This window comes from Lygodium microphyllum, chromosome 8 (genome assembly GCF_053477565.2).
Source record: "Lygodium microphyllum isolate KBCC chromosome 8, Lygodium_microphyllum_v1.1.10, whole genome shotgun sequence".
Classification (NCBI taxonomy): Eukaryota; Viridiplantae; Streptophyta; class Polypodiopsida; order Schizaeales; family Lygodiaceae; genus Lygodium; species Lygodium microphyllum.
The window spans coordinates 41,794,821-41,866,909 of record NC_141142.1 but is presented as its reverse complement, the minus strand read 5'-3'; the positions used below and the strand labels follow the sequence as shown (position 1 = coordinate 41,866,909).

The 72,089-nt window shown below is 40.2% G+C and overlaps 1 protein-coding gene and 1 pseudogene across 2 annotated transcripts; both read right to left on the bottom strand.

The window, feature by feature from the left end:
* Positions 1–28,791: 28,791 nt before the first annotated feature.
* LOC148032204 (ASI1-immunoprecipitated protein 2-like) lies at positions 28,792–66,800 on the bottom strand. Of its 2 annotated transcripts, none has more exons than XM_087682854.1 (7): positions 66,342–66,798; positions 34,466–34,551; positions 33,544–34,355; positions 30,452–31,136; positions 30,106–30,342; positions 29,743–29,867; positions 28,792–29,624 (listed from the first exon to the last, which is right to left on the bottom strand). In XM_087682854.1, the coding sequence occupies exons 1-7, from the start codon at positions 66,375–66,377 to the stop codon at positions 29,302–29,304; spliced, it is 2,304 nt and encodes a 767-aa protein (XP_087538980.1). In that variant the 5' UTR covers positions 66,378–66,798; the 3' UTR covers positions 28,792–29,301. The 2 variants fall into 2 exon arrangements, with proteins under 2 accessions (XP_087538980.1, XP_087538981.1); XM_087682855.1 differs by having other exon boundaries at positions 29,514–29,653; positions 66,342–66,800.
* Positions 47,573–48,810, bottom strand: LOC148032205 (uncharacterized; annotated as a pseudogene).
* Positions 66,801–72,089: the final 5,289 nt, after the last annotated feature.

Here is a 72,089-nt window from a genome sequence, read left to right as displayed (position 1 = left end):
AAAAGCACTATACAAACCGTCAAACCTTGACCACAAATGTGTCTCATTGTTGACCATTCTTACTATAAAAACTACCACAAATGTGTAGAAAACTTGACCAAGACTTCCTAACCATGATCGCTAGGAAAATGTCTACAAATTGATCTAGTTGTAAATTTCACATATGGACTCCAAATAGGGTCATTCTTGCACTCAAAATTACTAGAATGATACTACTAGGCAAGCCCCACCTAGGAAGTATCTCAAAACTTCTTCACTATGAAAAGTTTCTTTGGAATCTTGCATAATAAGCAACCTCAATCAACCCATCTATAGATAGTGCTAATGAAACTAGTCATGGAGAGTGGCCACCAAGCTAGGGATGAGTAAAGAATGGACCCATAGAGGTAGTAAGAGAAAAAGCAAGCAAAGAATCAAGAATGGACCCATAGAGGTAGTTAGAGAAAAAGCAAGCAAAGAATCAAGTCAAGAACCAACAACAAGCAAGGATCAACTCTAGCAACAACCAAGGAAGATCTTTACATTAAAATTGAATAAAAATTTGTAGATTGAGTTTAAAAAACATGAGAATCTAAGGAGCAAGGATCCTACCCATCAATTGCTCTCAAGAAGCAAAGAATTATATGCAAGTAACTTAGGGCAAGGGTGCTAGGACAATTAAAACTTGTAGGAAAACTAGAAAGGTCCTATTAACCCATTGAGGACTAAAATGTGTTTTTTAAAAATTGGCAAATAAAGTGTCACACTTCTCCAAATACATAGAAAAATATTTCCAATAAGAATTTAACAAGGGATAACAAAGGAATCTAAGTTGCCAAGATTGCAGCATAGTACACATGTTTACATTAGGAAAAAATGAACTCACAAATGGGCCTTTTATCCCCCCCTCTCTCCTCCTTAAAACAAGGAAAAGAGGAGAGAAGAATAGTAAAATAATCCTCTTCTCTCTCCACTTTTGCAATCTCATTTTGCCTTTTTTATATTATCTACAAAGATATACTCAGATTCCTTCTCTCTCCTCATTTAAGAAGTCTTTTTCAACTAAATTTTATATTAAAAAAGGAGTTAGCTACAGGAGTGTGGTATTTTGTTTTCAATGCAAAATGATTAGTAGATACGAGGTAATTGATTTTTTAATTGAGAACAAGGAAAATGAAATTTCAGAAGTTCCTTTTAAGATATTTTGGGGATTTTTTATATTCTAACTTTTGGTAAAAAAACAAATCAACTGGTCAAATTTCATGTTTTTTGAAAATGTTTTTGGAGGTAAAATAGAAATGTCTAAAATATGAAAAGTCTTGGACATCCTTGCCCTGTGAGCTATTTTTCCCCATATCTATACTCTCTCATGGCTCTATTGTGACCTCTTCTCAGTGTTTATGCAACCTTCATTAACAGAGTGAATTACTTACACCCTCCTTTCCCTTGGTACCTTTGTGTGCCTCTTTGTGCATTTCCACTCTACCTCTAGTGACAACAAAGTAGAGTCCCCATTTCTATTAATAGTAAAATGAGTACATGAAAGAAGGAGCTACATATTGAGGTGGAGATTGAGTATGCCCCATTATTTAAAAGAATCCAATGTACTAGTGTCAACCCTCAGGTTTTGCAGAGTTACATGCAAATGGGATTGAAACATGACATGGACTTAAGGGTTTATGGGGGAATCTACCCAATTGACCCTTTAAACAATAGATCTCAAACTTTCTCAGGAATCACAAATTTGCTAAAGTATTGTGTGAGGGTGAAAATGGGTTGCTCGATTACACTAGGCGGCTCAATGATTAGGCGTTCAAAGTATTTACAACTTGCCAAGCAACCATAAAAAATTGTCATGATGTGATCACTGCATATAAACTTCATATACAACAGCTCATAGGACAAGTGGTACAATTGAATGGCACTATAATTCAACAAAAAAATCAAATTATTTCAATGTAGGACACTATCCAAGACACTGTATCTCATACGAGGAGGCAAAGGCACAATTGGACGACCTGAGAAAGATCAATAGCAAGCTAATACATGAGTACAAACGTCACCGAACTCAACAATTACTATTTAGATTTGTATAAGGTGTAGTTAGCAATGGTAATGTACTATAATATGTCTGTTGAGGAATGTAATGGTAAATTACAGTTTGTTATAAAATTAGATGAAAGTGAGGTCGTCAAAGGAGTAAAGCTTGAAAGAGTTACTGTAACTGTGATGAATAGAGCTTTACAATTCGACAAGAACAACCTAGGGAACTTTAGTGTTCAATCTGAGTGCCATGTGTGGTGGCTTGCTGCATTTGAAGTTCCTAAGGAAACATTTGAGGTGCTACAATATTTCTTTATGCATATAAGCATTTCAAGCATCATCGATCATCAGGAACATGGTGAGATGCTCTTGGTTGAAGGATATGGCCAATACTGGTTAAATGGGATCTTGTAGGATACTTGAAAACTTTAAAATGTATGTGTGGAATCTTCAATGGTGCAAATACAAATAATCCATGCCTATATTGCTTGATAGAGAGGGTGGAAGGAAAGGATGGAAAGAAGAACCGGCAAAGGGTAACAAGTGCTACACCAACGCGCAAGAGAGAAGATCCTACTTGGAAGCCCATCTTTAACATTCCATTGGATCATATTCACATTTGTTCATTACATGCTTTTGTCAAAATCATGGAGAAGTTTGTATATGAATACATTTGCTTTGCTTATAGGATGCAACCAAAAAAAGAAGCCATTGCAACGTGTAGGAATGTGGAGTGAGTGCTATCAGAAATTGGGCTACACAAGCATTAAGTGATGGTTGAAAAAGATGAGAAGAGATCAGGAAAATCCGGTAACCTGCCAAAAAAGCCTTGCTTTGGAGGAGCAAAGGCTAGGAAGTTTCTCTCAGCACCCATCAATGAGGAAGGGAATGTCATGGTTCGTAGGCCGCAGGACTACAATGAGTGGAAAAAGTTACATTTTGCAGTTTTTGATCGAAGTAATGGAGGAAAAACAAGGTTGGCCAAAGGTAAGGTTTGGATAAGTCTTAACAAATTGGCTCCCTTACTTTGCAAGATGGTGTTAAAACAATGAAGATAAGCAAGAATTTATTGATGTTGTGCATAGCTTCTACAAAAACATGGTGGAAGCATGAGACAAAAGCTCTATCACACATTACATGGTGCGTACTAAGTTAATATTTTAAAATTCTATGAATTGTATAAAGTATTGAGCATAGTTTTACTCATGTGTGATATATGTCTTTGTAGCATATCCTTGAGGCACATGGACCATACTTTGCAGAAAAGGGAAGCATTAGAGTTTGGTCCACACAAGGGATGGAAAATTCACATTGGATAGTGTGTGGTGTATACCAAAGAAAAACCGATCATGGTGGAGGGGTGAATGGTAGCAATCCAATGATCCAATTGCTATCTTGGTGGTATAGGATTATAGTAGTGGATGAAGCTAAACTCTCGCAAAAGAGAGAAAATGAAAGTGCTGATGAATCGGTTGCACACATGATAAAATCACGTCATGTCACTAAAAGAGTGTGTTATGAAGCCTCAAGTGCCAAAGAAAACCATGCCAAGTGGCTAGAAACAAGGCTTCGACAAGGCAACAATGGGTTCAAAGAGAGCTAAGATAGTGAGATGAACAATGTGTTCGGTGTCAATGCAATTCATAGTTTAAGAGAGAAAGAGAGAGTGTGCATCTATGTGAATGAGTTTTATAGTTTAGGATTATATGAAAGAGGGTTTCACTTTCTATCTTATTCATTGAGTTCTCACATCTCTTGTGTAGGAAAAATGGCTAGGCCTAAGGTAGTTGCAAATAAGCTTCCGTGCAGAGCTCCATATCGTGTTCAGCCCCTTGGAGCATCTACTAGCTCAGATGTACCCCTTCTCAACCTAACCCAACTTCCTCAAGCCGCCCTCACAAGGGTCCTCCTTAGCATCCCCATAAGAAACGCAAGTGGAAACAAGGCATAGTGGCCTTGAGAGAAATCAGGAGGTATCAACGATATTTTGATCTCATCATTCCGAAGGCGAGCTTCTCGTGACTTGTTTGCAAGATTGTGCAAGACCTCTACCACACATAAAGAAAGATATGGTTTTTGGCACAAGGTCAGGATAGATGTGATCACTTCACAAAGGAATGTCTTCATACTCTACAGTGTGCTGCAGAAGCCTTTTTAGTTGACTTGACTGATGCTCAACGTTGTGCAATACATGTGAAGCACATCACTGTAACTCCCAAGGACTTCCAACTTGTAAGAAATCTTCAAGCAGTGAAGGATGCATTCGTTCCAAAGAAAAGAACACAGTTTGTAATGTTATCTTTTTTGGCATAGTGTTCTCCTCATGCATTGGACATATGACTATGTCCCAATGCAAAACTATTGTACTCGCCCTTAAAATATGAATTAAATTTTTACTCTTGTCCTTCGCTCTCAACTTTGAATGTACATCTTCACTGTATTTTCAACTCTTACTTACAGTTTTTGTTAGCACTGTCAATTTTAATAGGAAAAACATGTAAAAATTTACCATTTCTTATTGCAGACTTTACTCCTGATGCCTTTGTGTAATCTATGTGGTGTGAAGTTTCTAAGGGCCAATAGTTGCGATGTTGATTTCTCGATTATCAATCCATCCATAATTTTGGTGCTAGGAAAGTGGCTCAAGATGCCAGACTTCAGACTAGGGACTTGCAAGCATTTTTTTTTCAAAGAAAAAGAAGAAGGACTCTTGGCCACCTAACAAGTGCGCGTGTGAAGTTTCGTCGCATTTCGATAAAAGATTGTGGATTTATGATCACAAGATGAACAGTGCGTATGAAGTTGCATTAACCCAGTTTTGGGGTTTAAATGGGTTAAATTTTCATTCTTTTTCTCATTTTCACATCTTGCTTTCTTTGCTTCCTCCATTCTTACACCCCTAACCTATGTCTCTTCTCCATCTAGCCCTCCTTGAGCTTACATGGCACGCACCAAGCAAGCATGTCACTGTTTTAGCCACGGGAAGGCCTCACGCCAAGGCCCACCATTTGGAGCACAAGGTGGAGCATCCTCTAGTGCAGCAGCAGCAGGTGCTCCCCATAGTGCACAATGACCACTATAGAAGAAGAGGAGATGGAAACCGGACACTGTCACCCATTGGGAGATAAGGAGAATCCAGCATGGATATGAGCTTCTCATCTCAAAAATATATTTTCATAAGGTTGTTTGGGAAGTCATGCAAGACTTGGAGCTGAAAGGGATGGGAAGATTTTGGGTGCGAGTGTGGGATGGTCCACTAGTAGGAAGGTGGACTGCTGTAGCTATGGAGGCCCTACAAACGGCTACTACAGAGGGGTTTCTCATCAACTTGTTCGACGATACACAGCTAGCAGCCATCCATGCCAAGCCCGTTACGATCACAGATAAAGACATGAACTTTATTGTTTGCAGCTTCAACACAGCAAGGGGACTCCTCCATAGTTTTAGGATTTAGGGTTGCAAGGTTTTGTAATGAGTGTTATAGCACCATAGCACCTTGGAATGCAAAAAACTTTTGTATACTTTGCCAAATTGGAATATTTATATATATATACATGATATCTCGTGTGACGTGCATTGAATTCAAATAATTGAGTAAAGTTGTTTTGTTTTGTTTCTTGAAACGCACGACTCTTAGTTTTTGTTTAACGTACGCACGCATCGAAAGTAGTAATACATACCGATACGACTTATGTTATTGCTTATGTACAATCGCAAGTGCAATACTATACGTTGTTATAATTAAATTGGATTATGTTAATGTATGCAAATGTGTCATTCACGTACTACACATTATCGTCACACTTACACGAACCACACATTTATTCAATAAATATTTATTTATAGGGGCAAATTAAAATATCTTATATTCATCAAGAAAAATACATGCGATGGTGGTTGATAGCGATGGCATATACAAAAAGCCGATAACCAACAAGAACTCTCATTCATTCCTTGGTTTTTTCATCGATGGAGAGAAGGGGCCAGCTTCCAATGAAATAGAAGTTCCTTCTTTGCTTAAAAAATGACATGCTCTGCCTTCAGTTCTTTCTCCAGGAGAAGCGGATCTAACACTTGAGCAAGGTCACCTAATGTAGTAAGCACACACATTGCTCCACCACATGTTTGGTCAAAACAAGTAAAGAAGCTTTGACTGCTTGATTAGCACCACCTTCTTCAAGCTAGATGTCACATGTATCGCTCGAAAAGGTCCAAACTTGGTCAAAGCTCGAATTTTCATGATTGTTTCTTGCCCTCGTAGTGAGCACTTCTTATAGAAGACCACCAAGTTTGCAACAAGGTTGCCAATGTACTCCTTTAGAGTTGAATCCTTCCATTGATCCACATGCCGAGCTCATCCTTATCTTGATGCAAACTCATCTATATACAATATGTCCTGAATGACAAAGTCAAATCAAACAATATATTTAGCAACTAACCTAGAGTTATCAAAAAGCAACGAAACTTGATGGTAGGGTATATTGGGTCCCCAAGAGCCCATCGGTGAAATCTTGGCAAAAAATGATATTTGTAGTTGCCCTATCCGAAGACTGGCATTTGGGGCCACTTTCTAGCCCATCATTTTTTGCCAAGATTTCACCGATGAACTTTGGGTACTTGATGCACCCTATCGTAAAGTTTTATCGCATAAAAATATATGGTAGTTAGAAATCTCACATTCTCCAGATCATCTTGTATCTTCATTTCCTCGTGTGTTAGCGAGGCACCTCTTTGGGTAGAGGGATCTCCAAACTCTTTGGTAGGAAGCTGGGGCCTTGGTCTGAACAAATCATGCTATAGTGCTTCAAATTCAATATCCGACAAAATGTAATCTTCTTCAATCAAGGTAATATGCTCCTATGTTGCTATGATAGCACTCACTATATCTAAGCTTGTGCCATCATATCTTCTAATCTCTTCCATCTTCGGATGCACATCCATTTAATTATAATTGATAAGGTCTTCCATCGAATCCCTGACTTAAGATGAAAAAAAACTCTTCTTCCTTCATTTCCAAGTATCGCAGTACATTCGATAGAAGCAAGTATTGTATACCATCTACTTCAATGGGTGTCAAGGAGGCAAGGTTGGGTTTGTCGACTTGTGGTTGTTCTGAAGAATATGGCACCATGAGAGCCAACCCTTGCTCTACCACCACCCGATGTTCCTCTTCAACATTTATGAGCTCTTCAATTAGTTCTTCTCTCGTGTATGTGATAGCAATAACCTATGGAGTTGTATCTTCATTGCTCTCCTCCTCTAGGGGTATATCCAATGCAAGGAGGTAAATTGCCAATATGCAATCACACTCCACGAGATCCAAAGGTGTTGTACTTGGTGCATTGCCCATGGGAACAATGCATACTCTGTGCAAAGGATCCATGTGGGCCAGACACTTATTCACCACTTTTTGGTGATTCTTCCCTGCCTAAAATACCATGAGCTATTCCAAAGGCACCCAAGTCATGTCAAATCCCTCGATGGAGTATGTGTAAGTAGCAATGGTGCTCACAAAGTCTTCCAAAACTTGAAGGGGGGGATCCAATTATGAGAGCATGCTCTCAAGGTTAAAGTTCTTAGAGAAAACCTGAAATATCTCATCACCCTAGCTAACAAAGATAGTCTTGTCCATCCACTCATCAAAGTGTGCACGAGCATCCATCATAGCAGGTAGGAGGGATGTGGTGGATATAAAGAGATGAAGAGAGAAAGTGTGAAATGAAACAATGAAACAAGAACTAAACTAGTTCTACCTTAAAAACTTTAAGTTTTAAACCATAAGGGCTATTCGCATACGATATTTAGTTATCGCTTTACTTACGTCTTTGTAAAGTTTACATGCATATATAAATGTGTTGATGTGAAAAGTGTATAGCAAGTGTATAATTTTACATAAATACTATAATTTTTAAATATTACAATTTTGCAAGCAACAATATTCTATTGGTAAAAAAAATCTCAATATTTACAAGTATTGAATATAATAGCTTGTGATGTTTGGATTTTTAGGGAGACTCTACAATTTCTAAAATATGTGGAGCCACACACTTTGCACTGGTAATAGTATCCTCAGCTCGCCTTCAAATTTTCCTACTATCTAGTTTGAGAATTTATTAGGAAACATTTTCAATCATCTATAGGCTTGGGAGATTCACTATATGGTTTTTGGTTTTTTTGATTTAGAAAAGCATGTTGGAGTAGTGTAGTTATTTGCTTTGTGATTTGGGTGCATTAGGGTAGGAAAAAACAGAGAAAAATAAGAAAAACAAGCATTAGGATTTCTGCTGTCATAACAGGGCATGAGGGTTTGATTTGGTTGCCGATTTGCATTTTGGAGTCTATTGGCTATTCCAGGTATATACAACTCTTCCCCTCCATCCATAGCTTTGATCTGGAGGTGTGTATGACAGGCCGTGACCTGAATCACGTGATTCGAGCGATTTATCATTGCGCCGGCCAAAGTCGCGCCGCATTCGGCCAGTCCGAGTGACAATGATTCTGGGCCGAGTCCCAGAATCGACCCTCAGCCCACTACCGCTTGGACCACTCGACTTGGACGCATAGAAATTCGGCCCTTGGCCCACTTAACTCAGACACCCACTACTCGGCCTGTCTGAATCGACCATTCGGACCAACTTTGAAATTCGGCCCTCAGTCCACCTGACCTAGCCCTTGGACAACCACACTTGGACTGGCCGAATTTGACATTCGGACCAGTTATATTCGGCCCTCAATCCTCGGATGGGCTAAATCGGGCACTTGGCCCTTGCAATTCGGACCTATTAGGCTGAATTTAGATATTTTCAAATTTTAACCTGAAAACAGTGAAACTGACCAAGAGACCATATAGAGTCGCAACCATATCATAGATGGATCACTGGGCTGAAACTTAGAGCAAGTAGTTCAAAATTTGGCTATAAATGGTCTTTCAAATTACGTATAGCTCTGCCCCCTCCGCACCTCCCCCAAGTAAGTTGGAGAGAAAACTTGCGCCATGACAGGTCCTCCAAATTGGACCCTAGTGTAGTAATGGCTCTACACAAGCATGGATTCTCACTTGCAAAAGAGCAACCAAAAGCCCATACCCGAACAGAGCCAAACAGAGACCCTAGAACCTCAATGGGCCAATCTAGCCAACAAGGAAAAAAGGACACACTGCAAAAACACGTACGTGTTGCATTCGGACTGCATCTAATCAAAGCGGAAATCAACAACATCAAGCTACAACTGCGATGATGACTAGATATGACAGTCCTAACGATAGATGCACCTTGAATAGTACTGCACAGACGATCCAAGACATCAGTGGAGAATCCACATCTAGTCGTGCAGTTGGGGACCCAAGGGCATTTGTTAGAAGGCTTAAATTTATAAGCCAAGACCTAGAAGATGAAGACATAGTACCGCCTTCTTATCTTAGGGTCAAACTCACCGCGAAAAGAGAGCACACTATCGATGCTCTGATTGATGAAGGAGTAGATTTTAATAACTTGACCTATGAAGCATGGACCTACTAGGCCAACCAGAGCTCACACCGACTAATGCAACTCTTAGCTCTTATGGGGGACACCCACAAGCACTCATAGGAAAGTGCAAAATCCTTGCGACAATTGAAATTGAAAGCTTGCCTATCCTATTTCATGTTCCTCCAAATAGTGCTAATTGCCGGAAAGAAACCCTCCTAGGAAGACCCTTCAAAAGGGCGACCAAGTGTTAGGCCGACTATGTAGCACAGAGGATACACCTGACACTACTGGGTGTGAGGATAGTCACAACCTTTAGCAAGGGTGATCTCATCGAACCTCGAGGGAAAGGCAAGGAAGGTGCTGACATAACAGTCAAGCCTGCTAACGAGAGCAAGGACTTGTTGGAAGAGTTGATACAAGCACAGGTCGAACAACAAGAACCAGTGAGTGAGGCCATGCCTAAAACAAGAAGGTCAGGAGACAATGCCAAGGACGGCCATTAGACTTACAAATATCGTAGAAGTTCCCAAAAGAAGCCCAAGCCTTATAGATAAAGGCATCGATGGAGGGTCAACACAAAACCATGATGGATATCCAAAGCGTTGCTACGTGCTCAAGGGTATTACGTAGGTAACCAATGGATTTGGGTGCCAAAACCCCCTGCTAAACCTCCTTTATCGATTGAAGGCCAGATCGTATCAAGAGCAAAGAAGCGTAGGAGGAGATCTAAACGAAAGACCAAGTTGGAGTAACCGAGCCCCTCACGGTCGAAATCAAGAAACCAAACGAGACTAATCGGAGGGTAGATCCTTAGCCTAGCATGCTTGACAAGCAGATATCAAATGTAATCGTTGAGGATACACAAAAGCCACTAGTTTCCAAGGAGCCTTTGATTCCTCAAGAGGATAACAAGCATCATAGGCACAACATTGCTCATGGCAAGGTTAAATGCTCAACAAAGCAAATGGTAAAATCATCTAACAGCCACAAGCAAATCTTTTAGCTAATGTCGGATCCACTTAGGAGTCCCATGTCTCCTACATCCTCTTTCCCTAAACGGACACAGAAAGCACAACAGTAGTCATCAAGTGTAGCTTCTCGATCCAATCTCTATCTCCATCTAAGCTTCCAAATGTCCAAGAGGTGGGACATGACACCATCGGTAACTCTCGGCCCAAGGATATGCCTGTGCAACCTAATGTGACTAGATCATCCACACAAGTGAATGCTCAAAGGGCAACAAAAGACATGACCACTTCCGATCACCCTAGGGACTTGACACTGCAATCTATTAATAGTAGCCAGTCCACTGAAATAGCTGCTAGTACTTCCAATCAGGGATCACAGCAGTCACACAACCCCTAGCCGCGATAACACCCCTTGCGGAACGTGTCCTTAGCAGTTCACCTGTGGAGGAGGTGCCGCAACCAGTATCCTTGACAACTCTAGCACTTCCAAAGTACTTAAAGCCTAGGTTGGAGGAGTTAAACAGAAGGGAATTGGCTAAAGAGCTAGACTCTCCAGGAAGAGAGGTAGTTGTACCCTCACAACCTAGCGTGACTATTCAATAGGCCATGGCTATGCCCCATGAGGACTAGAGAAAGAGAATGCTGAGGCCCAGCCAAGCACATCAAAAACTGACCTAGTTCAAGGTCCCAAGTCTTCAAGGGATACACCTCGATTGCCTAAGAAAAAGAAGAGAAAAGAAAGAAAACAACAATGGCAATTGCAAGTGGCTGTAGACCCCAAGAAGATTGAAACCAAGAGTACCGAAGAGCTAAGGAATAAAGCATCGAGACCATCCACCAATGAACCCATTGATGTCTCTCCTAATAGCGGTGAAACCTCAGACACATCCATGCGTTCTGAAAAATCAAAGCAGCCATTACCATCAACGGTTGCTTGCAACACTCAATCCACCGACAACAGAACTCGCATTGACCAATCAAGAGTGGATACAATACTGTCACAACAAGGTGACAAATTTATACTAGTCACATCTAAGGAGAACCATGATGCAATAATAGAGCCTCAGGGGAAACATGGAAACCTCGAGAGCATAAGCAACCCTAGCGTTGACCAATCTTGCTCATCTAGACCTGAGCCCCCAGCTATGCTAAAGCCTAGGGAAACTCCTAGAACCTTGCAGGAGATAGCAACCGAGCAAGCCCTTGTTGAACATAGAAGTGCCGCAGAATGCTTAACTAAGTTGGACACTAAGCTCAAAGTATTCGCACGTGTCTATGTCCTGGCAAACATGGGCGCATTCCCTAAGGAGTAACTTGAAGAATACTTGCCATTTCCCCTATCCTGGGAAGAGTAAGAACATCCTGACGAGCACTATAAAAAGCTCCTGCATGAACGCATGCGACTCACCTCTGATGAGGAAGCCGATGAACTATGCTTAACTGTAACATTCAATGATGTGCTATGCCAACCAAATATCTTAGGGATAGAGCAACTAAAGCGAAAATTGGAGGGTCAAAGTCAATTTGAGAAATGTTGGTTTGAAAACAGTGTTGCAATGGCCAAACTAGGAGCCCAAATCATGACAGTCTCAGAAGAGCGATTGGCCAAATGGCGGTCTCAAAGAGACCCAACCTATGTGGCGCCAACTTCCTTTCGAGTGCTAACTGCCATTCACGGTACGGACTTAGTTGCAACTAGCCAAGAGAACTCTTTGGCTGATAAGGTTCTCACTGAGGAGGAGCTACATGTTGCAAGTAGACCCGGACAAGGTACCATGATACTTGACGTTGCAAAATACCTGATGTTATTAAGAAGGCTGCCACGAGTATTGGATGTGTGTGCCACACTCCAGTACAATCCGGAGTTCTACAATTGGCTTTTATCCTCGTGAAGTGACAAGGATTCATAAATATGTATATAAATAAACAATGAATTTTGTGACCCTATATAGATAATATCAACACACACAAGCAATGATAGTCAAGCGCAGAGAGAAGAGTTGGGTTTGACAGGCTAAGATTCTTAGGTTCTCCTCTCACCACACATTTAGAAGTTGTGTGACCATTCCTGCCTCCAGGTGGAGGGCATGCAACCCTCATTACCGCCATAGGAAGCCCTGACCAACATCTCTGATGGGGTAGACGGGGTATCGTCCCTTTCTATACACCTTTCCCCCTTTCCGGTCTATCCTTTCGAGGATGAGCCCTGCCCCACTCCATGACAACCAATCCACGCAACTTAGCATGAGCCAAGATCTGCTAATGGCTGTAGGCAAAACAAACATCATCATGGGGGCCATTCCTCTACAACAAACACTGCATGCCTCACCTTTTCCCTCCTCATCATATATGCTTGATAACCCACTGTATAATCCCTTCCATGCAAATAGTTTTATCTTGCCTCAAGGCCTAATCCTTGGTTCACATTTTGCAGGTCCCCCTACGGTAGCAGTCATGGACCACATAGTGCAGCTGGCATGCAAGGAAGCTCTCCACCGTCGGAAAGAGCATAAGGCACTAGCGCCCCCACCAGAATGCTATGTGCCTACTCTAAAGAGGTACGCGCCGAAAAGAGGCCCCAAACGACACCGCCCAGGACGCAGGCTGAAACCCCCCCAAGCTAAGAGGATGAGGACTCAAGGGAGCACATAGGGTGTGGCAACACCAGCCGTGTAGACTCCCTCAGATGCTCGGGCACCAGGTGCTCGAAAGAGGAGAGGGCAGCTCGAGACAAGCAGGAATTTGATGCATTGTTTAAAAACATTCTGAAAATAGTTGCGGCCAGGGACTACACCATCTGGGTCCCATCTGACATCTTCCCTGCCTAGCCTCAAAGAAGCCCCTCACTGGCACAGCCTCAGTCGCCCGACCACCCAGACTCGCCCTACCTTGTGCAAATAGAGTATTCCCTATGATATATAAGCAGCTTAACAAAGGCCATCCTGCCATAACTTTTTGTCTTTAAATGGTTAAAGGGGCAAGCTCCCCACCTGTATACACTTTCCTTATCTATTGCTAATATATGCCACGTCTTTAACAAGCACCGGAATATGCATCGCAATCAGTATCATAGGATTTTGATAAAGTAATATCTTGGCATGATTGCATCTATTCGTTGTACTTGAGGCATGCGACTTGCATATACTCTCATGAAGTGACAAGTGGATGTAGGGCGACGCAAGTTTTCGTGCGAACGTGTTTAATGCCCAAGCCACCGCAAGATCACCAACCTCACAAAGAGCCACAACAAAGCCACGCTGCCGAAAGCAAAAATCGCCCTTGCGAGTGCCCACGTCGCATGGCCCAAAGCATGATCTTAACCACTTCCTCTTTCTGTTACACTCTATGCCGGGCACTCATGGTAGCTGTTACCCCAGTTGTACCAATATCACACGTTCCAAAGAGGGTTGCAATATCTCAAGTGTATCTCCCCATCTCAACAACTACTTCTCTAACAACGAGGCTAGGATACAATCATCACTGTGATATCCATTTCCTGAGCCTTCGAAGCTTGATATTTCCCAACCCATTGAAAGGCTGATAGCCTCAACATATTGCAATGGTTGTACTCAGGCAAGTCCAAAAAAAAAAAGAAAAAAGAAAAAAAAAAGGAAGAAAAGAGAAGAGAAAGAAAGAAAAAAAGCACAAGAAAAAGAAACGAAAAATAAAATGGAAAAGGAAAAAAGAAAAGAAAAGAATGAAAAGATACAAAGCACCCACGATCACAACACAACACCTAGGGGTCCTCAAATTAGGTACGTCCAGTGACCTTGGTCGGTTGGCTCCGTCCCTAGTCCCCTAGCCCTTTAGTATCACCCACAATTGTTCAGGGCACATCAAGGGCAAGACATACCTAGGGAGCTTGTCTTGCCTATGGTTAGACCTGTCACCCTGACCCATTAGCACGATTCCCTCTTGCACTCTGCCTTAATACCATTGCAATCAATTGTGGTAAGCATCGCATGAATAACCATGAAAAGTACACCGTCCTCATGAAGCAAGTTCAATAGCTTCCAGCTACCGAAAGTGCAGTGTCCCTATGTTCAATTATGCTACGTCTTGCAGTCATAACGCAAAGGATGTCTCATACACCTTCAAGTGTACTTCTTCTCAACATGGACAACTTTGCTTCATCCACACATTATTACGAGAAACCAGCCCGCGGTCTTCTAACTACGTAATATCTAAGTATACATGAGCACTCGTATAATATCTGCACCGAAATATATACACAGTTTGGGTCCTTAAGTGCAGGACAATGCTCTTAGCTTGCTTAGAGTTCGACCTGTCTCCCAAACTAATTGAACTATGTCTTGTGCACGATAGAGAAGACTAGCACTACCCCTAAGGAGAGACCATCTATGAGAGGTTTTCAATTGTAGGTATTGAAGACTCCAACGAAAGTGTCGTTCGCTCTTCGTCGACATCCAACTCTAAATTTTTATCCTTTATCATCATGCAAGCACACCGAGAATCGTCATATGCAGAATCCCCAACAAACCAACACTTGTGCTGGCCCCCCATCAGTGCAATCCCCAACAAAGAACAACCCTACCATCAACTCTAACAACCCTACCACCAGCCACCTAGGCTACCAATGTGCCCCCAACGACCTTCCTCCACACCACCACCAACACTCCTCCACGGCAACCACCAATGTCCCTTCCACCCACGTCTTCAGTACAGGCCAAAGCCTGCTACCTACGACGGTGAGTGCCATGGGACTGGCACTCGCCTAGGAGGGGGGTAATGTTAACGACGAACAAGGTGGAAAATCTGAAAAAGCTAAAGCAGAAGAGAAAGGCCAAGGCAAAGTGAAATGGAAGACGAAGGCACGCCAAGAAAAATCTAGAAACACAAGAAGCGCAGAAAAGTCCTAAATAAGGGAAAAAGGCGCACAATAAAAAGTGCAAGTCAATACTTTTGTAAAAGAGCGCAAGCGCATCATGATTTAATTTAAGGAGCATCGGGCTCTTACCTGTACAATTTGTAAATGTAGACGTGCGGTGGAAAGGAAGCTAGGAAGATAGAAGGACAATGGAAAAAAGAGCCTAGGCCACGGCCGGCCATGTAAATAAGGGGATAAGTGGATGACCGCCCAAAATAGATTTAGGGTTTTGTATATAAAGTTGAAAAGTGAATGAGAAGCTCATTCTTATGTGTGGCCAAAGGTGGCTCTCCTCTTCTTTTTCTTCTTTTTCTTCTTGCTTGCTTGAGCTTGTGCTTGAGAGAGGGAGTGTGAGGGAGTGAGTGTGTGAGGGTGAGGGTCCGGGGAGGAGAAGCTCTCCATCTTCCCCTCTCTTCTTCTCTTCTCTTCTCTTGTTTGCTCGCGGCTATGGAGATTGGAGCGTGGAGCTTGAGGATAGAGCTTGCTTGAAGCTTGCACTTGGATTGTGGAGCTACCGGAGTGCGTGGGAGAGGAGGTAACTCGATTGGCATGGAGGTAAGCTCACTACATCCGTAGAAATGGATGGCGCGTTGACTATGTGAGAGGTAGCCATTAGTGCTTGGCTTGGAACGCTTGAAACAATAAGCGGTCCGTGGGTCTTGGCGGTTGAGCGAAAGCTCCCACACACGCATTAGATCAATCAAGTAACTTTCAGCTGCTTCTTGGAGAGCAAGCAAGGCTTGGCTTGACCATTGCCCTACATTCCTTGCCTGGTTCCTTGAAAAGAACTTGTGATGATGCCCTAACTACAGATCTTGCAATATTTCTCGCACCAACCTAGAGAATGGTGCCTTAGGAATAATCAAGTTGGCACTCTTCTGGAATTTTCTTATCTCACGTAGCGCAATTGTGCCTGATCTCCATCTTCACTTCTTATGTGTTGGAGGACGTGTATTACTAGTTGGATCAGTAGTGGAAAGTGGAGCAATTCGAGCATGTGGACCACCATTTCTAGACAATGGCGAACCATCATTATTGACCACATTAGGGCCACCATTATTGGACAGAGTAGCACCACTATTATTAGCTGTAGTAGGGCCATCATTGTCAGCCACCAAGGGACCTTCGTCACTCACAATATGCTCACTAGATTCAGAAGAGTGTCGAGCTCTTGCTCTTGCAGGTGCCTTCTTGATAGGAAGCTTGGAACGTGCCATGGTTGTGATGATGAAGGATAGAAAGGTGGAGGGTAGAGTGAAGAGTAATGGAAAAAAATGAAAGGAAAGACTTGCCTTAAGTACAAAACTTTTAAACTTACTATGGTGTAAATGAATTTTAAAATTAAAAAACATAGTTCAAAATCGACTTTGAAAAACATAGTAACAAACCTTCGAAAATTTAAACAAAATTTGTAAGACATCTTATGTTAAAGATAGGAGTATTGATGTGTCATATCTTGGGTACTTATGCTCTCTCATGGACTCTAAATGCATCAAAAGTATTATCTTTATCTAGGTCTCCATTTCTTGCAATCTCTCTCTTGGGTTGCCAACCATTCTACGTGGCGTTGTCTAGCTCTGTTGCTTTCATATCTTGCTTTTCTTACTTCATATATTGCCCTACTTATAAATTCTGCTCGAGAGGTTTTTGACTTCTTTTCTTTTTTCTCATATCGTATCTCTAATCTCCTATACCACCATTGTAATAATTGCCTCATAAATGTGGGATTATTGATGCCACCTCCATAATCAATTGCCTTTTGAAAAGCACAACTAGCTTGCCAATGAGATCATTCCATGCCTTAAGTTGACTATACTGCCAAACTTCCTTGATCTGCAAAGTATGGACCATGTGCTTCAAGTATATGTTGCACAAGAAGAGAGATTAGAAACACAAACTAATTCGAAATGATGATATTTTTTTGTAATAGTGACAATATTGACCATGTAGTGCGTTATATTGTTTATATTCCATGCCTCCAACATGGACTTATGAAATTTAGCAACTATCTCTTTAAATATATTGGCATCACCATCCCTAAACCTCAAGTTTTGTAAGAGAGCCCCTAATCTATCTAGGTGTATCCACACTTCTGCCTTTTCAATCCTCGTTCGTCTCCCATCGCTCCAATACGGAATAGCAAGGTGTAACTTTTTCCATGCTTCATACTTCTTTGGTTGTTTTACGAGTATATTGCATTCCTCATCTCGAGGTGGAGATATAAACTTCCTAGCCTTGAGTCCGCTAAAGCATGGTTTACAAGGGATATTTTCACTCTTTCCTGATTTTTTCTCGTTCTTTTTTATCTCTACTTGGCCCCCGTGCAATCCAACTTCAGAGAGGACTTGTTCTACCTTCTTGCATGTAGCATCAGCTTTTGACATAGGCTACATCTTATATGCAAAGCATATATATTCATATACTAGCTTCTCAATTATTCTAACCAAACAATGCAATGTGCAAAAGTGAACCCTTGTTAGTGGTATTTCCAAAATAGGATGCTAGTTTGGATCCACAGGAACTAGCATTCCATTTCTCATGACTTTTTGATCACGTTTTGGAGCACCTCGTTGTCCTGCCTTGGCAAGCTATTCTTTCTTTCCATCTTTTCCTTTCTTCCTAGTTTTCATGCAGCATATACACGAAAATTTTGCATTTGCTGCATTTGATAAACCAAACATACACTTCAATATTTTTAACTCACCTGCAAGATGTCATTCAACTTGATAGTCCCCAAACCCCTTGATGTGTAAAATTACTTCATTATTTTGATGTTGAATAACACTGGGTATATTAGTTAGGTTTAAAAAAAATTTTAAGTACTTAATGGTCCTCCTTTGGTACTTCAAATACTGCAAGCCACCATATTTCATTCTCTGACTGTGCACTGAAGTATAAAGAATGGTTTTCATCGATGTTGGGATCCAATGCTCGATTCATAAGTGTTATACTCACACATTCAAGTTTTTTCCCCTTAATAATCTCACTCTCATCAAGTTTGAGGACAAACTTAAGCATGCCTCTACATTTTTCCCCTATAGACATATTATAGAACTTTACCATAGCAATCTGAACCCTACATATATCCAATACAAAGTTGTTGGATGCATTCAATATAAATGCAACTTCTTTGGAACCATACTTCAATATGTGTGTATTTTCTAGATGTGTTGGCTCACCAATTAGTTCTAAAACTTTCTCATTTAGTTGTTTTCGAGCCTTCTTCACGTGAAATGGTTTTGGCAAAGGCATTACTCGAGACTTGCTTAAATCCTATATCCAATTGTTGATAGAGCATACTATATGACTCAAAACTCATTTTTACCTTGTCACATAATCCCTGAGCATCTGTAAAAGTAAATAAGTTGTTCACATTCCTAAGATGTTCACTTGTGACACCATTTACAATGTCCCTAAATTTACGATTTTTCAATGCATTTTTACCATATCCTTGTTTAGGACTTTGGCAATAGTATCATTCTCTCCATGAGGGAACATATTTCTCATTATAGCAGATTGAGCATATATCCGTCTATGATATTGTCCACTTCCTTTGGTTAATCGGTGAATTGGTTTAACTAATCGGATGCGCCAACGTGCTTCTTTGGTTTTTAAAGTGGACCCAATCTCCAAAGTTTTTGTGAGCTTCCTCTTTATGTTCCGATTCTCCTTCTCCAAGTCCATAACTTTAGACTGTAACTCCATATTTTGCATGTATGTAGCTTGCATAGCATTTTCAATGACAGGCATTGCTTGTTGTAGGCTCTGGTTCTTCCTATCCTTCTCATCCAATAATCTATCATTTTCCATCAAAGATTGCATATTCCCTTGTAATCTTGTTTGCATATTTGTCAAGGCTTGATGAACCCCTGCTAATCCTTGTGTGACAAGTCTACATGTGTATCCATACAGTCCTTCATTGCCTTCACAAACGAACTTTACAAATGATGTAAGCCCTTCAAATTGTGGTGGCCTTTGAGTGACTGGATCAGATGGATAAATGCACCCAATCAATCCAAAGGTCCACGTTTTTTTTTCCCCCTACATTTCTTTCTTGTTGCATCCTGTATCATATTGTATCATCCCTTTCTACAGTTCTTTCTTGTTGTATCCTGTATCTTATTGTATTTCTTTCTTGTTGCATCCTATATCTTATTGCATCATCCCTTTCTACAGTTCTTTTGAACATTGGTGCATATTCATCATCCAATCGAAAGTGAATATCTCTCTTTGTCTTGGTATGTCATCCTAAGAAAAATATATGTCAATTTTAACTTGGATTAACATTCAAATCACACAATTACATCCCTTTGATTCACTATATCTGTGTTCTTTTTTACCCGGTTGGATCTTGTCCCTTTCTCCTTATTTCAATCATGATAGATCTTAGCTTTTAATCTACCTCTAACAAGCATCCAATCTTATCTTCTATTCTATCCATAATATTCTCTCTCTCTCTCTCTCTCTCTCTCTCTCTCTCTCTCTGAATTGATCAAAGATATTTAAACACATTTATACAAAAGCTTGGCTAGTGGAAAACAAAAACATCATCTTATCTTCTACCCTAATTTACTCTCTGTCACTCTATCACTTATTTTCTTAGTTCATCTCACATAGTCCTCTCTCTTCCCCTCCCCCCTTCTCCCTCTTTCCCTCTCTCTCTCTCTCTCTCCCCTTTCTCTCTCTTTATGAATTGACACTTAAGGATTAAACAACAACTATGAAGAATAATAACATCATAGAGATTTAAAAAATAAAGATACCTCCATTATCACTTGATTGCTTGTAGTATAGAGTATTGAAGAGGAAGATATCTTATTGCACATTACTGAAGAGGAAGATTGCTTGTAGCAGGGTAGAGAGTGTTGTAGATAGTTCTAAGTGTTGCTTCAAAAGAATTCATATGCAAGAAACCATATTCCTGGAGGAAAGGAAAATAGTACACAAAATTTCGGACAAAACTAGAGCTTTGATAGGGAATGAAGAAATGCCCAAAAATAGGCATATACTTGTCCAAAAATGATAAAAATTTACAAGGAAACTCTCGAGTAAAAAAGGTGTCTCTAGGTAAAAAATAATCTTAAAATATTATGTGTACGTCATTTTATATCATTTTTTAACTTCCGCACTTTTAAGAAGCAAGAATGAGAATAATTCTAATATATTTTCATGTTGAAAAGTCATGAGGGCATTAAAGAGTCGTATATTAATGATTGGCTCCATTTTTAGAGAAAATAAAATTGTATTTTTTTAGTTATGAGAAATTTGAGAAAAAGTGACTTTATCTTACAGTTTGAGAATAAAATAATATGTGAAATCTATTGAAAATACAAATACGAGATTTGAACACCATATTAAGGAATATGGGAATTTCCCATAAGTTTGGGACACGTGGTCAAATCTTTGGATTCGTCATAACTTGAACACTTTAACTCCAAATCGAGTGCTCTATAGCTCAATAGATTCCATTTTTCAAGCGCTTTCCAATGATAGGTCACATCATATGGTTTTGAGAAATTTATGGGCATGTTATCTGGGTGCCACCTTTTTAGTATTCAAAAAAGGGATTTGGGAGATTTCCAAACTCACTAATATTGTGTTTTTGCTTGATTGTAGAAGATCTCTTATTCTAATATTATTTTGGAATCTCTTTTTAGAGAGAGAGAGATGAGAGAAACCTCTTAAGGGGCAAAAAAGAGAGTCTATATTTCTCCTAACCTTGAAGAAAAGGCTTAAATCTTTGGTTTCCTTCAAGTAAGTGAAGATATTCTTCATTGTTTGCCAATGCTGCAATTTGGATACAATAATAAGCAAATCATCAATGTATGGAATAAAAATCGGCAAATCTGAAATATGTGGCACCGAAGGAACATGTGTCATAAAAAGATCACTCACCGAAGGAGCATGATCAAGAGAAATTTTAGCATGTTGTTGATCATAAGTATCAAGACAATAAAGTCGTAATGTGAGCCTATCGATCAATACAATAGAAGAATGAGCCCGATTATCATAAAGTGCACATTGATGGACATCAAAGAGGACACAAAGGTCCAAAGTAGCAATGGATGAGATGGAAAGAAGGCTCTTCTTAATGCCTTGCACATAGACGACATTTTGTAACAATGTGGAAGTGCTAGAAATAGTATTAGCAATACCAATGCCTTCAATTGCATAATTTGCACTTGATTATGCCTCCCTTCAATATATTAGAGAGAGATCAAAATAATGCTTCACAAAGGTGATGTGCTTAGATGCACCATTGTCAAAATACCACGTAGAAACTGCATTAATAATAGAAAAATAAGCATAACGAATAGAAGGATTATATCGACACTAAATGAAAAAAGTATAATCCTTGAACTAAGAATAGTTCGTGGTCTCATGTGTGAGAGCAAGAGCAGACTCCTCCTCCTCCTTTTCTAATGCAATGCACTTATGATATTCAGTGATGCCATGCCCTGTCTTTCAGTAATAATTACACCTCTTAGGTTTGTTGATTGTACCCTTGCAAGGATTGAAAGAGGATGGACTAGCATGAAAGGTTGTCTTTTCAATGTAGAAGGGGCGGAAGAAGAAGGATGACCAACATGAAAGTTTGTTGATTTTTAACCAGCAACCTTATTTTTTATATTTTGGTTTGGGTTTTCCATGATGATGGGTGAAAAAATATAGATTCAATCATAGCATTGCTGTTGAGTCGACTTTTGTTCTTCACGCAACAAAAGAGACACAAGTTGATCCAAATTATAAGTAACTTGGTTGCTGATAGCTACCAACTGCAAGGCGATAGCAAAACCTTGATATGTCTTTGGCCATTAAGAGCAATGGAAACAAGCTAATTATTTGGAACTTCTTCATCTTTAATAAATTTTCAATAAGATCTTTGATACCGATGAGATAGGCATCCATATTATCTCCTTCTTCCATGTGAACGTCTTCAAGTTGCTTACATAGGTAAGCAACGCTTTCTTCATTGCACACCTAATATAATGATGCAAGCTTTTGCTATGCATCCTTAGTTGTCTTGCATGATATGATGTGTGGAATGATACCTCTCTTCACAAATAAAATAATTAAGGCATGCGCTTGGGCATCACAGCCATCTCATTGAATTTGATCTTCAGTGGGAGGTGTTGTGGAAGAGGAAGATGATTTGGCATCATGAGAGCTATCTCACGATGTGGAGGCAAAAGGTGGTGCTAGTGTTGGAGAAGTCGGCCTTTGCTTGGTGCCATTACCAATATGCCATAGATTCGTCCTGAACAAGAACATGTTGCATCATGTATGCCCACATGGCATAATTGGTGCCCTCTTTGAGCTTGTCATCGGCACCAAGCATTTTCAAGAAATCATCATTATTGCTGGTCAATGAGTGGAAATTAGCAATAAAATAATATTTTCCAAGTTAAGAGAGAAAATAGATACCTCGAATAATAATAAGTTGATGATAAATGAGATGATGCCCACCTCAATGGTCCAATTATATGAAGAATAATAAATTTTCTTGTTATTTTTCTATTGAGGAGAGAGAAAAATATTCAAAACTATTTATTTTCAAAAACAAAATATTATGCAATCAAGGAAATAATCAATAATATCCTAGAATCAGAGCTTAATGGCTAAAAGTGCTCCACTAACCCAAACAACAACAGAATATGATGAAAAGTTGCTTAATATATGCGCCAAAATAATAGCATCTGTCTTCAATCTTGATGGAGATAGGCATGAACAATCTCGAAAAGGATGTCTTCAATGCGCATCAGCCAAATAAGACGATTTGAAGTAAAAACCCCAAATTTTGGCAGCCCCATAATGACAAAGCACAAAGACAAAGTCGAGAGGGGTAGTGCATATGTCGAAGAAGAGAAATTGGGGAAAATCCTAAGAATTTTCTCAAGAATTGTGGAGAAATCAAAGAAATTGGATAAAATTATTACCCAATTAATGTCGAATATCGTGTCTCAAGAGTGAATTGAGCCTTGATCTTGATAAAATTGATGAAAATTGGAAAAGGCCCAAATTTTCCTAAGAATTTGGGGTGAACTTGAACTCGAATGTCAAAAAGGCCCAAAATTTATCAAGAAATTGAAGAGAAATTTGATAATTTTTGTAAAACCTAACTTGTATCCGAAAGATATTGACTGTCGTGCCCAATGATGAATTGTCCCTCAATGTCAATGAAGAATGCCAAATTTTTGAAAAGCCTTAAAATTTCTAGCGAAATTTGGGCAACTTTTGGCAATTTGGTGAAAAGCTTATAATTTCTCGATGATGATGAATGAAAAATTTCTTCAATCCGCTAAAAAATTGGGAAAATTGATGGAAAGCCCCAAATTTTCATACAGGTTGGGCACAAATTAAGTGATGTTTGAGAAAAGCCCCAAACTGTTACTTAAAAGGGGTAGAGTGTGTGTGTGTGTGTGAATGTGAACACGGGCTTTATTGGCATATAAGGGTTAAAAGCTAATAAGCATTGGAAAAGAAAAAAATATCGTATCAAGGAAAGTAACCGGGGGACCGATTTGGTGCATTAGTGTGGCACGAAAGAGACCTGGGGGTGGTTATAGTCTCCACAAGGACACGGCAGGTGATAGTTGTCTGCTGATGTGTGGCTTGGCAGCAACCCCGGCGTCAACGTGGCCACCAGTGCTCAAGGCGGCAACACCTTTGAGTTTGGTGGCAATATGGGAGCAATTGTGCCATTACTTTAATGGATAATGAATGAAAATGAAAGAATTAAGTTATGCATAACAATACTCGATCATCAATGACAAGTAGTGTATTAATTAGTGACACAGAGTACAATCCTAAATAATGCCATACTTATGTGCTAATGAGGCACAAAGTGCCTTTTTATCATTAAGACTGAATCTCTCTCTTACTCCTCATGAACAAAGAAAGCTAGAGATTCAAAGGTGTTGTAGAATCACTTAGTTGACTTCCATCTATGCTCTCTTTCTTACTCCTCACGAACAAAGAAAACTAGAGATTCAAAGGTGTGGTAGAATCACATACTTACCTTCATTGTATTATAGTCCAAAAGTATGAAAGGCACATCGGGGGTCTAACTATCCATCCATTACACTTCAAGTAGACACTTCTACTCCTTCACATCTACATTGTGTAGCTCCAATGTGGAGAGAAGAAGTAAAGAAGAAGAGAACGGACAAGGGCTTCTCGTGTAAAGAAGAAGAGAATGAACAAGAGCTTCTCCTGATTGGTCTCTCTCTCTCTCTCTCTCTCTCTCTCTCTCTCTCTCTCTCTCTCTCTCTCTCTCTCTCTCTCTCTCTCTCTCTCATATACTATTTCTCATTCAATCTCTTACTATTCAAGTAATGGAAGAAAGAGGGGAATAAGAGATGGAAGCAAGAGAGAAAGATAAGCTTTGCCCTCATTTGGTCCCTCACTTCATTCACACGAAGGAAGAGCTGCGGCGGCAAGAGGCTCAAGCTCGACTGGATGAACAGAAGGACTTCAAGAGCTGCATTCTGTTTTCTCCAGAGAACAAAATCACTAATTCGGGCGACAAACATCTGCCGAGTTCACATGTGGAATCAAGGGAGAGCAAAAGCCTTGGATGAAAGCGACAATCAAAACATTGAATTAAGAACCGTGAAACAGCAGCAATACAACATACCAGTATTGGCACCAAAATCGGAGCTGTTCGACATCCGATTTGTTGTTCACACACACACACACACACACACACACACACACACACACACACACACACACACACACACACACACACACACACACACACACACACACACACACACACACACACACACACACACACACATTCACTCACTCACTCACACACACAACAATGGTTACTCCAAGATGGTAGACAAAGAAAGATAGGACAATAGAAACTCTAAAATTGCATGTATAAGAATGAGCTCTCTATTCGCCATTACACATTACATACATTAGGGTTAGGGTTTCCATTTTTGGTTAGTCACCCTCCCCTTTTCCATTGGGATGTAGACAAAGAAGATAGGGGAGTAGAAAGACCACTCCTTTTTGTACCCTGATTTGGGTTTCCAACTTGTCTTCAATAGCTTTTCTATTGTGAGGGTTAACATTTTTACCCCCCTTGCTAGGTAAGTGTCAATCCCATGGTATGGTCAATTGGTGTAGTGTGGAAGTCTTGAAGAGATCCAAGTTTTAGATATGCATGGAACTCAATGGATGGAGGGGTAACATGATAGAATTACTATTGTTGACAAGGATCATGAGTTGTTGAAGTTGGTGGTCACCTTGCCCTAACTTTAGTTCACCTGCACAAACAATGTGCTTTGCCTAGAGATGTGTTCATTTAACAATGAGGTAGGGTGGTGCATGTGCAAGTACAAATCAGCAATGGGTCTAACACCAAGTTACTAAAGCTCCTTAGTGTGTATCTCATACTTGAGAACCGAGTTTGTGGAAAGTGTGTGGTTATGTGATAAGCCTATCAAGTAAGCTTGGCATGTCTTGCCCTCAAGTTGCCTTGAATTTATGTAGTGGGGGAAAGAATGAGGCTAGGGGCCTAGAGACGGGTCCTGATGGTCAATCCATCAAGCATCTCTCACTTGAGGATCCCTACGTATAGTGATTAGGATGCACAATAATCTATGTTGGAGCTTTTGCTCTTTTTTGTCATTTTCTTATATTTTTCTAATGTCCTTTTCATTTCTTTTTTTTGAATATTCAAAATTAAAATTTACAACTCAAAGAGTGATAACAATTTTTTTCATAAGCAACTGCAACTCAACAAATATTCATTTATAGTTCTCATAGTAAAATGGATGACCCTAAAAAAGAATGGGTGGATACAACAAATCTTTTTCTTGACCATGTTCTCTAGTAGACCTATGAAATACAATAGGAATGGAGTCATGTCATTGTGACTTGATCAATCTTGGCATTAACATCAAAGAAGAGTGGTGGTAAATAATTCTCATACATTGTTAGTTGTGCTTTAACAACTTGAGCAATAGCCTTAAGCAATTGTAGGTGGTGATGAGGGTTGGATTTGGCCAGCTATTGAAATTTGCAACAAAGCTAGACAAAGACTCCTTCAAATCCTTTGGCTAGAATAGAAACCTTATCAAGGCCTATGGTACAAATGTTGGAAATCTTTGGAAAGTTATGTCTCCCATGCTCTCCTAACCTTACGAAACCTTTGATACCCTCTACCGAGCCACAACATGATGAACATGGTGCCATTAATTGATTAGTAAAAATTAGGATTTCAAAAAGTTATGACAAACATATGCATACATATTAAAATATAATATGAGAAATTAGCCTTAGCAAACTACAACAATAATCGTCAAGAGATTCAACCTTAACCTCCCTAATGCATTTAGACTAGGTTCCAAGGGATTTGAGTATATGCATGTAAATTGTTAATCTTGTGATGTTCCCCCTTAGGGGGGTGGCACAAACCTCTTGTTAAGGTATATAATAAGTTCATAACCAAAGGTTTACAACTATCTTGAAATCATACAATTCTTTAATTGTGCAATGTTGGCAATTAATGTTATGCCTTTAGACTTTCTAAAGTAACCAAGTGATGAGTAATTGATGTATGCCACTTTGATTTGAGTTGGGTGTAGGATGTGGTGTCACCTACATTCATAAATATGTATATCCATATCCATTCATGCATAAATTAGATCTTTTATATAATGCAGTTTATAACACCTAGTTGAATTGAATGTAATATACAATGCATTATACATTCAATCAACTATGAATGGATATAGCACATCATATAATGTAATAAGTGTGAATGGTTTATTGCACATTGTATAATTGAGCTAGGGGTCATTCAATAACAATTTAATTAGTTGACTAATTGACAAATGCTTATAAAGATGAATGAGATATTTGTCTCAATAAGACTTTGATGGTTGGCCTAATCTCAATGTTAAGAGTCTTGGTAGTTTCAAGTTCATACTAGTGCAATAATTTAAGGTCAATCAAAATTTATTAGATCTTAAAAGTCATGCAAGGTGAATTATTTAAGCTTTAAAAACTCAACATCATGCCACTAGAATTTTTTAAGTCTAGTTATTATCACTTTTAAACTCAAAAGCTATTAATGAGATGATTAGAATTATTGGAATGGAGCAAATATATATATAAAGTACCTAATAGATATTGAAAAGCAAATTTATAGCTATTTTCAAGATGTAAAAATCTCTATTAAGATGTAACAAACCAAGGCCAAGGGCTTTTATAGCATGGTTGTACAATTGTTGAATTTGGGGTAGATCCGATGTATGGTTATTGAATTACTAGATTGGTATTTGTGTTTGCTTTTGTGAAAGATTTAGGTGAGATTTTGTATGAATCATTATGGTTAGTAAGACCAAGGCCAAATCCTTTTTCATTTCTTAAAGAAAATTGTTAGTTCAAGATCAATATGCATTCCTCATTTGCCATCAACCAGTAGGAATGGCATTTGATGATAATCGGGTGACGAACTATTGTGCAACCAAGGTAAAACCATTGGCTAAAGGGGCTAATAAAGTGACATCTAATAGACCCCCACTAGATCTCTCTCCCAAGATACATAATAGTTTTTAAATGGTTGAACTATATCCATGCCATCACACTTAATTAAAAAATTCCGAGCATTTTACCATAGCCGCAGTTATGAATTACGGATTCACAAAAGTAACAATCAAAGGCCAAAAAAGCAAGACAAGGGTGCATAGTTTCAAGATTTTACAAAATCTAAAATATCTAAAAAAGATGCATCTTTGGTTCAAAATTGTCACTGAATTGGGATGGGGTGCATAGTTTCAAGATTTTACAAAATCTAAAATATCTAAAAAAGATGCATCTTTGGTGCAAAATTGTCACTGAATTGGGATGGGGTGTTTTGCTTTTGGAAGCATCACCTTATTGGCACCTTTACCCAAAGTAGATCAGATTTGCAAGTCAAAAAACTAGGAATGGATACACAGACAACTAGCTTGAAAACGAGCCAAATTCTGCTATACTGGCCCTGCAATCAACATCTTATGTACTCTCTGAATCCCTCAAAACAGAAACACTTGGGCAAGGAGATCCAGCCTGAAATAGCCTTGGCACCATCTACTGTGTTTACAATCCCTAGCAAGGTGGAATGGTTTCATGCAACAGGCTCTTTCCAAATTAGGTCAACGCAGCAATGTTTACTTATAAATGATATCTATTATAGCTGCAACCCAACCTCGACACCTGTACTACAAAACAAGCCACAGAACATGTGAAGGTTTCCAATTTCAAATTGAGTTGTCTGAGTCTTACTTATGCCACATTTGGGCAGAGAGACACTTGAGCGTTTCAGGTTTAGGTTTCAACATGCCCAGGAGAGGCTACAATTGCCCCATCCTCTAGTATTGCCTGAAACTATCAAAGCTGCATCCTTGTTCATTACACACATACAAACAGTCATCAACTTCGCTTCTACAAATTCTCAACACATGCGAAGCCTTTAAATATTCAAAGCAAAATCCCCCAAATCTCCAGCCAATCCTTTGTCAATGCAAAATATGCAAGATTGACTGCTGAAGGGACTGCAATTTATACAAAGTGTCGAGCTTTACAAGTCATTGCCCAAAATTGTCCAAAGGACTCCAAAACTGGATTCTAATTTGCTTAAGTAGATCCTGTTTTCTGCATACTACTGCAGCACCAGTGCTTCCAAGATGCCTTCTTTGACTATCCTGCTAATGTTAACAGTAGCTTCATCAGTCCTGACACTAAAGTTGTTAGGTGGCTGAAGACTTTAGCAAGTAGTATCACTACTATGTTACACCTTTGATCCTCCAAACCACATGAAATAACCTTAGAGTAATATCTGAGGGACTTGTTGGCACTAATGTACAAATTGTCTGGACATGTATGACCAGAGGCTGTGACACAATCTAATTACATTATAAGTTAGGTAACTGAAACCTTTAAGGGATTTACATTATAAGTCAGGCGACTGAAACTTTCGAGGAATTGGTGTTGGAGAAGGCAGGCCAGGAGAATGAATCCTGACTGATGTGGAGTTGCAATTCAAGGTCTCTGAAAAGGCTTTAGAACCAGAATATTGACCGCCACTCTCATCAATCTCCAGATCAATCACTTCACCATTGCCATTTGCAGCTAAAGATATTAAATCATTTCCAGTATCTCCATCAGATGATGACACCTTACTAGCCCCAGACTGTAAAGGCTTCAATGTTTCTTGAGCTGCCTTTCCCTTGTGTGCCCGGAAGACTCCCCAAAGGTATTCCATATCATCCCAGCCTAATGCATCAAAACAACAGCATATGTTCCTGATATGTCCAGTAAACTAACAGCTCAAATGAACATGAGATCATCAATGAGGCTGAACAGTTTGAGAATTCAAAAACAAAGCCCTTACGCTGATCTGTTACAGGTAGAAGGACAGAAGGGAACACAAAAAGATGTACAGATTCCATTTTTGCTCTCAAGACAAGGCCATGAGCCACCGTACGCTCAACTAGAGGTTTGTACCACAAGTCATGACTGTAAAAGATAACGGTCCACACATGAGCAAGTCGATTATGATAAATTCCCAATCACTTTTATAGAGGTCCAACTGCATCTTTGCTATTCAGCTTCATGTTACTTTCAAAACTTCAAAGCACGCAGCAGTGCATTAACTTCTGAGTCTAAAGTATTCATCTGTAAAAGCTCCAAGAATAGAGAAAATACCAGCAATGAAGATCAAACATGCATAGAGAGGAGATGGAAACACCAGTACCTTTCCATGTCCGCAGCAAAAAAGTATACACCAATATGATGACTGTTTGGACATTCCAAGAATGTACTAAGCCAAGCGTCAGTGTCCACACCATGCTTTAACTCCTCAAAATGCAGCTGGAATGGCAAGTCCCTTGTTGCTTCCCACACCTTTGGATCAGCAAGATTGCAAGGATGAGCTTGCATCCCATGGTAGCTTACTGGGTTCGAACTGCTTGAGAAAACATGAAAACTTCCACTGCAATAAAAGCATAACAAACGTCTCAATGAACAAGCCACAAAAAACCACAACTAGCAGACAAGAAACGAAGGAGCATAAAATTTCAAAAAGACTGCAAATCAGGTACCTCCATAACATTTGAATATCTGGCATGGCTCGCAATTCCAAAGATAAGTGATTAAAACCAAGCTGTTGGTGGACAGAAGGCAGGTCAGTGTTCTCCTTAAATGATGAGGATTGTAGACCTGTTCCTTTTGGAGTATGAAGCTTGGATGCTGTGCCTTGTCCAGGTTGTGAGCCTGAGGAAGCTCTAGGCCGTGATGTGGCAGCAGGCAGGGCCATAGTCATAAGACTAGGAACTTGTGCAGGAGACAGTGCACAAGCACGATATGTGGAGGGTGGAGGTCCAAGAACACCTCTAGCACTATTTTCAACTGCTCTACCTAAAATCCTGGTTCTTTCTCCACCCCTGACCTCTGGTGACTTCATGTGAACATGAGAGTTGTTTGAGGGTGCCGACCTGGCAGGTTCTTCCCTGTGTAACACTGACACAGCAATAACTTCTCCAAATGTGACTTTAGGCTTGACCCTGAACTCATGCTTCCTTTCAGAAGCTCCTACTGCACACTGACGACCTATCTTGAGGTTATGCATTTCCAGGCCTCGTTGTGGTTGAAGTGAACCTTTTTCAACATGATGATGGGATGTTTCAATTATCTTTGGAGACACCATAGGAGAACCCGAATGCCAATTTGAAACTCTGGAAGGCTTAGTAGCTCTAGAAGTCCCATTGCCACTAGCCTGTACATCAACTGCTTCAGCCAGAAAGCACCACAAACGAGTTACAGCAGAGCACACCAAAACACATCCAGTAGGTCAAAGACTCCACAGAGATTAAGATTCTTAAGTTGACAAATGAAGAGAAAACTTCATACTTGCAACTCTGATCATTTGTTGAACCCTACCATGCTGCATGCAGGATCTTTGCAACAAAACAATAACGAAAAACAAACTTCTTCATTATATGCAGTTAAGCTTCCAAGACTAAGACATACTACAAGCTTCTCAAGCTTTCTTGTCCTTTTTCATAGTAGTTGCTCACTTTCTTCCCATACAACAATATCATCATTGCGCATGCTGCTTTCTCTTTTCATCCTCTTGTTTAATAAGGACATCTTTTTCTAGTTGAATACCCCTTTTGGCGCACATATGGTGTTCAGAATCACAGCCACATATCTGACACTCTCTTAGCCACACTTAGGCCAAGATAGTAGCTGCAGAATTTTATTCAGCACTCATGTATGCTATTGCACCTCATTACATTCCAATACCAAACACGGCCAACTTAGAGATCCAGTTTGCTTTCACATGTTTTCCTAGATTCCCACTTGTGAAAGTTCATCAGGGTCTTCAAGTTCTTCAAATTCAGTCATTTGCTTTGTTCAACTTCATTATTCCACCTTCGCTGAATAACAATTTCAGAAAACCCTTTGGGCTTCTCAAATAATTTGCACCTACAGAAAACTTGTCATCTTTCCTTTGTCTCATCCATGCGGACATTGTATACTGCATTTAACCAATCAGTTCTGACCTTGGACTCCTTTCAGAAAAACCCACTGACATTTCATGAAGCTTCTAACACATCATGCTCAAGGTGCCCATTTCCTTTTGGACATTTACAGTTTGTACACTTGGAACATGCAGTTACTTCCCCGTACCATTGTCCCTAGACAAAGTAACAACACCTATGCTTGGCTCCTCAGATAAAAATGCGGCACCATAAAAATGCTGTCTTGCTAGAGCATGCATGATAGGAAGAATGCACTACAGCTATCTGCCTTTTAACAAAGTTTTATCAAAGTTTCCCCATAATGGAGTGCTCTTGTAAGAAAATACTAAGCCCAAAAGCGACTTGTCTTTTCCATTACTTTCACATACTTTGTTTTCATCCCTTACTATCTTATGAGCATCTAAGATTTAGGAATGATCAATCTGTTCACATTTCTTACTCATACAGAAGAGGGTAGCTGTACTCTTGAACGAGTTTCCTGTGATGCATGCTAAATTCTACCTTTGACATATCCCTCAACTTCAAACAACCTGAATGCTGTGATAAGGTTTCAAAGTCGTCAAAGCACATAATCAGAACTCCTCAATCAACCCTCCCAACCTAGCAGCTTCCACCTGTCCAACGAGTTCAATGCATTCAACTGTTTGAACACTTCCAAGGATCATGGGCATCATGTGCATCTTAAATTTGTTAACAACAGAGGGTATATCAGAGTGAGCACACAAGTGATTAAGCAAAAGTAACACTTTTTGCTCTTCAATAAAGAATCTTCATGTCAACTTCCATTCTGCTTCTGAACAGATAAACATTGCTTTACTCAGTAATATGCACCACTCGAGTTCATTCTTTGCATAATAAATTTGTGCTTCCTCCTAGGGTCTTCAATGCACATGAAAGATATGACATATCTTGTATCGTTTTACCACCAGCTTAAGGAATGTACAGGTGTGTCTAAAAACCCAACTCACGGGAACCCGCACAGCAACTCACATGTCACATCAGGCTCACAAAAGGGGCTTGATTTGTCACTCATCAAAGCTGCTTCAACAATATAGCCTAACTTTCTGAGGAAGAATCAAATTAAATTTGTCCCTTTAAACTTGGGCACTATTCTTGCTGTTGCAATCTGGGTTTCTTTTGAGCTGTTGCAAAAAGAAATTTCTTGCCATGTGCACACATCAATTAAACTTGTCCCTTTAACTTGGGCACTATTCTTGCTGTTGCAATCTGGGTTTCTTTTGAGCTGTTGCAAAAAGAATTTTCTTGCCATGTGCACACATCGATTGACAGCGGTGTAAAAACATTTTGAAGCTTGAAGACAGACATAGTCAACAGGCATATCTTGAAAATACACTAGATATACATTAACCCTATGAAAGAAGAAAAACTGAGTATAACATGTAGCAGTAGCCAAATAGTAAGATCCTCCAAAAGGGTGACCAAGGATGTTCTTCCCAACCTAAGAAAACTGTCTTCCTGACATGCACAGAAGCTGACAAAGGAATGCATGTATTCCCATCCAGACACAGAAACGCTAATAAAACTTTTCTTTGACCTTTCTTGCTATATAGGAAGAAAAACTTTGTTATTTATTTCTTTGACTGAACCATGAATACAAGTCCATATTTTAAATACAAATCTCACCTTACCTTTGGGAGATTTGTGACCATGCCCCGTTGTTGACGAGGCTTGTGTGGACCCCTTCAAGCTTGACCGTGAAGCTGATGATTTCCTCGAAACTTGCAAGTGTCCTGCTCCCATCTCTAATACATCATCATTAGCACTCAAATACTCAAGATTATTGCGTTGGTTTGACATAGATGTACATTTATCATTAGCCTCAGTTTTAAAAAATCGCCCAGATGCACTGTTACTCCTTGGGAGAGTTCTCGGCCTGGAAGGCAACAAGAATGACAGGTTGTCGCTCTCAGTTTTGAAAGAATTGGACTTTAACAAAGTGTGTGACTGTGGTTTCTTATTTAAGAAACCCACTTGACTTAGAGACTCTGTCCATGGTCTGCTTGATTTGACTTTAAGATCTAAGCCTGGATGTGATGAATCAGATCTGGAAGAATTGGTAACAGAGGATAGTTTGACAGTCTCAAGAGCTGCAGTATTACTTGATGGAACACTTCCCAAGGCATGGCCCAGTGGTCCAACTATTGTCGGTACTGGTGTTGTAGCATCTGAATGGACAAATACATCACTGTCCTTAACAGATGAGCCATCTATTGTTGTATTGTCACCCATGTTTTTGGTGGATGCAAGGCCTAGAATTATCCCTGAAGGTTGTATGGCAAGGTCTGGAGCACCTTTACCATTCATTCTCTTCACTGACTCTGAAGAAAAATTCACAGAAGTGGCCGGTCTCTTGATACCTTTGGCTTCAACTTTCTTCAGTTTACAAGCCTCACAGACCCAATCCAGAGGCACAGCATCCAGTAGTGTCCACATACAATACCTGCAACAAGCACGAGCAATAAACAAGTGAAGCATTAAGGTCTATGTTTGATAGCAATTTAGGCTACATTTTTCCAAATGACGAACAAAGAGGAAGTGAAAGTTGCTTACGAATGCTCTGCTCCTACATTGCACTGGCTACAGTGAGCAAGGCAGTCTTCAAACCCAGGATCGCCACATACATCACACACTTTGACCTGAAACGACAATATTTGGATGTTGCATGCCTCCCTCTCCTTTACTCACTCCCTCTCTCTGTTCATAACTCCACAGTCTGCAGCCACGATAGGGCAGCATCTGGATTCTGTCAGTTAGCAACACAGGTTCATCTGATTGTAACAATGCAATTACATCTACTGGAGACCAAAATGACCGACAAAACCAAAAAGTACAACTGATCCATGATATGTCACTTAATGAATAAACAAAGCAAAATAAGTGCTACTGTAAAGCAAAGATGATGCCATCAATGCATACAAGAGCTTCTGGCTCTCCTACCACCTACAAAATTCTTCATAGGGTTATGCTGGAGGGAGAGAGAGAGAGAGAGAGAGAGAGAGAAGAGAGAGAAGAGAGGACAGGGGGGAGGGAGAAAAGAAAAGGGCAGGCTGCAGGGAATAAGGGGAGGAGGGCCAAAGAGAAGAGAAAAACTACACTCAAGCACTGTCTTGAAGGGCTGAGTACAATCGATTGCAAGGGACTGTCCTTGATGATAAAATCACCCATTACATTTTGTCAGTAAATACAATAGGAGCATACTACATGCATCTAGATTCTAGAGAATGATTATCATAAACAGATGGAAACACTGAGCCTTCAATGCTTCAGTACTGTTGTGCTCAATCATCTCCCACTATGCAGCGTGTCCGAGTGAAGCATTTAGACCAACTTTGAAATTCGGCCCTCGCCCAAGCACCTTTCCCTGTACATGCTATTGCATCCACAACAAGGCTTAGGGACAAGATGCTAGACCAGGGTGAATGAGAAGTGGTAGGGTAGGTACTAGGTACACCACACATATTATAAAGCTAGGAAATCCTAGAAACTATTCGGAGCTCTCTCAAATGCAAAGACAGGTCCATGGCACAAATGTGCTTCACCTTGAGAGGGTGAAACTAGTGTAAAGGTTTGCTTGATCCATTGCACAGCAGCCGCTGATGTTGCTTTGTGGATTTATGCTCTTAAGATTTGCCACTACCTTGTGCACTCATAGCATCATCAGATACCACAAACTTAGTGAGGCTAGTGTTGTTATGAGTCTGCACTGTGGCCAGGCCCTTTTAAAATGTATGAAGCAAAACGGTTTCTACAGTCTTAAAATGTCAAACACAAGATTTCCACTTCTTCTTAATGAAGATCTCCTTTGTTACCTTGCAATGGAATGCTATGGTTGATGTATGTTTTATTTCAGATAGATTACATTGCCAAAAGCAAGTGCACACACTTTGCCTTGTTTGACCAGTAATGCACCTCATATAGTATATTTTTCCACTATTTTTTCTACCACTAGCCAATTTCTGTGCATCCAAATCATCTAAGCTTTGCGAGCTACAAGTTCCATCCTCCCAAATCCTCTCTAAAAAATAATCTGATTGGTAACATGATACATCCCTTCAGAGAAACATAGAAATCCATCAAGATTTTGACAAAAGACAGACCATCAACCTCAAGAGGTCTACTAAGAGCATCAAGAGACTTATTGGTTATGCCCTCAGCAAATCTCAAAGTTGAACAGTTGCAAGACCTCCATCCACCTCATTGCAGCCTCCAAGGTCAGATGGGCCCTATTGCAGAGGAACTTCAGCAAGAAGTCATCAGTCCCAATAATGACTCAAGCATTGTATCAACAATTACACCAGTGTTAAATTGCCTGAATAATAATCAAGAGTTTCTTCTTGTGTGGTATAGCACATTGGGTATCACAGAGCTCTTTGTTAGATGTGGCAAGTGCATTTGAGCAGTAAAATTCCATGAGATAAGGTTTTTTAAGTGTTATGTTACACATGAACAGCCTGCACAACCCCCTAAACCTTGACCAGAGTCAATAAATGACCTGAAAAGTGATACCAACATAGTTACCAGGAACAGGAACGGGAACGGGAACGGGACCCCCCGGAATAGAGGGAACGCCTAAAGTTAGGGAACGGGAACAGAGGGAACGGCATATATATATATATATATATATATATATATATATATATATATATATATATATATATGTAGAGAGAGAGAGAGAGAGAGAGAGCTCATAGATTAACTTAGTTGGAAGATTGCAAATTGGTTTATCTAGTAGAATGGTGGAAGTGAGAAGGGTGGCATGATATGCTAGGTACAATATGGGACAACTAGATTATGGGTAGTAGTATGGTAGACATTGAAAAGGTCATGTTCGACGTGCCAATTTAGTGACCTAATGGATCACGCTTTTCAAGGGGGGGGACCAACAACACAATTAGTAGCAACATGATTAGTAATCGTATGTCACACACACCCACACATGCACATATGTTTGTATATATGTGTGACGTGTGTGTGTGCGTATCTAATATCTATCTCGTGTGTGTGTGTCTCACCCACTCACTCACTCAGGCGGGCAGGAGAGGCGGGAGCAGGTAGGGCCTAGGCGAGGCAGGCGGGCAAGGGAGGCGGAGCAGGTGACAGAGACGGGAGCAGGCGGGTTCCAGGAAACGGCCGTTCCAAACAGGGAACGGCTGCTGGAACGGCCCAGAACGGCGCGGAACGGGCAAGAACGGGGCTGGGAACGGGCAGGAACGTTCCATGGGCGTTTCGTTGGTAGACACATGCCGGAACGCATTAATCCATTCCTAAGGCCCGGAACGGCCGTTCCCTGTTTCTATGGATACCAAACTGATCCTTTAGAGCAGGCTGCTGAAGGTGACCAACTTCCTCTTCTTGCATCCCATTTAACATATTTTCATTTTATGATATATTACTCCAAAGAAAAGGCTAACTGCTTTTTTTAAGAAAAATCGAAACAGCCATGACTGAGACTAATTAATAAGATACTCGCAACCACCACAACTAATTATTTTGCTTGCCAAAGACTTTGCATGTTCAAAACTTGGCAAAGCTGCCCAATCATCATAACGGCTGTCAAATCACTCTGTTTGTGATGATTTGTGTCTCTCCTTGAAATAGGCACTTCTGCACATCTTGACATAATTCTCCCCCTCCACTGAAAAGTAAATGAGATTTGGTGGATTTCATAGAGGAATCAAAAATCATTAGTCTTAGCAGTTGCCAAACAAACTACCTTTGGTAAGACCTAAAGATCACATGATGCATGACATGTCACACATGCACGTGCGTAATATCATCTCCAATATCATCCCTAAAACAAACATAACCATGTGCCCTAAGAGTCATCTCTTGAAACCATGTGTGTAATATATGTCTAGTATCATCCCCAATACATACATGACTGTGTGTTGAAAACACAAAATGTACGAACACAATTAACACACAATGAATCAAACAAGAACCCAAATCACAAAAAGAAAGATCAATGTATGTGATAAATGAATGAATGCTGTGAAAGGAATGACTAGAGAAGATTCATATGCCAGTGCTCAAGGAGCGGAGTTGTCCAACAACCCCCCAGACTCTCAAGGGGGGCAAGCTGAGGGAGAGTATCAAAGAGTGTCGTCCTCCATGTATAGATCCCCAAATGCAGCAATAATACCAAGAACGATATAGACGGAGTAGACTAGAGTTGAGGGTAATGAAAAGTAGCAGCCAATGGCCAGTCAATGCCATAGAATGCTGAAATTTGATGCCATGAGAAGATGTATCTAATGAATGGATGAGTGGCAAAGGTACATACACAGGTGCTCACAGAAAGGAGCTGTCCAACATCTACGGACTCTTGTGACTGAGGGAGGGTATTGTCTCCCATATACAAATCTTAAATGCAACAATACCACCAAGAATGATATTGACAAAGTAGAGTAGAATTGAGGGTGATGAACTGTACCAGTCAAGAGCCAGTCAATGTCAAAGAAAGTTGAAATCTGAATGCAATAGCAGCAAAAACATGGATCTGACAAATACATACAGCAATACAAATCGACATCATAGATAAAAATGCAGCAGCTGAGTGCCACATGACAAGGTGAAATGTCGACTGCAAGTTAACACTCAAAACACAACTGTCTACACCATGTGGAGAAGCTGGCAACAAGAAGAACAACCACACCGCAAGCTGAGGGCAGTAGGCTGGCAGCGAGGGTAGCAACTCCAGAATTTAGGTGACAGCATAAGGGAGTAGGGCAGCAGTAGTAGTGGCCAAGACATGTTGGAGCCCAAAAAAGTTTCATGTCTTGTGCAAAAAAGTAAAAATGTCATTTCAGACTGTTTAATAAGCCAAAAAATGCCAACAAAATATGATAATATACAAGTCAAATTTCGGTAGCTCAACACCCCCTCTCAAGCTCGAAAAGGGAGCTCCAAGCTTAGCCCACAAAAGGTCCCACCCTATTTAATGTAGGAATTTTAGAGCATGTCATTTACACTAGGCCTAGAATTAGGGTTTAGTATAATAGTATTTCTTCCTCCCACCATTCATGGTGCTGAGTATCCATGCCTACCATTCATGGAGGTGGCTTTCCATGACACCTAACATCTTCAAGTTCATTACCTATGGAATGATTTTCATCTAATCTTGATCTTCTATGCCTTCTTGAATTGATTGAGAAATGCATAAAAGAGTAAGAGCAAACGCAGATGCTACAAATGGCATGGCAATTAGACGGCTAGAGAAAACAGCAAAATACAGCTGTGTGCAATTGCCAGGCAGCAAGAGATGACTGGGATCTATCACTTAAAGGCTAAACAGCAAAGACCAGCTGTAAAAGCAGGCCTGGGCAGCAGCAAATTGACGCTTGATGGCTGATGATGGTGCTGGAAGTAGACACCTGACTGTAGGCAGTAACTTGAACTAAGATGTCCTCCAAATGACAGGGTGTGGACAGCAGAGACAAGTCACCAACAATCTGCAATATAAAGATAGACTGAGTGGTGGGCAACTTGTCTATTTATAGATAGGTGGGTCCTTCCAAAATTAGGGTTTGGCTTATGTGATACAGACACACTCTAGGATCACATTTCTTTTTAATAGAAGTTTGGTAATTTTGAGTTTGAGGGGTGTTATTAAGAGCTAATTAAGTTATAATGCATCCTTTAACTCAATTAGGGTGGATGGAAACCAAAAGTGGGAGCAAGAAGTGCTAGTGCTTGGGAAGAGCCATAGTTGCCTCCGTATGTCAAATGGGACCATCTTTACCATACGATCCATATGGTACCGTATGGTATGTATCTATACGGATTCATACAAAAAAACTAGCATCTTTTGTCCACCGTGTCTGGCGTGCTCCCACGTCCGATCAAAGTCACTTGCTACACGTCTTTTGCCCATTTTTGCCCGTGTGGCACTTTGGAGTCCATTGCCACTTGCCACTTGGAAAGTTGGACCATTGGATACCCATTGCCACCCTTGCCCCCTTGGATCCCATGTGGCATGCTCTAGCCTTGGATGCTCTTTTCCCACATTCTTGAGGCTTCTCTATTCTTCCACCTTGGATCCCTCTCTTCTTCCACTCACTTCTCCAGCCTATAAAAGGTGTTCCTCTCCTCCATCCTTCCACACCAAATCAACAAGCATTCTCAAGCCTCTCTCTCTTCGAGCAAGCTAACTATCTATCAAGTTTCAAGCCTATCCCGCTCCCCTCCCCCCTCTAACTTTCAAGCCTATGCCACCCCCTCTCTAGCTTTCAAGCTTCTCACTATCCCTTAGGCCTCTCTCTCTCAAGCCTTTCTCTCAATCTCCCTCTCCATCGGCATCGTGACTGTGAGAAGCACGAGGCCTTCAATTTGCACGCCATCCATGTGGAGAGGGACGCAAAGAAATCCAACTCCCACCATTGGACATGAAAAATTTACGAAAATCGCTACACAAGTGGTGCAACCCAACTTCTCTAACATCTTTCCGATGCAAGGAAATCCCTAAAAACATTAGGGACAAGATTCTCGCCAAACATGAGAGATGTATCCATTACAGGAGAAGAGAGTGGCATATTGGCACCACCACCTATGCCTACTAATGAGAAAGCATTGAATGTGGACGTACCTTCAACCAATGCCGGTGAGGCCTCCACCATTGGTGGTGGGAGCTCCACATCTGCATCCGGCTCCAACAAAGAACAAAGAGTGGAGGCTCATGCAACATTGAAGAAGCAATCCTCTCTCTCTCTCTCTCTCTCTCTCTAAAGCTCTCGGTCATCTGTGGATTGGTTGCCTTAGAGAATGGCAACAACATGTGGACATTGAAATTGCACGCATGGTAATTAAGTGTCATCTTACATTCAATGTCTTGAAGCAAGAGCAATGGAAGAAGATGGTAAAAGCCATTGCCAATGTGGGTCCATGTGAAGGATGGACCAGTGTCACATACAATGACACGAGGACGAAAAAGATTGATAAAGAGGAAGGAGAGGATTGATAGAGTCCTTGATTCTATTTGGGCTGCATGGACAAAATATGGTTCTTCCATTCTCACTAACGGATGGAGTGATCGTAAGAAATGGGGCATTATCAAAATACTCGTCTCATGTCCACTCGGAACTTACTTTTTGCGGGCTGTACACACCAACAAGGGGAGCAACAAAACAACAAACACATTCATGTATCACCACATTCAACAAGCTATCATTGAGGTATGCATCACCACATTCAACAAACACATTCATGTATCACCACATTCAGCAAGCTATCATTGAGGTATGCATTGTCTTTTAAATTTATTTATTTCATAATTTTGAGTTTGGTATTATAACTTATAATTTAATTTAATGATCATGACTTGTGAACTTTGAAGCCTCTCTATCTCAATTCTCTTTTCCCCCAAGTCTCTATCTCTCTTGATTCTTGAAAGTTGAATCTTTCAATGCTCAACTCTAGCCCTTCAAATATAGTGTAAGTTGTTATTGAACAATCCATCAAATTGTCAATGCATGGGCCATTTCCTCATGGAGGACATTCGAGAGCTCAAGTGGGTAAAGAAGGTGGTCCACAAAGCTAATCAATTGTCACCTTCTTCACGATAAAGGTGAAGGTGCTTGCTATGTATCACGAGCATAGAATGCTCGAGTTGAACAAGCCTTTTTCAACTCAGTTTGCTTACATGTATCTGATGCTCGAGCGCCTTTACGGGATGCAGTCCAAGACAATGGTGTCTACTCTATAGAATGAGAGGAATGAGCATGAGACAGAGGTTGCCAAAGCCATGTGGTGCTTGTGCCTCAATGAGCAATTTTAGCGGAAAGTCTGTGCCATTGTCATTGTTGCAACTCCTGTTACAAAGTGTGATATATGAGTGATTGTTGCTTGCATAGTGATCACAGAGACAGCCTACATAGTACACACGTTTTAGAGATGGTAGAGAGAAGATGAGCATGAATATATAAGTCCGTCCATGGTTTTGTAACATTGGTACATCCAACGTACAAGTCACCAACAATCATGGACGATAAAGAGCTCCATTCGGACCAACTTGCATATTTGACTCGTGTGGTCCACGTGGATGACCACAATACAGTGCTTGAGAAGCTAGGATGCTATACAGAGTAGAGAGGACATGTGGCTTTCACTTCTCCTACTTAGTAGAGGAGAGTCACTTGTGAAACCTCTATTTTGGTTGCAAAACTTTGGATATGCGTTGGAGACCCTTCAACCCCTAGCCATAAGAGTCCTTGCTCACGATTACTCTTCGAGTGCATGTGAGAGAAACCGGAATGCCTATTCTCTCATTCACACGAAGATTTACAATTGACTTAGCACATGACAATTAAAGCGGCTAGTTTATTACCACACTAACTTATGCATGATGAGGGCTATGATGAGCATGGATAGTCCAAAGTATGTAAACACTTTATCATAAAATTTAAAAACTTTTGTTTTAAACTTCGAAGTTTATACTTTACAATTTAGACTTTCGTACTTACAATCTTATATACATTGTGTAGATGAATGTTGATACATTCAAGTTGATGGACAATACTCTTCCGAGTGTATATCAAGAGGTGGATGATAAGGAGGAGATGATCTTTGCAAAGCTATAGAGAGGTAATAGCAACAGATACTTGTGGGACTCACAGTCAACATGCTCGTGGGCGAGTAATTTGAACACATGGCAGCAAGGGCATGGTCATTTGGCATCCTCCGACATGGAGGAGGGGTGGTTCAAGTGGCTTGCAAACATATGTAAGGTGGAGCTCTAGTAGCTCCCATCCCATGCCTCATAATGACATCCCCCTCCCTTGCCTACACAGTCGGCACCTAGGGAGCTATCATTTAATGATGATGGTAACCTCATCAGTGAGGATGAGTATGAGAGTATCTCATCATTTGATGTCAAGGAGTCATCTTTGAATGAGCACTCGGATGGTTCTAATGATAATGATAATGGTGATAATAGTAACGCCTCCTCTTTGGCCTCTCTCTTTATTGTATCTACTATCATTGTATCCACTATGATCCATCATCCATGTATGTACTAGACTCTAGTTGTATCGCATGTTGCGTGTCGCGCATGTGACCGCCAAGGCCACACTCATGTATTCATCTTATTTTGTAATAAGATGGTTATTTTCACTTTAAACATATTTTCTATCATGTGATGATTTATAGTTTCATTTTTAATCAAGTTAATCTTTTTCATACTAATATCATATTTACCTTATAAAATCATAAGGTATCATTTAGCACCGTATTCTATAGGTATCATTTAGCACCGTATTCTATTGTACCGTACCGTATCATACTTGACAACTACGGAAAGCACTCTCTATTGACTACCTAGGAAAAGTACCACTTATGGTGGATCCAAGGACTATTGCAACAATGATCTGGGAGAATAATCATGGGCCTTGTTACGACACTTTTTGGACACATGACCTATGCACAATATCTATTTTTTGTAGGAAAGTGCTCCTTTGACAACAAGTGATTGCATTAAATGCACGTTGGAGCAAGCAATATGCAGAATTTGGGGCTTTCTCGCAAACAAAATCAAATTTCTCTCATCTTGGCTTTCTCTCACCTTCTCCAACCCATTCTCAAGAGATCTCAGCATTTCTCAGCCATTTTGACCAAATCTCAGTCAAATTTAGTGGACGGCAAAGATATTTCTGCTATAAACCCTAAATTTAAAAATTAGGGTTTGACAACCACCTCGGGACTTGTGCCAATTGGTGAAAGCATCAATCATACAATGAACCCAACACCTGAAATTTGTGTAATTATTAGGAAATTCAGATGCCATTCATTGTAATTTGGGACAACATTAGGTATCATACATTGAATCCAGCATCTAAAATTTGTGTAATTAGGGAATTCAAATGCCAACCCATTCATTGTAATTTGGGACAGCATTTGGCCAATTGGTGGTTCCATTTGTACAAGTCCTTGATGAAAAATCAAGGGGCAATTGGCCCGAATTGATTGCTAATTGTTGCTGCAACAAAGGGGCTTTTTGGATTAGCAAAGGACATTGTGAAATCTCAACTTGTACTCAATCCATTAGCAATTAAAGTTGAAGAAATACTGAAAGGGGCGCCAGTTTTGGAATCAACCAAGTTTCTATTGTCCAAGATTATTAAGGTAAATTGTGCATTTCAATTTATCTTTATTTGCTAAATTCTAATTGCAGTAATTAAGTGCTTAAACAAGAAATTACCACCCTCTCCAAGAGAAAACTGGTTTCAACAAACATGACTGCTAACAAAACCAACCTTCCTCCTCGATTAGGGTGGTAAATAACCTAATTAAGCACTAATTACAAAAAGCATAAAATTTATATAAACTGAAAATGTACACTTTACCACTTTAATCTTGGACATTGGACACACCTTGTTGACCCCAAAATCGATGCCCCTAGTTGAGCTAAAACATGCCTTACGGCTGATTACTATCTTTTAAACAGACCCAAAACACGCTTAATAAAGGAAAAACGCAAAATTGGTACGCGATTCGAGAGGATTTCAACGGTCTCCCGAAATCCTAATTTTTTGGAACACCCTTCAATATCTATAAATAGGTGGTCTACCCACCATTCAATCTCATCCAATTGTGCAAGTTTCTCACTCTACCGTGCAAATTTCAGCCATCAATCACCTACCATCTACTATCTAGCCATCATCGACTACAATCCATCACTATCCAACCCTAGGCGGCTTGTTTTCAACCATCACCCTGTTGTTTGGAGGTCTCCATCTGTTGCGTCTTCATAGCACTTGATTAGCCTACGTTTTTAACATCTAATGCTAGGCGACAGACTGTTGCCATCTCTCCCACCAGGTGACTGCTACCTACATTTTTGTTGTCCAATCGGCCATCTATATCAACAAACACCTCTCCTATTGTCACTTGACAGTTCTCTACCTCTGAAAATTAATTGAATAATTAATTTAGCGCTCAAAAAATAAATTTCACCAACCAATAATTAAATTGACTGAGCCAATTTGTCTTCCAAATATCCCTAAGCAGTTATTGACCCTTAGATTGATATTAATTAATTAATTAATGCCTAGTATCTAATGTTATCACCACTAACATTAGTGGCCAATAAACTCATCTAGACCCAAATCTAACACCAAATATCACATAGTATCCATCAAGCATAACTTATTACAACTTTTGCCTTTAGCATCCATTGCATCCTCAAGGTCCTTGGTGTGTTACCATGAAATAACTGCCATGTGCAACACATGATAAATAACCTTGCACATTTCGATTACTAACTTAATCAAATGTTATCAGAAAGATTAAAGCATCTTAAAATTTCACGATGACAATACTTTCCTTAGTGACCTAAACGATCAATGGGTGACGTTGGCAAAGTTGTAAAAAGTTATGCTGGATAAGTACTTAAGGGTGTCTAGTGTAAGTTTGGGTCTAGGCTATTAATTGGGCCATTAAATGTCCAATGATGATATTGAAACTAGGTATTAATATTTAATTAATGCTAGTCCCAGGCCGATAAATGTGTGCGACAATTATGGGAACTAGCACAATTAATGTGAATGGACACTAGCCAATTCTTGGACAATGTCACATTAATTAAAGCTGAAAATTACTTTTAAAAAGCTACCAAGTGGCAAAACAAGATACCATCGTTATCAAAACTTCCCATTCAAACCAAAAGAGAGTTGTTTGGGGATTGATTGAGAATCATTCCAACATTCCAAGGCTAAGACAAAAAGGAGGAGCTATTGGATGACCTTAGAAGAGGCAACAACAGAAAAGCTGGGCTCGCTAGTTCACATTGGGGTTTTATCCCTCTTTTGAAGCTATTCCCACCATCAAAATTACCATCAAAGCTACTAATCAAAAGATACTTCTTTCAACTAATTCTCTATTGTCTATCAATCAACCCTCAGTATTTGTCAACCAATTCCAACTTGGGGTGAAGAGCAATTGCAAAAATTGCTACCTAAACCCTAATTTATAACAAAAATCATTGTTTTGATACAATCACCTTGGGATCTGTGCCCAATTACTAAAGACTTAGAACTTGGAGTAGCAGCTTAAGGCAAAATATTTACACTTGAACCAAAGGATAACCAATTCTCAAATTATTGTGGCCCGCATGCAAGAGATTGTGACCCAATCTATATCCAGATTATTGCACTATCAAGGGGCAAATTGTGGACAAGTAGTATTGGTCATTTATGATAACTCATTGTATTCAATTTGAAAAGGGATCGGCCTATATCTATTTCTACTTCAAATTAGAGCAATACAATTAAAGAAATACTACAAGGAGCATCAATTGTTGGGGCCAATCGAGCGCCAATTATCCAAGATTAAGTGGTAAAGAGTGATACAAAGTAATGTTGGTTTTAAGATATGGCAGGTAGGGGGTATATGAGTGGCATTCCTAGCAACAAAGTATTAAAGTGAAAAGATACATGCACCTATGGGTAAAAAGGAAATCCTAGCAAAAACCTAACATCTAGATATGAATGATCAACTAACTTAATCCATAGCTACCAAAAGCATACAATAGAGATTACGAATGAACATTTAAAGACACAAAGAATGAGTAGCACCACTAGAAACACAAAGAATTGTGATAAGCATATCTAAGATACACATTTGCCTCTTGAGTCTCATCTATTAACATTAACATTATATATTGATATATATTATATATTGATATTTGTCTTGGTCTCCATGGTGACTTATAATCAAATTCCACAAGACAAAAGTAGCAACAAAGAGGGATTTCAACTATTCAAATAGATTATAAAAACCTAGCATCAAGTCTGGCTGAGATGAAGGCAATAGATTGGCAATCATCCCAAAAATGGTATGTCCTCATGGAGTGTAGAGATGACCAACATCACTAACTTAATGCTTTGACTAATATCATAGTCACCAAAAAAAATTTGTCTTATTTTATGTTTCGAGGTTTTGTTTCGTTGCTCGCCTCAAGGTTTCAAGGTTTCGAAAAATATTAATTGTAATAATTAAAATGATTAATTATATATACAAATTATAAGTACCTATAACCTAAGTCTTACATCCTAGACTCTAGAGTTAAAAGATCAAAGGCTAGAATATGAATATCCATTTCAACTTTCATCAAGATTCTAGATTATACTCATTTTAAGATTAGCATTCATGATTCAAAAATCACAAATAACACACTCTCGAAAAAAAATCATTATAATTTATATATGATCACACATGTACAATCCATTTAACATATTGCTAACTTCAAAATAAAGCTGAAATCAAACTAAGGTTAATGAGTCGCAACTCCTGGTAATATCAACATACATTATTACAATTTTACATAGATGATAGATGTTAGAACATAGCATAAAGTTTAAACTTAGAAAATATCAGGAAAAACTCAAGAGTCAAAGACTTAAGAATTAAAGCTCCTGGTTGAATCCTAATACAAACTATAGCAAAAATCCAATGACCAATCACAAAGCATATTAATCATAAAGTCGTAAATATCATGTACGTAGCAACTAGCTACTAATCCTAGCTATCAAAAGAACCACTACCACCGTTACTGCCACTAGTGGATGAAGTAGCTTGATCCATCTCATCTGACTTTGATAATGGGAACATCTCCTGCTCTGTGTATGCAGCGCGATGGCCACAACCACCACCACAACCACCCAATCACTACCACAACTACGTCTAGGAGCCTCCTTGTCTCTACGGGCAATGCTAGTGTAAGCTAGTATATCATCTACTACACAAGGAGAGGAGCTCTGTCCAATGTCCTGTAGGTGTGACTCCTCTATCATGGCAGCCATGGCATGTGTCTGCGTATGGGTCACACATCAAAAGCATAGCTCATCCTCTGGAAGGAAATCATAGGCAATATCCTCATCAATGCGCCCTTGGATAAAAGCAAGATCAACTGTCTCTCCTCGTCGTAAGCCCACCTCCATCTTAGCAATGATCTTGCTATCAATCTCTTTCACCTTCTGCTGAAGCACTCCTCCTCCCTCAAGATCCTAGCCTTGTAACTTCTCCAATAAGCGCAAATTAGCATTCACATAGACTGAGATCTCTAGTTGGCTTGTGCTCAACCTATTAAAGAGAATTTAACATTTGTGAGATTTTAAAAATAAACATCTACACGACTGACGCACAAATTCATAATGCATTTGAGTTTACCAATGTCCATATACAAGATTGAAAAAAAAATTACTTTTTTCTTTTCTTAGTATGAATATCTACACATATACTCCAAATATGCTCTGTTGCACCACTAGTACACTCTTAGGAGAGTGCATAAAGAGCTAAGGATTGCACCTCAGACGTAAGGCAACCATTCACTTCCCACCAAGACATTGCAAGACATCTTCTCTCTTGCCTAAAGGCGACCTCTCGTACAAAATGATCACAATCATGTACAAAAAGAATCACCTCATCCTCGATCCTATTCATAGTCCAATAGTAATAAAAATTATTTTATATGTAATATATTACATATCGACGATCACCATTAGGCATTTACCAATTATCAAAGTTACACACATAGCAATAAATTATAAGTCATAAGCTAGAGAGAGAGCTTATCGATCTCTTTTCTCTAACTCAAAGACTCAATCAATGTATTGAGTCCATTCCGACATAAGCTTTCTATCACTCCAATGGTTCATATCCTTATACAAAGGATAGAGAAAATATGAAACAATGTGGATTGGTTTATGAAACCAATCCCATCTCTGGTTCCATATATCGGTGAGATCACCAACTCTACAAGTTACATGAAAACTCTCATTAGTAGTTTTCATTAGCAATTTTACAAAATGAATGTATAAATTACCATTTAGTTTTTACCTCTCCATAGACAAAGCACAACAAGATAACGGGGTCTTATAAAGCTCGTGCATATAATGATAAAGTAAGCTCATGGTACATCCCTCATAATCAAAGAGCCGCAGAATAAAACAAAAGATACAATGGCTTCTTTGATAGCCTCTGTCTCATCCCAAAACCAACTACTCAAGATATAAGTTATTATTTCTTGTGCTTTGACTATTCGACTCCCACACCATGCATTTCTGTAAAAGAGTGGGGATAGACGGGTAGGACACGGATTAGCATGGGGATACCCAGTTATACTGACAGGGCATATAAGGTGTTGACAGACCCAATTAGGGCATCAATTTTATCAATAATCAAGTCTCTTTTCTCCTTCCTTCCAGCTTTCATGGCTTCCCTCCTCTTTCTCTCTCTTTTCCTATCTTTCTCTCTCTTCAGCTAGTCTTTCTCTCTCTTCTCTCATCTTCTTCCTCTTTCTCTCTCCTCTCTGCAGTCTCTCCCTTCTCTCCTCTCTCCTAGGTCTCCTTCATTACAAGTGGTATCAGAGCTTTGTCCTTGATCCTTCTCTTTTCCCATAGATTTAGGGCTCTCACAGTTTCCCACAGTTAGAAAACTCCAGTTACATCTCTCTCACAGGTACACAGAAGTACTCAGGCAAGCTGTCAATCCTCTTGAAGACTATGGCAGCCTTTCTTGGAGCTTTCCCAAGAACCATGGACATATTTGGAGGCGGGCAGACAAATTTGACAGGTTGTCACTAATTTTCATGTAAATTTCTTGAGGGTTTTGGGCAAAAAGGAGTGTAGCACAGTTAGAGAAAACCAAAAGCTCAGTTACTTTTCAAGAAGACCTTCTCTCTCCTCCTTCCTCCAAGTTGCCATGGAACCTCCAGCCCAAGAACCTTAGAAATCTTGTTTTCCCCTCTTCCTCAGCAAGAATGGTTGGTCCCAGTGCTTTCCCTTCAGCTTGAGCAACATCTAGAGCAACATCAAGCCTGGCCTACCCTGTCTGGAGCCTCCAGGGAGCAGCCTGAAAATCACGGCGCATTTTGCGCTGATCTTCCTGGCCTCCTCCCTCTGCTCTAGCTTTGCCTCAGCCCTCCCTTGCTTCACTCCTGAGTTTTGGCACACCCTGGACAAGATTAAACATGGGTATTGACCCCCCCCATCAGTTCTTGGCAGTCCCTCAAACCCTACTGTGGGCAACAGCCATGGCAGCCATTGAACCTTCAGCTCAGCTCATAACACTTTGAATCCCCTTCAATTTACTCTTTCCGGGAGCCTTGGGAGCAGCCACAAGCTTCAACAAGTGAAGATATACGACATTGAAGACCCCCCATACAACCTTGGGCAGCAAGAAGAGGGGCAACCACGGAGCTCTTGAAGGAGGCAGCCATCAACTCTTCCCCAGGCTTGAACAAGGTATGTCAATCAGTTCTTCCTCTCTCTTTTACATCCAATTGTTGAGCTCAGCCACTTGATGAGAGAGATGGAAGAAATGCTTGGGTCAATGATTGCCAATGGGATTCCCACCTCAGTCCGCTCCCTGGGAATGCATGCATGGCTGGATAATCTTCAATCTCTTTCCCATTGATCAAGATTTTACTCTAATCCTTAACCGTGCTCTTGTTTGATTCCTATTGATTAAAAAATTTTGTAAGAAGGGTAAGTCATACAATCAGTGAGTCACTGAATTACAGAGGTAATCCCCTTCCCAGTCCCATTTCCTTATTGATCATGCATATCATGAAAAGCCCAATCTTCAATTTGTAAATGCATATCATGCTGGTTGCTTAATAATAAATGCCTGCCATGTATATTCCGGGTGAGGAAAAGCCCGATGCCAGGCGAGGTGGCAAGACAAAAGAGGGGTGACCCCCCCTTGCCATCAAAGACCCTGAAGGGGTGCACAACCCGGCCCGGAGGAACTTTGCCCACCTCCCGGTGATCCGGAGCCCAAAGAATTATTGCAGGTGCAGGTACATTTGATGGAACAGCCCGAGCCCTAATCATTTGAGTCTACAGCCCCCTATATGCATTGGTAATGTCATGAATCACTTGGAAATGTATGGTGGATGCATGCAAGAAGGGCAGGGTATGCAGTCATGGAAATGATCTCAGCAATAGAACTATGGATGCAAAGAATGTATGGCTCCATGTGGCATTAAGGACCACCGTTGAGACCCTGGATGTCTGGGATAAGACCCTCACCATTGGGACAAGGTATGCTTCTTGAGGGAGTCTTTGCAGGGTATTGCAGACAGTCAGTCCTACACAGTCAGCCCACAAAAGTTGATTACAGCAAAGCCTTCTTGTGTGACTGAGTGCAGGCTCTATAGCTCGATTCGAATAGGGCATCCTCCCCTTCGATCTGAACTAAAAACCTCCCCATTCCGCCTTACGGTTTAGGAGATACACTCAGTTTTGTGCTCAGAGGTACTGTGGGACAGGCAGCAGTCCTACACAGTCAGCCCGCAAAAGTTGATTACAGCAAAGCCTTCTTGGGTGACTGAGTACAGGCTCTATAGCTTTTGATTCGAAGAGGGCATCCTCCCCTTCGATCTGAACTAAAAACCTCCCCATTCCACCTTACGGTTTGGGAAATACACTCAGTTTTATGCCCAGAGGTACTGTGGGACAGGCAGCAGTCCTAGACAGTCAGCCCACAAAAAGTGATTACAGCAAAGCCCTAATCATTTACTGTCAGATATATTTTTACATAACCTCGTAGAGGGGATCGAGGGCTTTCATTTGAATCAAAAAGTTTGGCGATTGGAGCTTTCTAGCTCAAGATATCGTCATTTCTGTAACAAGGGGTCTGGTGGACTGCACTTGGGATGGCAGGCCACAAGGGTAAAGCAAAGGCCCAGGAGGACTTTCAGCGTGAAATAAGGGACTCCCGTGCCTCAATGAATGATCCTACCTCAACCCAAGATGATCGTGAAGACATGTTTGAAGAGTGTGCCCCCGAGATGTACCGCTTCTCTATGCTCAACCATACTCTATGCCAACATGAGACCCGTCATGCCGACCAGCATCGAGAGTTGGAACAACGCCATAGGGAGATGGAAACCCACCAAGATCAGCATCATTCCGAGATGATGGCCAAGATGGACTTACTCATCGAGCGCATGGGCGCTCTCATCCCCTCCATCGCCCCCTCCTCGGCTCAGCCCAAGGAGCATGTCCCTCCCCGTGAGGCCAACTCCCCTCCTACCTTGGAGATCGGGCGTAACCCACAAGGTTTTGGTAGCACCCATGGCCTTCCCCATAGCACCTATGAGCTGGGTGAGCCCCCTATGCAACATGATGAATCCATTCTCCCATCACCCGTGACGAACCCTTCTAGTCCATCCTTGGGACAGTAGCTCCCTCATAGTGGAAGCTATATGCAAGGGCAAAATGCAAATTTTGGACAGCATAGTATACAAGGTGCATATGGGCAGCATGCACATGCCAGTTTTGGGCAGCAAGGACCCAATGTTCAGTTTGGTTTGCAAGTATTGCATGGGCAGCATGGAAATTTTGGGCAGCAAGGCCCCAATGCAAGGTGCACATGGGCAGCATGGGAATTTTGGGCAGCAAGGCCCTAATAATCAGTTTGGTCCACATATAATGCATGGGCAGCATGGCACCCATGGACGTTTTGGTCAGCAAGGCATGTATGGGCATTCTCATGGATATTATGAGTACCATGACCATTGGCATGGGTTCGATGTGCAAAGGCAAGTGCATGCACCTACTTATAGTCAACATGCATATGATGAGTGTGAATATTTTGAGCAACATGCATCTGATGACTATATATGTTCTTATGAACTACATTCTGGTCACATACATGGACAACCATCTAGACAACATTATGTACATGGACAACATCATGCAAATGTATATGAGTATGTACATGGGGAGCAACATCATTATCAACAAGGAAGTGCTCGATATCATCAGCCACTTGATTATTACTATAAGCAACATGCGCATCCTTATGAGCCACATGATACTTCTCAAGAACGATGCCATGCTGAGAGCATCTCACTGCCACAGGCTCATGAGCAGATGCCCCATCAGCCCAAGGCCCTTACCTTTGAATGCCCAGTAATAGCCACGCATGTGAAACTCATGGACATGAAATGCCTAGGGATTGATGCATTGAATGTTGTATTGATTACAGCCTCATCTGCTCCAGTCCGATTTGACCTAGTGGTTCCCAATGAGTTTATGGACAAGTCAATGCATGCTACCGTATGGGTCGGTAAGGATCTTATGCCACCATCAATGCTTCACGATGACACCATGAATTACTTCTATGATACAGTGGATGCATTGGATCACAATTATCCTTTTGACCCCGGTGGTAGTATAGTGACCCATACTTGTATGGATGACCCTTGTACTCTTGATGCTTATTATAGAGGTTATCCATTTGATCCCGGGGAACGGAATGGTCTTGGAAAAGCCCTATGCTGATCATCATTTCACCAATGCAGTTCTTTCCCTACTCCAAGGATGCAATTTTGATTGAGCAGTGGCTAAATTTGCCCCAGTCTAAAATGCAGACAACTTACAGACAGCATACTATTTCAGAATAGTTTTTACCCTGCATTAATGACAGTCAAGTGTCACCTATATGGCTTGAAAGTACGCTTCATGAGCTTCATTTTGACATGTCACACGCCTCAATCGGAGCTGCCCATAGGAAGTTATGACCAGTTTTCTCCAACAGGCCCGTTCTGGACAGCATGCTGTCCACTGTTTGTCAGCCCCTAATTGTCAAGAATTGGAGGCCAAACTCATGCTATCAATTTGCACATGTCATATACATCATATACACAATTCTACGCCCCAATTCCACATGAAATTGTACTTCACCATACCCATATTCTCCTTTGTAATGCTGAGGAGAGTAGTACTCTGCAACACCCACCCCCCCCCCCCCCTTTTTTGCTGTGAGCCATAGGTTCTCTTTTTGTTTTTGAGGGCAAAAACCTTCGGGGTCGGGATGGAATGTAAAAGAGTGGGGATAGACGGGTAGGACACGGATTAGCATGGGAAACCCAGTTATACTGACAGGGTATATAAGGTGTTGAGAGACCCAATTAGGGCATCAGTTTTATCAATAATCAAGTCTCTTTTCCCCTTTCTTCCAGCTTTCATGGCTTCCCTCCTCTTTCTCTCTCTTTTCCTGTCTTTCTCTCTCTTCAGCTAGTCTTTCTCTCTCTTCTTCACTCATTTTCTTCCTCTTTCTCTCTCCTCTCTGCAATCTCTCCCTTCTCTCCTTCTCTCTCCTAGGTCTCCTTCATTACAATTTCACTCCTCACTCCATATGAGTCGACGAAAAGAATCTTTTATTTGCACCATTGTAGACACATAAATCAAAAAATAAGACTCAAAACACTTAAAAAGTTGGAACATTTGTTTTATGCCAAATTCCAATGTGCATGCTGATGCCAAATGCATCATGTAACATAATTATAAAATATTAAAATGAAAATCATAAATGATTACTTACCGATGCAACACAAGAAATAAGTAGCCGAAACAAGTCTGCGCTTCACAAGGTTGTAGTAACAAATACTTTTGAATAGAGCCAAAGCCAAGGACTTACGAGTAATGAAATTGATTATGCACAAGGTTTTCTCCAAGGTTGGTTCTACCCAAGAAACTGATATCACATCTTCCATCATAAGATCAAGTGAGTGTGAGGCACATGAAGTCCACATAATAGTAGGATAGTCCCTCTTAACATACTCACCCATCTTGGCACAATTTGAGCCATTATCTGTTATGACTTGGATCACATGCTATGTCCCAATCTCATCTATGGATCTCTTGACATGGAAGTAAATTCACTCTCCAATAATACTTGAAGCTAAGGACTTAAACATTCTCCACACGTAACAATGTAGTACTGATGCAACATAAAAGCAATATATTAATCATGTGCCGTGTCTCTGGGAGTGTTCAAAGGCAATAATTATCATTAGTAACTACTAACTGCTAGTTATCAAGTTCGTGTATTTAAAAATTAAAAATCGAAAAAATAACATATATGATGTATTATGTAAATTATTAGGAAAAAACATTGAGTAAGTACAATTTCCAGCTTACTCTATCACTCCATCCATCAGATACAATGTTGCAGCCATATTAATGCCAACATGACTTTAATCTAGTCAACGGACTTTGAATGTAAGTTACTTGAGGATCTAAGTGAATGGTTCTTAGAGACTCCCAACTAACCAGATGTAAGCCAATAGTTCTTGCTACAGCTGCAACAACCAATGCATTGTAGAACTTGATATAAGTCAATACTCGAGCAACGTTGAATATAAGGCTGTATTAATAGAAGAATCTATGCTCCATGACCTAAGCCTGTTGCTTGAGTCTTCAAGCAAAGAGTCTTGTAATGTGCTTTGGTTATCTTCTCTACCTCTCTTTCTTGATTTGCTTGCCAAGCCTTGTAAGGGAGTAGTAAATAGAGATATGCCCTCACCTGAAAGGGAGCGATGGATCGAAGGTTGGACTCGAGAGCTATGGCGGGAGAGTAAGAGCAAGAAAGGGAGAGACTAGAAATGGGAACTCCAACACTCACAATGTGTGACTGGGCCTTCCTTTATTCAAACTGTCACTAAAAGAATAAAGAATAAAGTGACGGTGGCGGGCGCTCGCCACCTGCAGTGTGCAATGGCAATGACTATCAGTGTAATAATATACGGGCGGCTAGGCAGAGGCGCCAGACAATACAACATGTACACATGTACAACAGGATGAGTAAAGACATCATCTCATCCCACGCCCATCAATCTCCTGAGAAAGACAAAGCGCTCTGTAGAGAGGCTTTTCGTGAGAAAATCTGCACGATTCTGGTCAGTCGAGATCCTGATAAGATCAATAGACTTGTCCTCAACGACCCCATGTATGAAGTGATACCTCACCTCCAATGTGTTTCGTCTTCGCATGGAAGACCGGATTCTTGGCTAACTGAATAGCACTCATAGAATCCGAATGCAATGTAGGGATAGCATCAATACCAAGGTCAGCAACTAAATGACCCAACCAAATGGCCTCCTTGCAAGCCTCAGTGGCTGCAACATACTCAGCCTCTGTAGTAGAAAGGGCCGTGCATTTCTGCACCCTGGACATCCAAGAAACAACACCTCTAGCATAGGTGAATACATAGCCGGAAGTGGACTTCCTACTATCTGCATATCCTGCATAATCAGAGTCAGTGTACCCCCCAACCAAATGGCCTCCTTGCAAGCCTCAGTGGCTGCAACATACTCGGCCTCTGTAGTAGAAAGGGCCGTGCATTTCTGCACCCTGGACATCCAAGAAACAGCACCTCCAGCATAGGTGAATACATAGCCGGAAGTGGACTTCCTACTATCTGCATGTCCTGCATAATCAGAGTCAGTGTACCCCACGACTCCTATATCTTGGCTGCCATAGCATATGCACATATCTGCAGTGCCCTTCAGGTACCTCATGATACTCTTCACGCCATCCCAATGCTTCTTGCCAGGTGTAGCTATATAGCGCGCCACAACACCAACTGCAAAGGCAATATCTGGACGAGTGGCTATCATGGCCTACATAAGATTGCCCACTGCGGATGCATAGGGAATCTTGGCCATCTCGGCCCAGCGGAAGCGCTCAAGGACTTTATGAATGTACTCCCTCTGTGACAAGTAGAGGAGTCCCTAATGTATGTCGCGTCTAATGCACATACCAAGTATATGAGCGGCCTGTCCCAGATCTTTCATCTCAAAGCTCTTCTTGAGCTGAGCCTTAAGAGCATCTAGCTCATCATGAGCTTTCCCTACTATCAACATATCATCCACATAGAGTACCAAAATCAATAAAGAACCATCACGGGCTTTCTTCGTGTAAAGACACGGATCCATAGCACTTCGGCTGTAGCCCTCTTGCTGCATAAAGATATCAAACTTATGATACCACTCCCTAGGTGCCTGTTTCAAGCCATAAAGACTTTTCTTCAATTTGCACACTAGATACTGCCTGCCAGGTTCTGCAAAGCCCTTAGGTTGCTCCATATAAATCTCATCATGCAAGTCCCCATGTAAAGGCGTCTTGACATCCATCTGGTATAAATCCAAGTCAAGCTGAGTAACCAAAGCCAAGACTAAGCGCAGGGTGGTCATCTTAACCATAGGAGAAAAGACCTCGTCAAAGTCCACACCATGCTCCTGCTTAAAACCCTTTACTACCAATCTAGCCTTGTATGCCGACTTGGGGTGTCTAGGGGTACTTTTTAGCTTGTACACCCACTTGTATGGCAAAGCCTTCTTACCCGTAGGCAAGGAAACCAAATCCCAAGTGTCATTCTTATGCAGGGAGTCTATCTCAGACTGCATAGACCTCTCCCAAGAGTGACTGTCACCCCTGCGCACAGCCTCATCATAGGTGAAAGGCTCTCCTGCATCTGTAACCAAGACATAATGCATCGAGGACTGACCGTCTCACGGCAGGCTTTGCTGCCTGCCCAACTACCTGTCCAACACCCTGACCATGAGCATCTGCTGCAGCTGTAGGCTGTCCAACATGCTGTGCGGGAGCTCTCGGCTCCTCCTGAAATATGACCCTGCGAATCTTAACAGCTCTCTCAGGCTGCCTATGCATTTTGTCTTCATGGAAGACTACATCATGACTGCGGATGACTTTCCGCACTGCCTGCGGATCCCAGAGACGGTAACCCATCTCGCCTGCATCCCCATAACCAAGGAAAATGCATTTGACACTCTTAGGATCCAGCTTACTTCTCTTGTCCCTGGGCACATAACAAAATGCCTCACATCCAAAGACACGGAGATGCGCATAAGAGGGAGGTTTTCCAGTCCATACCTCCTCTGCAACCTGAAAAACCAAACCACTAGAGGGTGATCTGTTTATGACATGCACAGCTGTACTAACTGCCTCAGCCCAAAAGCTCTGTGGTAGGCTTGCATGGCTAAGCATACTGCGTACACGCTCCTGGATGGTTCTATTCATCCGCTCAGTCAAACCATTCTGGGGGGAGGGGGTGTAGGGGGCGGTCAACTGACGCTTAATATCCCTCTCATCATATAACTGCTCAAAAGCATGTGAGACATACTCAGCCCCATTATCTGTCCTTAGGCATTTTAGCCTATATCTAGACTGGTTCTCAACCAATGCAAGCCATCTCTGAAACACAGCCAAGATATCGGATTTCAGCTTAATGGGATAAGCCCAAACTTTCCGTGAAAAATCTATCCTGCACTTTGTCTTTCCCCTTATCTTTGCGCCTTTCATTGCGCAATTCATGGCATTGTGGCCTAATATGGCCCTTTTTCCCACAATGGTGACAAGTAACATCTGCATTCCTGCCACGGGATTTACTACGTGACTTTCCACGAGACTTGGACCGAGATTTCTGAGAATCCCGTCCACGGCCACTACCACTGCCATGCTTTCCATATCCATCATTCCTGCCTCTAACTGTCATAGCATGAGACACACCAGAGACATCCAAATTCTTACGGTTAACCTCTTCCTGCAGAAGAGCACTCTCAACATCAGATAATTTCAAGGTAGCAGTAGAGGCACATAATACAGTGCAGAATACATCCCATGACTCATTAAGAGTACCAAGCAAGAAAAGAGGAGTGACATCCTCTGCAAAAGTGATGTCCTGCGAAGTCAAGTTCTTGAGTATAGCATGGAACTGGCTCAAATGAGCAGACATAGTCACATTCTGCTCCATGCGCAGATCCATAAGCTGCTTCAGCCAATACCTCTGACTCGCTGGACTTTTCTTGTCATAGAGATTTTTTATCTTTTCCCACAACTGCCATGCACTCTATTCTTCCTCAAAGACATTATAGTGAACTTGTTTTGTGAGAGACAATACAATAGTGGACTTGCATAACTCATCAAGCTCAAGCCATTCCTCATCTGGCATAGTTGCAGGTCGATGCCCGCTTAACCTCAAAAGTTTGATCTGCGATTTCTGCACCAACACCTGTCAAATCTGGCTCTTCCAATAAAAGTATTTCGTACCATCAAGCTTATTGATGTTGAAAATAGCATGACTAGTGGATGAACTCGCCATAATGCAGGCTGGAAGACTGTAGACACTTCAAAACTGCTTGCTGTTTACTATAGAAAATGACCAAAAAATCACCAAAATCGAGGAAAAATGGCGAAGAAAGTGAAACCAAAGCTGTTGCCCACCAAGTACTAGTGAAAGTACATCATTTCAGAGTGTTTCAGCATGAAAAATTCATGTCAGTCCATACATATATGCTTACTATAATAAATTTCAGATTTCAATAAAAGAGAGCTAACAGTGCCAAAATCGGATCCCAAGGCAATCAGATACTACCAAGACCAAAGCCAGCATCATGCGAGCATAGCATAAGTATATGACGGTCGATAAGCATGAATCCAACACCCAAGTATATCATATAAACATCTGCCAGTGAGTAGGCACACCCCCCAGGCAACAGGGCAAAGTGTTCCTGCCACTACCAAAACTTGACACAAGTAGGAGTCAGTTCACAAAGATACGGATCCAAAACTGAGACTTAGCTCATAAGCATACAGTGAACCAAGACATATGATGTATCATCCCGAAAGGTAAGAAGCCCCAAAGTCTCAAGTGTCTGTAACTGCTCAATAGCATGTAACGCCTCAATGCATAAAAGTACCACCTGCTCAATGTCTGATAAGCATTCAATTCGCTCCCACTGGCACAAAAGCCGTATGTACGAGCTCAAGAGCTCAAGCCAAGGCAAGACACAGTGCCAATGATATAAGTCCAAGACAATACATCAATAGTACATCCCGAACATGTAGGCGGTAGAGCATCCGTATGTAGCATCCATAAGCATGTAAGACATCAAGTACATCCCAAGATACAACTTTGGCAAGCCAATAATTAGCTCAAGTAAGCTCTGAGAATCCAAGGTCAAGCCAAGACCGAGCTCCAGTAGCAATAGGCTCCAAACAATGTAACTAGCATGTAGTAATGGCATAGGCTAAGCATGTCAAGACCGGTCAGGCATAAGCAACATACATGCCATAAGTACATCCAAGACAGAGCATCCAAATGCTTTGCAAAGCGAGCTCAAGCTCAACCAACGATCCCGAATCAAAACCAAGCTCTATGTCGAGCCCCAAGTGTCAATACATCACCATATATGTCCGAAACATAGCCCGAAAAGCATAGGCATAAGTATACATGAGTAAAATGACTTCAGCCCAACTGTGTACAGCAGTTATTTACTGTTCAAAACTGAGAATTTCAGCACCAAAATCAGCTTTAAATGGTTGCCAAACAATAGGCATATATTCCCCTAACATCCGGGTATTAAATGGAACCAACCGGACATCAAATGACAATGCCAAACAAGCTGTAGCATCAAATGTCAGTGTAACACTGTCATAAACTGCCTGTGGACTGTTATGACAGTCCCAAAACAGTGTTAAATCAGTCCAAATGCTATGCCAACACATCAACCATCAAAACCAAGCATCAAAGCATATTCATATGCCCGAAATGGAGCCTTTCCAAGTGCCAATGGAGGGGGAGAGCTGCTGTTGTGACTGTCAAAGACACATATGGGAGGGCTGCGTGATTGGTCCTAAGGCTGCAAAAAATGATGGCCAAGCTTCGGAGGGGTCCGGTTAAAGCCAAGGAAGACCTTAAACAAGCTCCAGCAAGTCTTGTTCAAAGGCAAGTGAGATATGAAGCAAGGGAGCTTCAATGGTGGCTGCCCCAATCTTGTTTACAGCCTGTGAGACCTGAGAACTGAAGTAAACCCTGAAGAAAATGATCAAATACCTCTGACGTAATGCCCTGAAGGTGCCCAACAATGCCGGGAAGGTGCTCGGGAAGCCGGGAAGTGACGGGAGCTCGAAGGAGTCGGATATGGCTGCCAAGAGAACGAGACCCAATGCAAGTAGGGAGTCAATGGAATGCTGAGAATGCCACAAACCAAGCTTAAGAGTCGGAAAGCAAAGCTCTAATACCAATTGAAAGGGAGCGACGGATTGAAGGTTGAACTCGAGAGCTATGGCGGGAGAGCAAGAGCAAGAAAGGGAGAGACTAGAAATGGGAACTCCAAAAGTCACAATGTGTGACCGGGCCTTTATTTATTCAAATTGTCACTAAAAGAATAAAGAATCAAGTGACGGTGACGAGCGCCCGCCACCTGCAGTGTGCAGTGGTGGTGACTGTCAGTGTAGTAATACACGGGCGGCTAGGCAAAGGCGCCTTTACCCCCAACATCACCAATAAGAGAAGAACTAGTACCATGTGCACATGTTACCTCATGATCTATCACGGTGGAATCTACTGGTAAAGGTACACCAACCGTGCATTCTAGTGGCCGTAATGCTTGTGTACTTATTGACACATTAGAAGCACTTGGAGCATCCTCCTTATCATTCCGCCTTACTCGACTTGAGTTTCCACCTCCACTCATGTGATTTCTCTTTACTTGTTCCCATTCTTCTTCAATTTGTTATAAGCTTAGTAGCCTTCTCAAGAGTGACCACACCTTGGCCAATTTTTCTTGTGTACCACTATATGCTAAGAAGGTACATGCTAAGAAAATATCCTCAAGTACTCTCCTACAACCATGTCCAACCTTGCTCATGGTCCATGTGAAATGCACTCTTATTCGAATGGAACTCCCCCACAATCTGTCTCCACAAAACTTGTAAACTACAATTTTGATTCCAGATATTCCACAGCAATGGACAAACAAGGTATCTTCCCAAACATCTTAGGTATAATCTTTATGAGGAGCCATGAAGATCCAAGTTCAGGGCTCAAGCCTTAAGGCGGATGGAAGAGAAGAGAGACATGAAGAAATAGAAAAAAGAGAAGTAGAGTAGATAAACGGGGAAAAAAAGAAGAAATAAGAGTAGATAGAGAAGTAAAAAACGATGGAGGAGGAGAAGAAAAAAGCAATGAAAAAGGAGGCGGCTGCACTTCAAATGGATTGGCGACTTGCCATGAGACGAAATATGGAGCAAAGAGACTCACGAATTTGGAGAAAAGCGGAGAAAAAGTAATGTTTCAATGTTTTGGATAACCCAGGATGTTTCATTATCGCAAGATAGCCTTTTTTCCAATTAAAATTTTAAAGCTTAAAAGTTTCGTTTCGCAACCTCACTTCGCGAAATGAAACGAAACATTTCAAGGTTTCGAGAATTTCACGTTTCGTCGTTTTTTAGTGACTATGACTAATGCACAATTCTTGTCTACAGCCCTAAGAAGCCACCATAGACTCCCAAGAAAGAGGAGCTTGAGACATTATTAGTTAGATTTATGTCACTTGTGCAACTCATACAAACCAAGCTATTCATATGCAAGATACTCTTTAGGAGAGTATAAACTCTAATGCCATATAAAGATATACTAGGGTTTGCAAAGCAAACATAGTTTACGAACACAACTAAAACATATTGAGCTTAGGTCAAAACACAAAACGCAAAAAAAAGCTATATCTTATAAATGAATGAATGTTGAAATGAACGAATTTGGAGAAAAGCAGATAAAAAGTAATGTCAGGAATCTCTTAAGCACAAGAATACTTTGTCAAACACAATAGATATATGTGATAAATGAACTTAGTTTTACAAAGTCAAGCTGTACAATGCTTAAGTCGGTATGGCCTTCATATATTTCCAAACCATTCAAGACCCCTCTCTACAAGTGTCAAGAAACAAATAACCAAAGAGATGTTGAAAAGATACATAATGAACATAACTATTAGGAATGCAAAACAAGGCACAACATAAGAACGGGAAGGCTCCATTCAGAAAATGAGGAGGAAAGAGGACATTGAAAAATACGTAAAATTAGAGAAATTTCATCATTCTAAGATGAACACTTCACAAGTATTCAAAGACACGCTAAAAGCATCACTTTAAAGATCATATTGTACTAGTGAAAACAAAGCAAACAATGCACGATATATTCAAACCAATCAATACTACAAAATAAGTGTATACTTTATAAAAAAGAGTTGAATAAAGTAAGGCACAAGCCATACATATAGCACATATGAAAAAGAGCCCAAGGCCAAAAAAGTATCAATATCAAACTTAAGGCTCGAGAGTAAAATGATAGAGAGAGACAAACAGACAGAGACAGAGAGTAATGTTTCAACAAAATCAAGTCATAAGTATCATGAAGAGCACATATGATCCACTCTTTTTTTAATTTATTTAAAGAGTAAAAAATCTTTTTTTGGTGTCCTTGCTAGCTCATTCTCTACAAGGACAACATCGTCAAGAGAAATAATATCATCAATATGGCACTAATATCTATTTTAGATACCTAATAACCTATTTGACAACACTAAAACCAATTTAGTTATTTTTAACTTACATGTACTTCCATACACTTTTAGTAACCTTCTAGACTTAAATCCAAACCAGCTTTGATAATCACTCAAACAACAATGCAAAAAGGTTTGTTTCTTTGTATTCTAACTCATGGCTGAAAAAATTGTCACACTTACTTTACTAAACAATTATGACTCAATGTATATGAAACGAATCATATCCAAGAACTCTGATACCATGTTATTATGAAAATCAAATACAAAATCTAAAAGTTTAATGAATAATCAAAACAGTATTACAAGCGTTAAAATCAAGGCCTATACCAAATATATAAATTAGTAACACTTATCTTACACATAAACTCAATATTCTCACAATATGATAAAATGTCTTAGATAGACTCTCCATTTCATGTCAAGTCTAACTTTGTAAGAAACCAACGCACCTTTTTTACTCCTAGAATCTATAAATTTATCTATTTTATGTACCTTCTTTGATGCCACATAAAAAGATAGTATCTATGAAGCAATTAATCTCAAAAGCACCAATGACCCAACAATTCAAATCTTAAAAGCATCAATATTGTTTAACAAGACAATCTTTTACTTGGCTTTTTGTCAACTTGTAATGTCTATTGATGTTTCACAACAACCAACTATTATTATGTTTATTTTAGTCTACATCAATGTCATCATCACAATTGATGTATACAATCATTAATGGTCTTTCTAGATTAACATAGCACTCACCCACATCAGCTTACAATCAACCATACCACGCTTTGTCAACATATCCAAGATATACTACATTTGTGAGAGTCATATCCCCTTAGATGTTCTTATCACCTTAATGACAAGAAAGTACTTCTGCTATCCCAAATCTTTCGTGTCAAATTTCAACTTGAGAAGACTCTTCATATACTCCACTCCAAATCTTACACATTATCACCCCCAACGATCAAATCATCCACATACAAGATAATCACAACAATACCCCTATCACTTTGATGCCTATAAAGCGAGTGATCTACATTTTCAACATGAAAACCAATAGAGACAAGATACTGTGCTCTCTTGTTATGCCATGCTCTTGGTGCTTGTTTCGACCCATACAAGGCTTTGCATAGCTTACACACATAATCGGGGTAAACCATGCTCTCATAACCCTATGGCTACTCCATATACACTTCTTCTTGGCTCACCATACAAAAATGCATTATTTGTATCCATTCAATACAAGACTCAACCTTTTGTTGTACCCACTACAATGACAGCTCTTATAGTTGCCATTTTTGCCATTAGAGCAAATGTCTTCACATTCAAACAATCAATAAATGCTTATATGAGAGAGCTTTCACCTTCCGTTACTAAAGAATGATTCAAATCTCATCTTGGGTATAATGACATAGTTTTGGGTACTAAGAAAGGGTTATTTTTTAGAAACTCTTTCATCTTTTTTTCTCTTTGTAGATAATCATTAGTTTACCCGTGCAAATGCGGTGTCATATTTATACTCTTATAAAGAAACATAAAAAGTTACATCACAAATGTTTCTCATCACCAATGGTCATGTGGCCACAGAAATACTACTTGTAAAATATTTTCATTTTAAAAAGCACATCATCGACGATCATGTATCCATAGAAATACTACTTGTAAAGTATTCTCATTTTAAGAAGCATTACATTTCTTAACTTTCAAATCTCACAATCATTCAAAAATTATTGTTATATGATCCTTAACTTGCTTCATCCTTTGAATGGTATGATCTATAGTTCTATGTAGTAAACTAATGTCTACATATGAACCCCATATTGGTTGTGTATAATTGTGATCCATATTTCTATCAATGCTATTTATCTTTCATCTTTCATTCTATCAACACAAATGATTACTCTCACAACCAATGTAAATAGCCTATTTTGTGGAGAATAAGGGCCTTGTTCGACCAAACATTCTACCAAGACCTTTAGACCAATTTAAATCATATACCAAATACCATTTTTCACAAGATGCATAACTTAGCTAAGCAAAGGGGACATCAACATATCCCATTACTATAAGAGAGGCACAACCAACACAGAAGTTGGAACTAATTAGTTAGTATTTGATAGTATCATACACAAACACTCTATTTCTCTCGCAACTACTACTACAAGCATCTGTCGCGATTAAGTCAGCATCTGAGAAACCCATCCCATTTCACTCTAAAAGTATTTAGCCTTGGGATACAGTATTGACTAGTTTCACATGCCTTGTAAACTTCCAACTACTACCAAGCCAAGAGGAATAGCATGTATACGAGTGTAGCAAAGCATCAATGGGCTTGCAAACTAGCCATTGTTGGTGCAACTAAGTTTACTTGCTGGTATTGGCACCAATAATGTGATCAATGAATTTAAAAACGTACACATAACTAAACATGCCCACTTCAGCAATTACTTTGCTGACCTTTGATGATGTGGTCAAGGCTTTTCAAATGGCATATTTTGTTGGCTATAAGGTCCTGGCTGGCCTCCAAAAGTCTTGATATTGGACATTCACAACTACTGTTTTTGTAAATGAACAAAATGAGACTTTAAAAAGCGTGTGTGTGAGGAGGCATAATCTATGTACTGTAGTTAAACTCTTGGGCAAACTCGAAGGGAGAAAGGGCAGGGAGAGGAGGGTGGCTTGTGTGTGCTTGTGAGAGAGAGAGAGAGAGAGAGAGAGAGAGAGAGAGAGATGGAAACCACTCTCACATAAGGTCTCTCTTTCAAATATTTAGTAATGACTAACATACACAAAAAGGCATCTGTTTACAGATCAATGTCATATTTTGTTCAAAATATCACATAGAATAGGATCATGTCAATGCCAAGTCCAACATGAAAGGAAGATTCAAGACACGCGTGACAGAGAGAGAGCCATAGAAACAATGCTCTGGCATAATGTGTCTCTTTCAAATGTTTGGCATGGCTAACGTGTTCACACAGATATCCATCGTTTCTCTAATACTACTCAAAGCATCACCATAGGTCATGTCATTGTCAATTCCAACTCACACACACACACACACACACACACACACACACACACACACTCTCTCTCTCTCTCTCTCTCTCTCTCTCTCTCTCTCTCTCAAATCCTGCTCAAAACATCACATAGGATAGGGTCATGTCAGGTCATTGTCAGTTCAACCAACGCACAGAGAATAGGGTCATGTCATTGCTAGTTCCAATCAAAACACACACATACACACACACACACACACACACACTCTTTCTCTCACACCTGAGTAGAGGGGCCAGGACTGCGCGGTACGACCATTCTTCGGAGCGTCACGAGTTTTTTGGCTAGAGCGTTAGGGTTGCAACTCACGAAACATCGGCAATTCTTTCTGCACCTACGACTAGCTCTGCGTTTCCTCCTCCCCCCCTTCTTCTTCTTCTTCTTCTTCTTCTTCTTCTTCTTCTGTGGCCTTTAATTTTGTTCCTGGTGAGTCGCTAGCGATACGAACGAAGAAGTTCGTGGGACTGAACTGTTTTTATCATGCACTTCCACAGATTTGAGTTTTCGTTGCTTCACGTCCTTATGAACCACCGCCGGTCCTTGCGAATGTTCTCAGCAGCAGAGTGGCCCTTCCTTTAATGCGGAACGCCTCAGACGCCGCGACGGTGCTCTTCATCGTCATCGTCATCATCATTCATGATAAGCTAGCAAAGCGCAAAATAAAAAATTAGACTCTCCCGAATGGTTGCCTTGCTTTTTTCCTCCACATATATTTTCTATATATTATTTCAAGGTTTGATTCGTTTGTCCCCAACCAAGGATTCCAACCCATGGAAACTTCGCCTTTTATACCAAACCTTAAACGAACTTGCTATTTTTATTTTGATTGTAGGTTCGAAAAGCCCCGTACCTTCACACGATTTCCTAAACTTTATCCCCTTCCCAAACTTTCCCTTTTTTAATCAAAACCCCTTTTCTCGCACATTGAAACACTCCCTTTCTCTTTCCCCTTCCCTTTTTAATTAAACCCCCATCTCTCTCACATGTAGGTTTGGGAAGCCCTATGAGCATAGGGCTTCCCAAACCTACCCCCTTCCCAAACTTCGCCTTTTTAATCAAAACCCATTCTCTCACACATTGAATCACTCCCTCTCTCTTCCCCCTCCCCTTTTTAATTGAGCCCCCCTCTCTGAGCATAGGGCTTCCCGAACCTACCCCTTCCCAAACTTCGCCTTTTTAATAGGGCTTCCCGAACCTACCCCCTTCCCAAACTTCGCCTTTTTAATCAAAACCCATTCTCTCACACATTGAATCACTCCCTCTCTCTTCCCCCTCCCCTTTTTAATTAAACCCCCCTCTCTGAGCATAGGGCTTCCCAAACCTACCCCCTTCCCAAACTTCGCCTTTTTAATCAAAACCCATTCTCTCACACATTGAATCACTCCCTCTCTGTTCCCCCTCCCCTTTTTAATTAAACCCCCCTCTCTCTCACATCTAGGCTCTCTCTTTTCCTCTCCCTTTTTTAATTAAATCAAATTTTTCACAAACATCTCTTTTTTCCTCTTTTTAAATCAAAAGTTTCTCTCTCTTCTCCCCCTGTTTTAGTTAGAATCTTTTTTTCTTTTTTATTTAAATATTTTTAAAATTTATTTTTAAATTTAATATATTTTTGACTTAATTTTTTACATACTTTGAAAAATAAAGGGAAAGGGGGAGAGAGAGAGAGAGAATTATAGAGATAAGAAAGATAAAATTTAAATGAGAGAGAGAGAGAATAAATCATGAAAAAAGAGGAGAGAGATAGAAGGAAAAGAGCAAAGAGAGGGCGGAGAAAAAAGGGGATAGAGAGAGAGAGAAAGAAAAAAGCAGGGAGAGAAGAAATGAGAGAGAAAGAGAAGAATAGAGATAATTACTACTATATTATTTTGGTTGTAGGTTTAGAAAGCCCGAACCTACCCTCTAAACAAACCTTCCCTTTTTAATCAAAACCCCTTTTCTCTCATGTTCAATCACTTCCTCTCTCTTCCCCCACTCCTTTTTAATTAAATCTCTCTCCCTTTTTTAATTAAAGCCCCCTCTCTCTCACATGTAGGCTCTCTCTTTCTCTTCTTTTTTAAATCAAAAGTTTCTCTCTATCTCGCTTCTCCTCCTCTTTTAGTTAGACTTAACTTTTTTTCTTTCTCTTTTAATTAAATAATTTTAAAATAATTTTCATAATTAAATATTTTTAAAATGTGCTTTTCAATTTAAAATAATCTTTGATATAGTTTTTCACATACTTTCAAAGAGATAGGGGGAAGGAAGAAGAAGAAAATAGAGAGAGAGAGGGAGAGAACAAAGAGAGAATTATAGAGAGAGGAAATATAAAATTTAAAAGAGAGAAGAAAGCAGAAAGCAGAAAGAGAGAATTAGAGAGAGAAAATAATAAGAAGAGAATTAAAATTTTTAAAAAGAGAATAAAGAGGGAAAGAAAAAAGAAGAAGAGAGAGAGAGAGGGCAATGAATAGAGAGAAATTTATAGAGAGAGGAATGATAAAATTTAAAAGAGATAGAGGAAATATAAAATTTTAAAGAGAGAGAGAAAATAAAATTTATAAGAAAAGCAGGGAGAGAGAGGGAGAGAAGAACAGGAGAGAGAATTTTAAGTTTGATGTGAGAGAGAGAGAGAGAGAGAACAAGGAGATGAGATGAAATAAACTAAAATAAAGGGTAGAGAGAGGGGAAAATGGAGAGAGAGAAGAAGAAGAAGAAAAAGAGAGAGAGAGAATAAAGAAAAAAATAGAGGGAGAGAGAAGGAAAAGAGAAGTGAGAGAGGGGAGAAGGAAAGGGGGGGAGAGAGAGAATTTTATGTTTGATGCAAGAGAGAGAGGGAGAGAGAATAAGAATATGAGAGAAAATAAACTAAAATAAAATGCAGAGAGAGAGAGAGAGAGAAATTAGACATAGAGAATTGGGGGGAGAGGGAGCGAGATAGAGAGAGAATAAAAAATTGGAAATAGAGAGGGAAAAGAGGAGAAATGGATTGTCGAGTGAAGTTATCATGCTCGACAACTTCACTTGCCACTTGCTTAACGTTCTGTGTGTATGAAGCACCCCACAGAACGCTAGTCTTTATACTAACAAAACAAAAAGAGAATGTTTTTTTATAATTAAGAAAATGAGCGTTTAGTCAAAGAAAACATTTTTCTTGCCCTCTCTCTCTCTCTCTCTCTCTCTCTCTCTCTCTCTCTCTCTCTCTCTCTCTCTCTCTCTCTCTCTCTCTCTCTCTCTCTCTCTCTCTCCACACACACACACACATGTGCATGCATTGAGCGATGGTGTAAAAAGAAAATAGCTAGTATACACGCACACATGTGTCTATCTACAAGCATTGAGCGATAGTGTTAAAAGAGAATGCTTATGTTGAGATATTATGTACAAATTGATGACAAATATGACAAGAGAACACACTTAGCAATACTGACCACATTGTAGTCAGTGCATTAGCCCTACAAAGTGTTGGCTATAAAAGAGTGATGCTATGCCTTGCATGAAATGATATGTTTATTCTTTGTCATACATACTATATGGCATTTATGTAGCTCTACACACTATGCATACATAAAAGCTATTCTTTTTTTCCAATGATTTTGCCAAGTAATTGACCCTTCAGTGCTTTTTTGCTAGTAGCAATGCCATTCAAGCAAGAAACATCAGCACGACAAATATTTCATTGGTTGCACAAGCTTAAGTAAGTCTTTCCATCACTTTTATTTATACTTGCATACATCTTGATAGCATCGACTATCTAATTTCAAGACCCCTACCAAAGGCTAATTGTGCAAGACTAGCTTTGGAACACAAAGGACATGCTTTTTAAATCAAAAGATACAACTAGTTGACAAGGATGTAGATATCCATAAATAGGATTTCTTATTATGCTAATCGTGTTTCTTTGTAGCTACAGAGTAAACACTTTCTTATCTATGGGTACTTTTATCATTCTAGCTAGAAAAGGGTTTTTCCTCACATGTGAACACCCATTAATGGGAGTAGTACTTTAGTAACTTAGGGATTTTACTCTCATTATCATTCTCACATAGTGGATGTGACTAGATAAAAGCGAAGAGTTTAGTCAAAGAAAACACTCTTCTTCCTTCAAATGCTTACATTAAGCAATGAAATGGAGCATTTAATCAAAGAAAGCTCCCCCCCCTTTTGAATGCATGCATTGAGAGATGATGAGATGTGTGCTACAAGTGTGACACAAGACCACATGTTGAGAGAGAGAGAGAGAGAGAGAGAGAGAGAGAGAGAGAGAGAGAGAGAGAGAGAAGAGAGAGAAAGATGATCCCCTCTTGCCCCCCCTTCACCCCTTCACCCCTCCTCCCCCCCCCCCCCCCTTCTCACCAATCTCTCTATCCCCCCCTTCAGTAACCTTCCTTAAGTGGCAAAATGATCACGAAAGAAAGACAATCTATCAATGTGTTAGAAGAATTAGTGAGCTTAGGTGCTTTTACATTCACATTACTATTACTTTTTCCACTAAAATAAGCATGATTTAGAGCTACATTTTGGTACATGTCGTATCTGTACACAAATTCCAATTGTTGTATGGAGAACGTGGATAGTTGAGGTGCACCAATTGATCAATTATCATAACATTTTAGACGAAACTTCTCTAAGAAGACGTAACCAAATTTAGCTATGGGGCAATTTTTTAAATGTGAATCTAGGCACAGGTCCTCCTCATCCTATTATTATTACCATACCCAAGGTGGGTGTTCACACCTAGATTTTAAAAAAAACCCTTCTCTAGTTAAAAGGTAAAAAGGGCATGCGAAGTCCATAGGACCAATTTTGGGCTTGGAACTTGAAAGCGCACCCCAGTTGTCTTCCTTTGTCATTATACATTGAAAATATATACCAAAGTGTATTATTATGACCTCCAACATTCTCTGTTCCTCTATTATGCGTGCACATTCTCCACAATTAGAACCTCCAAATCTATTTTCCTCTACTATGTGCACACTTCTTCCACAATTATTTCTATTTGATTCCCTCATACTAGTTGCTTATGTATGACTTTGGCTTCAAGATTTTGGGGGATTATCTAAGACATCTTATTCATTACAAGTAGTTGCCATTTCACTTTTTTTCATTTGGTATGTATGCATGCATGTAGATGCGTTTGTTACTACTATGAAAAAACATTAGTACAACATAAATGAGATGCACCCCAAACACTACGAGTCATTGCATTAATAGGAGAGCAAATGTTACAAGTTTACTAGTACGCAACTAGAATGATGTCAAAATCAATACAACACAAGTACAACTAAAGCATGAAAGAGAAAGGAACCATCTAATACCTACAATCCAAACAAGTTAATAGTTAGCAAGGAGTACACCTTCTAACATGTGTCATAGGCATTGACAACAACCCCTAGTTGTTATCCTTGTCATGTAACAAGGACTACACCTTCTAAAATGTGTCATAGGCATTGACAACAGCCCCTAGTTGTTATCCTTGTCACTCAAACAGGCTTATGTTACCTTACTTTGATAAACACAGCAAACAATGTTAGACCATCATTGATGTAGAGATTTTTGAAGTAGCTGGGGTAGAAGTGATGGTCACTCATGAAAGAATGCATTAGCGTCATAATAGAGGAATAGTGGTAAAGTACCCATGCAGAAACAATATGGTTATCAAGTATGGTTATGTGGCTTTAAAAGGGGTAAAATAGAAGCTAAAATGTAAAAAAAGAGAGGCTACTAGAACAAGGTACGAAGTATAGTTAATACATATAAGAGAGATACTATCTAGATATTTTGGAAAATAGCATTGAATTACTATACTAAGACTACTCTTAGGTGGGAAACATTGTGTAGATTTATGTAGTAACTCATACATAAAGGCTGATGAAAATGAGTAGAAATATGGTACCAAGTTATATTATTCCTTGAGATTCTGAAAAGTAAAAAACTTGTCATGACTCCAATGAAAAGAACTCGACCTTGAGTCGATTTGCCTCTCTATATTATGAG

Bases quoted from the DNA above. Each gene is read 5' to 3' on its own strand.
- LOC148032204 (XM_087682854.1), bottom strand. From the start codon at position 66,377: ATGGTCGTACCGCGCAGTCCTGGCCCCTCTACTCAG. The intron at 34,552-66,341 runs GTGTGAGAGAAA...TTGTCGTTTCAG, and splicing joins GTCCTGGCCCCTCTACTCAG to GTCAAAGTGTGTGATGTATG. The intron at 29,868-30,105 runs GTACTGGTGTTT...TATCTTTTACAG, and splicing joins TTTGCTGCGGACATGGAAAG to TCATGACTTGTGGTACAAAC.